We start from the raw sequence: 72,089 nt of genomic DNA, 5'->3' as shown, positions 1-72,089 counted from the left end.
GGCACCTTCGAGAATGTTTAAGTGATAGGGCCAAAAACCATTTCAAAAATAGGGATTTCAGTAGACAAAACAAATAAAAAGAACCACAACACATCATCCACATAATCATCGGTGGGATCGATATCCCTAAGGGGCCGGTGCTTAAACGCACTAAGATGTCGGTTACACGAGAGAAGCGATCTTGAGCTCAGGATTACGCACCCATAGGAACCCTGCCCTTTAATGATGAAGATGCAGATGGAGTCATACAACCTCACAACGATGCACTGGAAATATCTGTACTTATGAATAAAACTCAAGTTAAGCGTATGTTGATCGATCCAGGTAGCTCGGCCAACATTATTAGATCGAAGGTCGTAGAGCAACTCGGTCTATAGGACCAGGTCGTGCCCGCAACCCTGGTTCTATACGGATTCAATATGGCATGTGAAACTACTAAGGGTGAGATAATTCTGCCAATAAACGTGGCCAGAACCATCCAAGAAACGAAGTTTCATGTAATCGAAGGTGATATGACGTACAACACCCTTTTTTGGAAGACCGTGGATCCACAATATAAAAGCTATACCTTCGACCCTCCACCGGGTTCTGAAATTCCCAACATCAGAGGGAGTCAAAACAGTTTACGGAGAACAACCGGTCGCAAGAGAAATGTTTGCCGTCGAGGAAGAAATTTTGATATCTTCACTATCGTCGACAAAAGGATCGGACTCGAAGGGGGAACATAATACCAAATAGCAATCACAAACGTCAGTTTCGACCCAACTAGAGAATCAGAAGACTGACAAAGTCAGAAGACTGACAAAGATGATGAACATGGGGTCCCTTGATCCTTCGTGGTTCCCGATGATTCCGACGCTACCCAATCAACGGTCGAAGAACTGGAGCAAATCACGCTAGTTGAACAACTTCCCGAACGAAAGGTATACCTGGGCATAGGGTTAGATCCCGAGCTCAGGAAAAAGCTTATTCAATTTCTTATAGCTAACATGAACTGTTTCGCTTGGTCCCATCTTGATATGACAGGTATCCCACCGGGAATCACCACTCATAGGCTAAGCTTGGACCCAAAATTCCATCCGGTAAAACAAAAGAGAAGGACCAGTCCGAGGTCAAACATGCCTTTATCAAAGACGAGGTAACTGAACTTCTTAAAATAGGGTCCATTCGGGAAGTAAAATACCCCAAATATCTAGCAAATGTGGTGGTAGTCCCTAAAAAGGGGAACAAACTTAGAATGTCTATAGATTATAAAGACCCGAATAAAGCATGCCCTAAGGATTCTTTTATTTTGCCTAATATCAATCGTATGATCGATGCAACGGCCGGCCACGAGACTCTCAGTTTTCTCGATGCCTATTCCGGGTACAACCAAATACAGATGAACTCGGAGGATCAGGAAAAGACGTCGTTTATCACTAAGTACAAGACTTACTGATCGGGGCCAAACCTACACTACTATAGAGTAGCAAGGATGGTCGATGCAGTTTTACCCAACGAGGTTGGGATCGATTTCCACAGAGAGTTAATTTGGTTTGGAGTTGGGTATCTAACTAATCTAGATGTGTGTATTGTTCCTAATTGCACTTCCAAACATTGTTGTGATTGATTATATTCTAATTTTATACTATTGTATGCTAAGTATAAGCTAAGTACAATGTTTTTATTGAAAGTTTTCAAGTGTTAAAAAGCACTAGGGAAGTGACTTCCGCCTAGGTGAGTATCTAATGGGTATCAAGAATCTAGGACAAGCTTGTTACGATTAGGGTCGTGATATAACCATCACACATAAGTGCTCACTCTATACCTCTCGGTAGTTTGAGTGACTTTGCCCAATTTGTCTTTCTCAAACCCAAATGGGTGTTCATACAATTCAATCAAAATTGGCTCATGTCGGGTATTACTATCTCTAGGTTTAACCCTTTAAATTGGGGTTGTCAATCTCTTGAGTTCACCCCAATTCCTTGTTAGCCTAATTTTCCTAGACTTAGTCCCTCTTTCTCAAGAAGAGCCTAAGTCATAAAGGCATGAGTCAGTGTTTGCAACCACTAATTCCATAATTTTAGCATGAATTAGGCTAAATATCACTAACTCATAAATAATTAAGCCCTAAAATTCAAGACCCATTAAATACACATACTAGGGTTGGGTCTCAACCCTAGCTATGGGGTCTAGCTACTCATAATAACAGCAGAAATCAAAGATAAAGATGAAATATAATCCATAATATTAAAGTACAAGATGAAAATCTAAAGTTTGAAGGTAAATCTACTCTAAAATTTCCCAAAAAGAAAAAAACCAGTCGTTCACGTGCTCTCCTAAAACAAAACTTAACCTAAAAATGTCAAAAAGGTCTATTTATACACAACTAAAATTTTCGGACAAAAATGCCCCTGCGGAGGATTCGCGGACGCGTAATTCTGACCGCGTCCGCGCTTGAGCTTTCGCGGCCGCGTAATACTGAGCGCGGTCCGCGTTTCTTCAATATTGGGCTTGGATTGGGCTTAGTTTCGCGTACCGCATAATTTCAACCGCGTCCGCGTGTGCTTCCATCGCGGCCGCGCAATTTGGACGCGGACCGCGTTCTTTAGTTAAGCCCTACTTACAGGGTCTTTGAACCTCAAGATGCGCTCTCAGCGGAATTCCCTTCGCGGCAACGCCAAAGATTTCGCTGCCGCGCTTTTCCAACGCGGTCAGCGGTGATTTTAGTACTCAAAGCAGCTTCTCTGAATCTACTTTCGTGGATCGCGTAATAGTGGCCGCCTCAGCGGTGGTCCTTACGCGGCCACGCTTTTCTACCGCTCTCAGCGCTCCAGTCTCAGCCTTGGATTTGTGCAAGTTTGACTCCTTCATGAGTTGATTATGGCTTCTTTGCCTTATTTTGACCAAACCCTCCAAGCAAGCACATTAAGTTAGTTTTCGGGAATACCTATACGTATTTTTGACCCAAAACCTAAGCAAAAGAGAGCAAATAATAGGCTAAACCCCTAGTTATCAACTCCCCCAAACTTAAGCTTTTGCTTGTCCTCGAGAAAACAAGGTAATTCCCACCTCCATAAGAAAAAGAAAGGAAAATTTCAGCTTTCCTAAGGTGACTTCATCAAGCATCAATTGGGACTAAAAATTACCCTCAACAAAAATGCATTATCAACAACATCATGCTATGACTTCTTGAGTTCCATAGTTCTAATGTGACACAAAAGCATCAAGAGTTGACTCAATTCATCAAGGAAGCTCTCTCTCTCACGTAGGTTATTGTGGATCCCAGACTCCTCCTCCTCTACTCTCCATGAGCTAATCTCACCTTATAGAATGTGACACTCAAAACAGGGATTGTAAAGAAGTGCGCTCATCACTCTCAAAAGAATGCCACAAGTCCGACTCTAAGTACCATAAGCTTGCCCCTCATGTAAATCACCACTAATGTAAGCTCACTCAACTTGAAATCATATAGGGCTTTAGTGGGATGTAATGAAGGCTTTTTGGATCAAGGTAGGACATAATGAACTATGATGGTTTCATCTTTCCTTAAGCACTCCATTTTCTCATTTCGGTTCATACTTTCTTGACTTTTTGAGTCATTTTCTTCTTCCTCAGGGGAACTAGAGAGATACATTGTCACTCTTTCTTGTTCATGACAATCATTTTTCTCCTTTTCTCATCATTCCATGCCTTTCAACATTGTTTTCTTTGAATCCCTTCAACCTTTTCTTTATTTTTGACATATTTCTTTTTAACTCTTCATCCTTTTTTTTGCCTTTCCTTTTCATCAATTCTTGTTGTTCTTTGTACTTTTCATCACTTTGAAATTCCTCGTCTCTCCCCCAAACTTATATTTTTGCTAATTGTTCATCATGAATGCTAAGGAAAGATTGGGGCACAAGAGACGGTCATTATAAAACGGATGAAGGCTTGTAATGTGGATATTGAATGAAAAAGGCTTAGGCTCAAAGGGGTTGACTAGGGATATCATATTGGTAGGCTACGGAAGCTTTCACAGTTCAAATGGGACCAAGGAGAGCCTACAATGACTTCTCAAGTCGAGTTACAATTAGAATTTCGCCTAGACAAACATTCAGGGCAAGTTCTAGACTTATTGGCACGAGACTTGGACTTGCAATTCGATACCTCACCTCTCTCTCAAGCTACTAGATTGTTAAAGAGAATAGAGTCGAGGGCCCACAACAACCCTAACTAAGATTGAAGATCACAGATGGCTCACAGAAACCACTTGATGATAGTTTTAGTCAACTCAAGAGTCTAAAGGTCACAACTAGAGCTAATCTCATCAACAAACTTGTCTCTAACCATGAGGTCGAAGGTAAATGTGTTAGTTCCAAGTGAAGCCTACTTGAGACACTTTTATTCATTACTACTATATATCAAAACAGAAAGAAAAACAGACTCAATCCCTTAAGAAGGTTTTCACACCATCCATCGTTGGGAAGAGCCACCTGGTTCACACAACATCCACCTTTGGAAAGAACCGTGGCATTAAGAAAATCAAAGGCTTATTGATCACGCAGAAATGTAAAAAAAAAAAGGCTACAAACTCAAAAAGAAGCTACTAAAGGAAATAAGAAGCTAAGCTATTAAGGAAAATTACAAAAGAAGTTATAAAGTAAAATACGGAAAGTAAAATGAATATATACAATTAGGGGAGTGAAACGAATATACACAAAATAGAGATGAATATACATGGAATGGTAAAGTTATATACATACCAAAAGTGAAAAATAACGAAAATGAAAATAACGATAAGTAAAAATAAAGAAAATAGTATCATAATTATTACATGCCAGTCATCAAATCAAAATAAGACCCCCCCCCCCCCCAATAAAACATAGCATTGTCCTCAATGCTAAAAGTAAAAATAAGATTAGGGAAGGGATAGAGAGTAAAGAAAACTCCCTATGTGGCCTCTGTCGGCATGGGGTCATCAACTCCCTCCGGGTCCTCCAACTGTATCTCCAGGTCCTCGGACTGGGGCACCACAAATCCTCTCACCGGCTCTCTATCAGCCTCCTGCTCTAATGCCTGTACTGTCTGTGCTGCAGGGGAAGTCTCCTCCATAAGCAGGTCCAGAGGAATATCTCCGGCGGAAGTAAGCTTCTCCACCTCCTTCTTTAACAGCTCTTGATTTTTCTTCACCTTCTTGACCTATTTTCCCATCTCCCTGATTACCTTCGCATGAGTACCCAGAGTCTCTAGAATTGTTTTTTGGTTGTCAAGGATCTTCTTCAATGAATCCTCCACTGATGGAGGCATCTGAAGCTGCACCGGAGCTACCTGTGCTGCAACTGCACTGGATAAGGCAGATAGCTTTGATGTAGCTACCTGCATCCAGTTGTTGATGTTGGATAAAGTCTGATTAACCCACAGTGCAGTCTGAGGGTGAGCTGAGGAGGAAGGCACAGATAGTGGGGCAGAGACAGATGGCCCTAAGGAAGGAGGTGGCATAGCAGTAGATGAACCTTCGGCTGTGGAAGGCTCGAACCTAGTGGCCACTACCCTTGGCTCTTCAGACTGGCCGGTGGAGGTAGTGGCTTTGCCTTTGGACTTCGGGTTGTCTGCTCCCTGAAGGCTATACCAAGAGAAGGGCCTTTTCGGCTTCACCTTCGTGTCAAAGTTTCTCCCCTCAAACCCCCGGTCCTCTAGGTACATAGTGATGAAATTGGGGTAAGGGTAGGAACTTTCCTCCTTCCCGGTTGCCTTAGATATGTTCTGGGCCATGAGGTTCCCCACATTTATTGGGTACCCCGCCATGATGGACGCTATGAGGATCGCCCGGGAGAGTGGAATGTCACTGTCATGCTGGCACGGATCAAGGCGGCTGCAGATGAAGGTGCACCACCCTTTTGCTTCAAAGCTAAGGGTGTTTCTGGCAATTGAGACTCCCGGTGTAAGCCAAGCCGGTGTTGTCCCAGGGATGGCTATCACCTCTGTAAGCCACGGATGGGCTTCCTCATCTAATGCCACCTTCTCCAAGTATAGGGATTCGTCTACATCATCGAACCCGGCATATGTGTTCAGTGTCTTACCATCAAATCTGATTTTTCGGTTCCGTACCTTAGTCACATAGGTGCCCTTTTTTATGTGGGCGACATTGGTGTCGAATTCTTTGACTAGGTACTTATTTGCTTCTGGAAACTTTCTAGTGAAGAATTTCCACCCCACGCTTTCATCAAATTGTCTCTTCACGTTCGAGTTGTGAGGGAGAAGGTCTCTTTCTATGAAATGTCGCTCAAGGGTGAGCGAACTTTGTGGCCACCATTCCCAAAATTTGTGGTAGGCCTTCTCACTCACGAACCCATTTTGCCATACTGTCGGCTTCCTTGATCTAATCAAACCTCCAACCCGGGTATCACCACCTATCCCGTCATCCGGGACATCCTCTTCATCATCAATATTAATTGGAGCCGCTGTTGAGGCCGGAATTGCAGCAGGTGGGGCAGGTGGTGCCGAAGTCTCACTACTTCCTCCTGAGCCTCAGACGACTCAGACAAGGAGGTAGATTCATTAATGAGGTGGTAGGGCTGTGATTGAGCCTCTTGTTGGGTTTGTGCATCTTCCCCTTCTGAAATCTCCCGGGAGGGGACATATTCACTAGTCTCAGAAGAGTCCGGAGTGGGTCTTCGGAGGGTTTGCTTCTTGATAGTGATCCTTTTAGGTGCTAAGGGTGCAGTCTGTTTCCCTCTGTCCCTTCCTTGTGATTTCTCAGGACCGCTACGAGACCGAACCATTATCTACATCACAATCAGTGAAAGCTCATTAGTATAGTGGTTCAATGAATCATCAAAGGAAAGCAAATAAGATGACCACATTGTTTCTCAAAGCAGGGGTGAGCTGACAGCGTAAAAAAGAGCGCGGCCGCGGAAGGGTCAGTGCGATCCGCGTAAAAAGGAGCGCGGTCCGCGAAAGAGTTGGGACCAGACTACCAACTCTCTGAACATTGGTTTCCGCTGACCGAGAAATAATGGGCGCGGCTGCGAAACAACAGACACGGACCGCGTAAAAATGAACGCGGCCGCGGAATCAATTTGTTAATTCTCTGAAGTTCATGAATGCGGTCCGCGAAATTATGGACGCGGCCGCGTAAAGTCAACCGCTGACAGCGGAAAAATCACCGCGTCCGTGAAAATATAAGCCTACCCAGTTCGCACAAAAGCATGAACGTGGACCGTGTAATTTAGACTGCGTTCCACGTAATTCAAATCATACTGGCACTGATGAATTATTTAAAACCTAGGGTTTCACTTAGTGCAAAAATTTAGGCAATTAACAGGCATAGTGAACAACCTTATTCCCCATTAGGCATTAAACATTACCCACATGCAATTTTAGCATCACTCAAGCATCATTTTGAAATCATGACATGTGTTAAACCCTAAAAAAAAATAAAAAGTAAAACTAGAAGAAAAGAAAATCAAAAGATGAAATTAATGTAAAGATTTGAGCATACGAGATGTGGATTTGTAGTAAGAAATTGATTCTTGAGTAATGAGATATGAAATTGAAAGTGTAAGAAGGGGAAGATGAACAGTGGTCTATCTCACTAAGAGCGTGGGGTTCGGAAAGTGTAAAAGTCCTAAGAACTTCCTATTTATGCCAATCCCAGAGGTCCCACTGACTTACCAGAGCGCGGTCCGCGAAATTCCACTGCAGTCGTGCTTTTTACCTTTCGAAGAGCCTTTTCAGAAACAGGTCCGCTGAGAGCGGATTAACGGCCGCGGCCACATAAGATCAACGCGGACCATGAAATTACGAACACGGATACAACTTCAGAGAGTTGATATTCTGGACTTTTCAAGTCCGCGTCCGCTGACAATTTGCGCCCTCGCGAAAAGCTCTCGCTGACCGCAAAATTTTAAGCGCGGTCCGAGTAATTCCCCACACTTAGGCAAATTTTTTAGCAAAAGTCCTGTACTGCACAAACAATTCCTACACAAAGCTCACAACCTGTTAGTTCAAAATAAAACCTGATCTAAGACGAAAATCAAAAAAAGAAAGAAAAACACATGGGTTGCCTCCCAAGAAGCACCTGATTTAACGTCGCGGCATGACGCATGTTACCAACATCATTGGAAATTGATCAAGGCCACCACATGGCTATCATCAAAATTGACGAGGTAGTGCTTCACTCGGTGCCCATTAACTCTGAAGATTTCACCATTTTTGTTTTTCAAATCAAGAGCACCAAACGGAGTTACATGCACCACTTCAAAAGGGCCACTCCATTTTGACTTGAGCTTTCCCGCAAATAATTGTAACCGAGAGTTGAATAGAAGAACCAAGTCACCCTCCTTGAATTCTTTGTTTCGGGCATATTTGTTATGTAAGTACTTCATCTTGTCCTTATACAAGGACGAGCTGGAATAGGCATGAAACCGGAAGTCATCAAGTTCATTGAGTTGCTCTACCCGGAGATTGGCTGCTACATCCCATTCAAGGTTTAACTTCTTGAGCGCCCACATGGCCTTGTGCTCTAACTCAACCGGAAGATGGCATGCTTTCCCAAATACCAACTGGGATGGAGACATACCAATTGGAGACTTGTACGTAGTTTTATAAGCCCACAAAGCATCGTCAAGTTTCCTTGACCAATCCGTCCGGTTTGCATTGATAGTTTTTGATAATATGCTCTTTATCTCCTTGTTGGAGACCTCAACTTGTCCACTAGCCTGGGGATGATAAGAGGTTGACACCTTATGATTGACACCATACTTGGTAAGTAAAGTGTCGAAGGCCTTGTTGCAGAAATGAGAACCCCCATCACTGATGATTGCTCGAGGAGTGCTAAACCTTGTGAAGATATTTTTCTTTAAGAACGCCACCACACTCTATGCCTCATTGTTGGGCAAAGCTACAGCTTTAACCCACTTGGAAACATAATCAACATCAACCAGAATGTAAGTGTTACCACACGAACTCACAAAAGGCCCCATGAAGTCTATGCCCCACACGTCAAAAATATCGATCTCAAGAATAGTGGTGAGAGGAATTTCATCCTTCTTGGAAATTCCACCAGCTCTTTGGCATTCATCACACCTCTTAACAAGCTCACTTGCATCTTTATACAGGGTAGGCCAATAAAATTCACAGCTAAGAACCTTTGAAGCAATTCTCGCCCCACCATGATGACCACCGTAGGGCGAGGAATGGAAAGCATCAAGAATATTCATTTGATCCTCTTCTGGGACACATCTACGGATCACAACATCATTGCAAATCTTGAAAAGATAGGGCTCATCCCAATAATAATCCAAGCTGTCCCGTTTGATTTTATTCCTTTGGTTAGAAGAGAGCTCACTCGGGACAATGTCGGTCACAAGAAAGTTAGCCACATCGGCGAACCAAGGCATACCATTCAAAGACAAGGAGAGGAGTTGTTCATCCGGGAAGGAATCATTAATTTTAAGGCCATCGTGGGGCCTCCCCTCCTCTTCTAAGCGGTACAAGTGATCTGCCACTTGATTATCAATTCCTTTTCTATCAATGATTTCAAGGTCAAACTCTTAAAGCAGAAGAACCCATCTCATCAACCTAGCCTTCGAGTCCTTTTTGGTCATCAAGTAACGGAGTGCCGCGTGATCGATGTGCACAATCACTTTGGCACCCATGAAATATGGCCTGAACTTTTCCATGGTGAAGATAATGGCTAATAACTCTTTCTCGGTCACCGTATAATTGACTTGGGCGTCATTCATCATTTTTCTTGCATAATAGACCGGGTGAAATATCTTATTGACCCTTTGTCCCAGAACCGCTCCTACCGCAACGTCACTAGCATCGCACATGAGCTCAAATGGTAAGCTCCAATTGGGTGCGGTAATGATGGGAGTGGTTGTCAATTTATACTTGAGAAGCTCAAAAGCTTTCATGCAATCTTCATTGAACACAAACTTTGCATCCTTTTCTAGCAGCTTGCACAAGGGGTTCACCACTTTTGAGAAATCCTTGATGAACCTTCGGTAGAGCCCCGCGTGCCCAAGAAAACTCCTAACTCCCTTGACGGAAGTAGGAGGAGGGAGTTTTGAAATAACTTAATTCTTCGCTTGGTCCACTTCAATACCGTTCTTTGAGATCTTATGGCCGAGGACAATACCCTCCTCGATCATAAAGTGGCATTTTTCCCAATTAAGCACTAGGTTGGTCTCTTCACATCGGGCCAACGTTTTGTCAAGATTATCCAAGCATTCTTCAAATGAGTCCCCAACAACACTAAAATCATCCATGAACACTTCGAGGAAATCCTCCACCATATCCGTAAATATTGCCATCATACCCCGTTGAAAGATAGCCGATGCATTACACAAACCAAACGGCATCCATGAGAATGAAAATATGCCATACGGACATATGAAGGTGGTTTTATCTTGATCTTCTGATGCAATGAGAATCTGGTTGTACCCTGAGTACCCATCCAAAAAGCAATAGTAGGCACGCCCGGCAAGTCTGTCTAACATTTGATCAAGAAATGGCAATGGAAAGTGGTCTTTGCGGGTCACTTTGTTCAGCTTTTTGTACTCCATACATACCCTCCATCCGGTGAGAGTACGAGTGGGGATCAACTCATTTTTCTCATTTGTGACCACAGTCATACCCCTCTTCTTCGGCACACATTGTACCGTTGAAGTCCATGAACTATTCGAAATTCCACGGAGGGTTTGGCATATTCCTCTAGTATAATTTTGTGCATGCAAAAGGCGGGGCTTATACCCCGAATGTCAGCCAAAGTCCATCCAATTGCCTTTTTCCTTCTTTGAAGCACCGCAAGGGTGAAGTCTACTTGCACATTAGTTAGGCACGCAGAAAGAATAACAGGTAATGTGGAAAAAGGGCCTAAGAATTCATACATGAGGTGTGAAGGCAAAGGCTTCAACTCCAATGTTGGTGGCTCCTCGATTGAGGGCTTTGTTGGTGGAGTCTTCCGATTTTCCAAGTCCAAGGAAAGTTTACGGGTCCCATATAAGTAGGATCCCATTCCTTGCAATGCATTTGCACATTCAACCAAGCCTTCCTTTTCATCATCCTCATGGTTTAACAACACAACTTCCAAAGGGTCTTCCACATTTATCATGGCACTCGTGTCATCAACTATCACCTCCGTCACAAGATCCACAAAAGAGCAAACTTCATTGCTATTTGGTTGCCTCATTGACTTGCATACGTGGAATACAACTTTTTCATCGCCCACTCTGAAGGTGAGCTCCCCTACTTCCACATCAACCAATGCCTTCCATGTTTCTAGGAAAGGTCTCCCCAATATTATAGTCACTTCATAGTCGACTTCGCAGTCGAGAATCACAAAATCAGCAGGCAAAATAAACTTGTCAACCCGGACTAGAACATCATCAATAATACAACAGCCTTTTCATTGTCCGATCCGCCATTTGTAATCTCATGGAAGTAGCTCTTGGTTGCCCAATACCTAGTGTCTTGAACACGGAATATGGCATCAAATTAATACTTGCTCCCAAATCACACAAGGCTTTTGCAAAATCGGCGCTACCAATGGTGCATGGAATTGTAAAGGCGTCGGGATCTTCAAGCTTTGGAACCATCGAGTGCACAATGGCACTCACTTGATGAGTCATTTTGATGGTCTCATAATTCATAGATCTCTTCATAGTTACCAAGTCCTTCATGAACTTGGCATATCCCGGCATTTGTTCGAGAGCTTCCACCAAGGGAACATCGATTGACAAACTTTTCATCATCTCAATAAACTTTTTAAATTGGTTTTCATTATTTTTCTTTGCAAACCTTTGAGGATACGGTGGAGGAGGCCTTGGCAAAGGGGCCTTGGCTTTAGGAACTACCGTTTTCGGTATGTCTATTACGTGTTCCGTAGACGGGTTCATATCATTTTGAGTCTTCTCCATGTTGTCAGCAATACCGATCCTCACTTAATCATTCACATGCTCATCATTGGATTGAATCTCATCATTTTCTTGCAACACAACATCATCACTCACAATCTTCTTTGGATTAGAGGTACTTGCATCTCCACCTCTACCGCTTCTTGTGGTCACTGCCATAGCATGACCTGTATTGTTCCCACCCTTCGGGTTTACTACCATATCACTTGGTAGTGCCCCTTTAGGGCGAGTATTCAATGCTTGAGAAATTTGAACCATTTTGTACTTCCAAGTTGCGAATAGAGGTAGTATGAGAGGCTATTTAGGAATCGGAGTCGGCATTCCTTTCCATCATTTGTTTGAACATACTCTCTATCCGCCCCATCTCATTATTTGAAGAACTTTGCCCTTGAGATGAATATGGAGGCGGATTGTTGGGTTGTTGATACATCGGGGGCCTTTGAAAGCCCGACCCCCGGTTGCCTTGATTATTATTATTCCAACCCCCTTGGTTTCCATTTTCGCCCCAATTGTTATTGGTGTTCCCCCAATTGTTCGAGTTATTGTTGTTGCCATTGTTCCGATTTACTTGGCCTTGGTTGCCCCAATTTTGATTGTTCCCTTGCGATCTCCATTGTTGATTTGGAGCATTGCTCCGTTGACCTTGGTAGTTATTGGCATATAACACTTCCTCACTTTGATCATCATAAGAGTCGTCTTGATTGTCACCACTACCACTTTGCTCATATTGATCTTGATTGTTTTGCACTTGTTGACCACGCTGTCTTCTCTTGTTGGCCATGACATTTACCCCTTCTATGGCAATTACTTGTTTTGTCCCTTGAACTTGCTGAAGCTAGGCCTTTGCTAACTGATTCATAGTAGTTGTCAACTAGGATATGGCTTGTCCGTGATCATGAAGTTCCTTGTGAAGATGGATGACATTAGGGTCACCTTGAGGAACATTTGCCCGACTCTGCCAAGCTGAGGATATGTCATCCATCTCATCAAGTATGTCACAAGCATCGGCATAAGACGTTTTCATAAAATTTCCCCCAGCTAGCTAATTTACTACACACTGGTTGGTCGTGTTGACGCCTCTATAGAATGTCTGTTGAATCATTGCTTTAGTCATATCATTGTTTGGGCATTCCTTGACCATTGTCCGGTATCGCTCCCAGATTTCATGTAGGGGTTCATTAGGTTCTTGTTTTAAGGCTAAGATCTAATCCCTCAATGTTGCCATATGACCCGGTAAGAAAAACTTGGCTGTAAACTTTTCTGCCAACTCATCCCACATTTGTATGGAGTGGTTGGGTAGTCTCTCGAGCCAGTCCAAAGCATTCCCTCTAAGTGAAAATGGAAAAAGTCTCAATCTCATAGCATCCTCCGACGCGTCCGTCTTCTTGCTCCCCTAGTATGTGTCTACAAAACCCTTTAGATGCTTGTATGTGTTCTAATGAGGAGCTCCAGTGAAGAAGCCCCTTTGCTCCAATAGGGTCAGCATGACATTTGTAATTTGAAAATTGCTCGCCCGAATCCGAGGCGGGACAATTGCACTTGCATAACCTTCATTGGGTAGCACCCGGTGTGCCTGGCGGCCTCTTCTTTGGACTTAAGGTTCTAGATTAACCTCATCCTCACCATTATCATCTACCTCCTCCCCCGGAAGAACATGTCCGAGAGCATCATTATGACCCATTTGGTACCTAAAGCGATTGATACACAAAAGTTAGAAAAATAGAAGGAAAGAAAAACAAGACACACAAATAGTTAGATAGATAGCCAACACCGTCTAACTCCCCGACAACGGCACCAAAAAGTGGGGACCAAACCTACACCACTATAGAGTAGCGAGGATAGTCGATGCAGTTTAACCCAATGAGGTCGAGATCGATTTCCACAGAGAGTTAATTTGGTTTGGAGTTGGGTATCTAACTAATCTAGATATGTGTGTTGTTCCTAATTGCACTTTCAAACATTGTTGCGATTGATTCTATTCTAATTTTATACTATTGTATGCTAAGTGTAAGCTAAGTACAATATTTTTGGTGAAAGTTTTCAAGTGTTAAAAGGCACTAGGGAAGTGACTTCTGCCTAGGTGAGTATCTAATGGGTATCAAGAATCTAGGACAAGCTTGTTACGATTGGGATCGTGATATAACCATCACACATAAGTTCTCACTCTATACCTCTCGGTAGTTTGAGTGACTTTGCCCAATTTGGCTTTCTCAAACCCAAATGGGTGTTCATACAATTCAATCAAAATTGGCTCAAGTCGGGTATTACTATCTCTAGGTTTAACCCTTTAAATTGGGGTTGTCAATCTCTTGAGTTCACCCCAATTCCTTGTTAGCCTAATTTTCCTACACTTAGTCTCTCTTTCTCAAGAAGAGCCTAAGTCATAAAGGCATGAGTCAGTGTTTGCAACCACTAATTCCACAATTTTAGCATGAATTAGGCTAAATATCACTAACACATAAATAATTAAGACCTAAAATTCAAGACTCATTAAATACCCACACTAGGGTTGGGTCTCAACCCTAGCTATGGGGTCTAGCTACTCATAATAACAGCAGAAATCAAAGATAAAGATGAAATATAAGCCATAATATTAAAGTACAAGATGAAAATCTAAAGTTTAAAGGTAAATCTACTCTAAAATTGCCCAAAAAGGGAAAACCAGTCGTTCACGTGCTCTCCTAAAACAAAACTTAACCTAAAAATGCCAAAAAGGTCTATTTATACACAGCTGAAATTTCCAGATAAAAATGCCCCTGCGGAGGATTCGCGGACGCGTAATTCTGACCGCGTCCGCGCTTGAGCTTTCGCGGCCGCATAACAATGAGCGTGGTACGCGTTTCTTCAATACTGGGCTTGGATTGGGCTTAGTTTCGCTTACTGCGTAATTTCAACCGCGTGCGCATGTGATTCTATCGCGGCCGCGTAATTTGGACACGGTTACGCGGACCGCGTTCTTCAGTTAAGCCTGACTTGCAGGGTCTTTGAACCTCAAGATGCGCTCTCAGCGAAATTCTCTTCGCGGCCGCGCCAAAGATTTCGCTGCCGCACTTTTCCAACGCGGTCAATGGTGATTTTAGTACTCAAAGCAGCTTCTCTCAATCTACTTTCGTAGACCGCGTAATAGTGGCAGCCTCAGCGGTGGTCCTTATGCGGCCACGCTTTTCTGCCTCTCTCAGCGCTCCAGTCTCAACCTTGGATTCATGCAAGTTTGACTCCTTCATGAGTTGATTATGGCTTCTTTGCCTTATTTTGACCAAACCCTGCAAGCAAGCACATTAAGTTAGTTTTCGAGAATACCTTTACGTATTTCTGACCCAAAACCTAAGCAAAAGAGAGCAAATAATAGGCTAAACCCCTAGTTATCACTTATTGTTATAATGTAATGCCATTCGGTCTAAACAATGTTGGTGCAACTTATGAACCCCTAGTAAACCGAATGTTCGAAAAGCAAATAGGAAAATCAATAAAAGTTTATATTGATGACATGTTAGTTGAATCTCTGCGAGCAGAGGATCATTTAAAGCATTTGTAGGAAACTTTCGACATACTAAGGGAGTACAATATGAAGCTCAATCTCGAAAAATGTGCATTCGAGGTTGGCTCGGGTAAGTTTCTCGGTTTCATGGTGTCCAATCGAGGAATCGAAATTAACCCCGATAAAATCAAAGTTATCGAGGACATCACAGTGGTAGATAATGTAAAAGTCGTACAGAGGCTAACGGGACGGATAGCCACCCTGGGACGATTCATTTCGAGATCCTCATATAGGAGCCACCGATTTTTCTCTCTGCTTAAAAAGAAAAACAATTTTGCATGGACTCCGGAATGTCAGCAGGCTTTGGAAGAGCTAAAATGGTATTTATCGAGCCCTCCGTTGCTTCATACCCCGAAGGCAGACGAACATCTTTATCTGTATCTAGTTGTCTCGGAGATAGCGGTAAGTGGAGTCCTAATTCGAGAAGAACGAGGTACGCAATTCCCTATTTATTATGTCAGTCGAACTTTAGGTGAGGCCGAAACTAGATATCCACACTTAGAAAAATTAGTGCTTTCTTTAATAAATGCCTCTAGGAAACTAAAACCATATTTCCAGTGCCATCCGATATATGTTGTAATAACTTACCCTCTACGAAATATTTTACACAAACCTGAGCTTTTAAGTCGATTGGCCAAATGGGCCATAGAGATCGGTGAGTACGACATCGAGTATCTACCTCGAACTGCTATCAAATCTCAAATCTTAGCGGACTTCATGGCTGACTTTATGCCGGCCTTCGTACCCGAGATTGAAAAGGAATTAATGATAAAATCAGGTACCACTTCAGGAGTCTGGACCCTCTTTACGGATGGTGCCTCAAATGCAAAGGGGTCCGGACTGGGCATCGTACTAAAATCACCCACATGTAATATAGTTAGACAGTCTATTATAACTACAAAACTGAATAACAATGAGGCCGAGTATGATGTCATGATTGCAGGTCTCGAACTAGCTAGAAGTTTGGGAGTCTAGGTCTTGGAGGCTAAATATGATTCCCTCCTCGTGGTAAATCAAGTCAACGGGACTTTTGAAGTCCGAGAAGATCGAATGTAGAGGTACTTGGATAAATTACAAGTGACCCTACATCGATTTGAGGAATGGACTTTGCAACATGTACTTCGAGAGCAGAACGGCGAGGCCGACGCTCTTGCAAACTTAGGTTCGTCGGTCGAGTATGACGAACTCAACTCGCGGACTGTCATACAACTCATGAAATTGGTAATCGAAGAAGGCCACGCCGAGATAAACTCCATGAGTTTAACTTGGGATTGGAGAAACAAATACGTAGAGTACTTCAAGAACGGGAAGCTTCCATCAGATCCAAAAGAATCGAGGGCTTTGCGCACAAAGGCAGCACGATTCACCTTGTCCGAAGACGGAACGCTATTTCGGAGGACGTTCGATGGTCCAGTGGCAATATGTTTGGGACCGGGAGACACCGATTACATCTTACGAGAAATTCATGAAGGAACTTGTGAAAATCATTCCGGTGCCGATTCGTTGGTCCACAAAATAATCAGAGCAGGGTATTATTTGACCAATATGAACAAGGATGCAAAAGAGTTCATTCAAAAATGCGACAAATGCCAAAGACATGCCCCCATGATTCATCAACCCAGGGAACTTCTCCACTCAGTCCTATCTCCATGGCCTTTCATGAAATGGGGGATGGACATCGTCGGCCCCCTCCCATCGGCCCCAGGTAAGGCTCATTTTATTTTGTTTATGACTGATTATTTCTCTAAATGGGTTGAAGCACAGGCTTTCAAAAAAGTTAGAGAAAAACAAGTAATAAACTTCGTTTAGGACCACATCATATGTCGATTCGGGATGCCATCCGAGATTGTATGTGATAATGGAAAGCAATTCATCGGTAGCAAAGTAACTAAATTTATCGAGGATCACAAAATCAAAAGGATCCTATCAACACCTTATCATCCCAGTGGGAACGGACAGGCTGAATCGACCAACAAAACCATCATCCAAAATCTTAAGAAAATATTAATCGACGCTAAAGGAAAATGGAGAAAATACTACCAGAGGTCCTACGGGCATAACGAACAACATCGAAATCCAGTACCGGAGTATCACCATTCTCGTTGGTTTATGGCGCCGAAGATCTTATCTCGATTAAGGTTGGAGAACCCAGCGTCAGATTTTGGTATGCAACAAATGAGTCGAATAATGAAACCATGAGCACGAGCCTAGAATTATTGGACGAAAAATGAGAAGCCGCTCTCGTCCAATTGGCCGCCCAAAAACAACGGATCGAAAGGTACTATAATCGAAGAACCAACCTTCGACATTTTAAAATCGGAGACTTGGTGCTATGGAAATTCACCCTCAACACCCGAAATTCGAATGAAGGGAAATTGGGTCCGAACTGGAAAGACCATATCGGGTTCTCGAAATCATAGGAAAAGGATCCAACAAGCTAGATGTGATAAACGGCAAACAACTACCAAGCAATTGGAACGTGTCGCACCTACAACGATATTACTCCTAAGGTATGACCCTCACATGTCCATTTATATTTCGAAACTAATCCTTGTAGGAGTTTGACTAGGAATAGGGATGGATTATTCAACCCGAAGCCATTAGGCCTGAAAGCACGCGTTGCACTCTTTTTCCCTTAAGACCAGTTTTGTCCCAAATGGGTTTTTCGGCAAGGTTTTTAATGAGGCAACCATTGATCGTGCTAACTTAGAAGAATTCAACAGTATCCGAGGCCTCTTTACAATCAACCTCGAATACTGAGGGGAATTGCCATCGAATAAATCAAGTTTGATACAAGAAATTTAATCCATGTCAAACAGGGTCTCGATAGGAAAAAGTGTAAGGGCCAAATGGTCAAACGAACCATGTCCGCGCAGTTTTGCTCGAGCCCTGGCACAAAACATGAACACATGTATAATGACTTATAAAGAGAAACTTCTTCTTTACCTTAGTCTCATATCTCATAAAGTTCTTTCTACTTCATGTTCAAACAGGCTTAAGGGCCGACCATGACCGGAAGAGTTTGAAAAATTACCTCATAAATCGGGGACTGCCAACTGAAAAATCAACGAGATCAAGCTCCATAAAGCTTAAGGGATACTCTTTCTTCGAGTTTGAGCAATCACTCACTCGACCATAAAGCCTACGGGCTACTCTTACTTTGAGTTCGAGCAAGCACTCACTCGACCATAAAGCCTAAGGGCTACTCTTACTTCGAGTTCGAGCAAGCACTCACTCGATCATAAAGCCTAAGGGCTACCTTATAAAGCCTAAGGGATACATTACGACCATAAAGCCTACGGGCTACATTACCTAGAGTTCGAGCAAACACTTACTCGACTACTAAGACTAAGGGCTACATTACTTCGAGCTCGAGCAAACACTCGCTCGACCATAAAGCCTAAGGGCCACATTACTTAGAGTTTGAGAAATCACTCACTCGACTACTAAGCCTAAGGGCTACAATTACTTCGAGTTCGAGCAATCACTCACTCGACCATAAAGCCTAAGGGCTACTCTTACTTTGAGTTTGAGCAAACACTCACTCGACCATAAAGCATACGGGCTACATTACTTTGAGTTCGAGCAAACACTCACTCGACTACTAAGCCTAAGGGCTACTCTTACTTCGAGTTTGAGAAAATACTCACTCGACCATAAATCTTATGGTCTACATTACTTCGAGTTCGAGCAAACACTCACTCGACGACTAAGCCTAAGGGCTACATTACTTTGAGCTCAAGCAGACACTCGCTCGACCATAAAGCCTATGGGCTACTTACTTCGAGTTCGAGCAAACACACTCGACTATTAAGCCTAAGGGCTACTTTTAATTCAAATTTGAGCAAACACTCACTCAGTTATAAAGACTACAAGGTCCGACTTCGATCAAATTGCCTAAAGCCTCGAATTTATGAAAACTTTCATAAGGCATGAATGAAATAAAATTTTCAGAAGGAAGAAAATGAAACAAATACAAGTCGGGAAAAGAAAAGATCTTCATATATATGAGTATTTACAAGGTCCGATCAAGACCCTACACAAAAAGATCAAAAATGAAAAACCCTAAGGTTCCTGATTATCTTTGGGAGCAGTCTTTTCTCCATCGAGCTCCTCCCCGCTCTCAGACCCACTCTAAATCTCATCATCATCACCATCATCATCGGAATACAGGGTCCAGTATCGGCTTCAAGCTCTTTAGCCTTTTTTATCTCTTTAGTAAGATCGAAACCTCGAGCATGGATCTCTTTGAGGGTTTCCCTCCGAGATTGGTATTTGGCTAGTCCAGCAACCCAATATGCTCGAGTTTGAGCGGTCTCAGCTGCCTCTCTCACTTGTACTTGAGCGGCTTCAGCATCGTCCCGATAGATAGCCACGATTGCATCCGCCTCGGCCTTTGCTTTTTCGGCTTCATATTTGGCCTTAGCAAGTTTGGAAGCCAACCGAGCCTCGAGTTCCTCTATTTTTCTTGCTTGAGCCGAGCTCTTCTCCTTCATGACTTGAAGTTGAATTTCAGTCGATGATAATTAGGCTCGAGTAGCCTCTTTCTCTGCAGCAAAGCGGTCCATACCTTCTTTCCATCCCAAGGACTCTGCCTTTATCGTGTCGACCTCATTACGGAATTGCTCGATCCTCTCAATCTTCTGTTGCAGCTGTGAGATTGAAATGTTAGCCACCATTCCCAAATCGAGCATGTGAGCTTTTAAGATGTTCATTACCTGCTCGATTAGGTCTGACTGATCTTAGTGAGCCTTGGCCAACTCGGCTCGGAGGTCCTTGATTTCCTCTACTCTTTGCCCCAAGAGGAGTTTAAGGGCGTTTCTCTCCTCCATGAGCCTTCAGAGGTCGGCTTCGTATCGACTCAGCTCAGCTCGAGACCGAGAGCATGCTTCCCGATGAATCATTGAGGCCTACGCAGAAAGAAGAAAAGAAGTTAGAAAATAAAAACAAACATAAAGGTAATACCAACAAAAGGAGTTAAGGCTTACCCGATCCAAAGCTTGCTGCACTTCGCAAAAAGGCTCGACGCCTCACCCGAGTCCTTCCTCGAGACCTCCAAGTCGCTCAGGCCGGTAGCATCTTTGACCCCAGTAAAATAATCACGGAAGGGATCTTCCCTTCTGTGGCCTCCCTCAATGGAAAGGTTCTTCAAGGACCGAGCCTCTCGAATCATCTCCTCAAAAAACGAGGGGAGCAGCGGGGAGACTTCAATTTCTATTGCCCCAAGTGAATCACTTGGGGCGTTCTCTCTATCTTGGGGGACCTCGAGATCAGTCCCTGTAGTCGTACCCACCATTGTCTCATTATGGTGGGAGGTAGCCTCGATCCTTGACGACTTGGGGACTTTGACCAATTCTCTTCCCGAGACTCCCTCATCACGGGATGGAATCTCAGCAGCCTTCACCGATTCAGTGGCCTTTGGGTCCTCGGTACTCATTTTTACTCAGGCCACCAGCCCGGAGTCATCATCTTCCTCTTCTTCATCTTCATCCCTAAGACGCCGAACAGACTCCTCGGTCAGGAGAATAATATTCTTCCTCAGCTTGCGAACTGCCTTCTTCTTCGGTTCCGGATCCTTGGAGGTCGAGATATTTTTCCTATTTTTGTCCTTCGCTGGTTTCAGTACCGGGATCAAGGTTCCTCCTCACCAGATAAAGGCCTCATAACAACATCTTTGCCAATGCCTATATAAAAATAAAAATAAGAAACGCTTTACAAAATCAACAAAGACGTGAGAAAGAAGCTTACCATGTGTTTTGGCCTCCCATCGTCCCTTTGATAAATTGCGCCATGAGCACTCGGTATATGTAGAGGTCGAGGCCAGGTCCCATACCCAGCTCTTAAGATTAGGAATTGCACCGGGCATCCAAGCAACCGCTACATCACGGAAAAGGATATCGATGAGAAAGAAACGAATAAGCAAAACAATATGAGCTAACAGTAAGATTGTACTTACGCTTCATGTTCCATTTCTCGGGAAATGGCATCTTCTCGGCCGGGATAAGGTCGGAAGTCTTCATTCGAACAAACCGGCGCATCCAACCTCGGTCCTTATCCTCATCTATGCTCGAGAACAGTACTTTGTTAGCTCGGCATTGTAGTTTTATTAACCCACCTCGATAGAGGTTGGGGCTATATAACCTGATGAGATGGTCGAGGGTGAAAGGAATCCCCTCGACCTTGCTCACGAAAATTCAGAGCAGAATAACGATTCGCCAAAAGGAAGGGTGCATTTGGCTTAGGGTTATTTGGTACTGGCAGCAAAAGTCAATGACAACGGGGTCGAGGGGGCCCAACGTGAAAGGGTAAGTATAAACACTTAAAAACCCTTCCACATAGGTGGTGATATCTTCATCGGTAGCCGGGATCACCACTTCTTTGTTCCCCCAGTTGCAATCTTTCCTTACCTGCTTAAAGTGTCCCTCAGTTATCGAGCAAATATAACTTGATAGTGGCTCGCATCGACCGGGAACCGACGAGGCTTTGTCAATCTTAAAATCAGAAGTGAGAACACACCCCCCGGGAACACACTCCTCAGGTCGTGGCTCCACCGATGTTTTATCGTCGGCAGGCTGCGAAGAAGAAGCAGTTTCTTTTTTAGGAACGGTTTTTGACATTTTTGCCATTTGGATTTGAAGATTGAAAATAGAGGGAGATGACAAGATTTGGTATTCTAAAGAGAGATTTTGTAGTGAAAATCACAGATTCGCAGATGAAGAATTCAGAAGATACAAAAAAGAACTTAGAAGATTTGGTGATTGGAGATCTGAAAGTAAAAAATGGTGAAGAGAGGAGTTATTTATAAAGTTGGCAATGACGGTTCAATATCAGCAGTGGCTGACCATCGTCTAACACACATTTAATGCCTTGGTAATTGAACCGACGGGACAACTATCATGTACGTCATGGTCGGGTTCAATGCAAATGTCAGTATATATCTAGTTATGCCGTTGGAAAATCATGTCGTTTCTCGCCACATCCTTCCCGAGAAACGAAGGGACTATCTGTATACGATCAAAACCGATTTCGACCTTCATACGATTGGTCAAGATTGGAACATAATAGACCAAAGAGCGTCTTCATAATATCGAGATGAGATCTGAAGCCAGGTTACCGAGCTCAAGTTTCAGGAACCGATCAAATACCGAGTTCGAAGTCATTATCGACTCGAGTCAATATCGAGCTATGATGTGAAGTGGTGCTATCGAGCTTAAGAGCCAGAGACCGACCAATACCGAGCCCCGAGTCAATATCAAGCTCTAAATCTGGAAATCGGCCAATACCAGGTCCGATCTAGATCGAGCCAAGAGACAAGAGCCGTTACAGCCGCACTAAGGGAGAGAATCTCGGCGGGAATTAGGGAAAAGCTAATCTATCATGGGATCCCCACTATGTATTTTTAATTATATCCAAAGTAGGATCCCTCCACTATAAGAGGGATGGCTATTATTTCTATAAAGGGCATCCAACATTAAGGCATTCATACACTCTCATACTCAGATATTATTGATATTCACAGAGAAATACAGTAGAGATTATCCTCTTGTAAGCTTTATACATTGATTCATCTTGCTTGTTTATAAATCATTCTCCATTCAATTTGGTTTGTATCTCATTCTTTACAGTCAATATTCGATATATTTCTACTTACTTTTCCGATTTGTGCCAAGTTATACCATGTATCCTTAGAACTACGTATAAATTCAACTTTATCCATTTTTCGGGTAAATATAATTATAGAAAATTAAATATAGTAATGCTCAACAATATAACTAGGCTATACTTTTACGAATTTCAATAAATTCCATCAAATAGCATCATACTCACTTAAGAACCAAGAAAGTAGGATTTAAAAATCGGCATTTATTGTACTACTATATTGGCACAGTATCAGATGGGTCTTCTCTAATTAATCTTTAACAGCATTCTTGCCTTGATAATATGTTCTCAATGCCTTAAGATGAAATAAGGGCATTAGATTTTATAAACAAGTGTAGAGTGGTAGTTAGTAGTAGTGTTCGACTCATTAAGTGGTTGTAAAATAAATAAAATAAGCGCACTTAATAATTTAAATCTCAATGATTAATATTCAGATAAAAAAAATAAGCACACTTAATAGCTGAGATCTGAATAATTAAAATTAAGACCTTCGTTAAATGCAAACAAATAAGACTTGAATGTATCCAATTACCCAAAAAGTTTTCAAAGGTACTTAGGAAAGCTTAGGAAGTTGATCTAGCTATAGTTTTGGTTAAATTATACTCCTATTTAATCAAGGGGTTAATTTCGCTTGTGGTCACTCAACTTTGTTTCAATTTGACAAAAGTGACTCAATTTCCGTTTATAACTTAAAAGTCATTCAACACTGGTCACATCACTTAAAAGTCACATCTGATGGAATATGGATCTATCATCACCGGAAAAATGACATGGCAAACTTTTAGTTATTTTTTATACCACGTGAGCAACCACATAGAATTTTGACAACGAATTGGATAATTTAATACATGTTGTGCTTGTTCTTGCTTGGATGTGAAAAGTTGTAACCATAATTTTTTTCCTTTAAACATACTAGATAGTTGTACATGAATTATAGCATGTTTGGCCAAGCTACTTAAATCAGCTTATTTTGAGAAGTGTTGTTTCTTAAAACTGTTTTTCTCAAAAGTACTTTTGATGAGAAGCAGTTTGTGGTTGGCTAATTAATTCGAAAAGCACTCTTGAGTAGCAATTAATGCTTGGTCAAGCTTTTAAAAAGTACTTTTATGTGTATTTTTTCTCAAAAGCGTTATTCAAAAAAGTATTTTGGGGGAAGAAACTATTTTTTTCTGCTTCTCCTTAAAAGTATTTTTTTTTTTCAAAAGCTTGGTCAAACACTTAAACTTTGGGGGGAAAAGTTTTTTTTTTTTAAATACAAGTTTAGAGAAGCATGGCCAAACAAGCTATTAATCACATGGATTACAAATGCGCGAGGGCCTTGAAACCAAACCGCCCCTCGCCCGAAAATGCCCATTCCTTTCTCATTGGGGGTCAAAATGCTCGATGTCCTATTACAGCCAGCTCTCAATGAGAAAAGATTTATTTTTAAGAAGTTAATTTGATGACTGCTATATTTATTTCTTTTAGCACTCTAGACACACTGACGGGAGCAAAAAAATATAGAAGTCCCGCGGAGCTGATGACCGCGGGTGGAGAATTACTTGATAAATAGAAGACCATGCTACCGTTTTGGGCCAACAAGGACAAAATCTTCGTCAACGCAAGGAAAGGACATGACAATCAGTCTGAATCCAAGCAACACCCATGAAACCCACCCAGCGTAAGGAAAAATATGGCACCAACGAATATGGCCATACCCAGAAAAGAAATTTGGCCTAACTCCAGTTTATTTGATGAAGTTGAATAGTAAAAAATCTTTGGGCGAAAGGCCGAAAATCAAGGGATTACCTTCGCATAGCCTCCAATGTCTGGATGGTCCTCTTAGACTGGCCATCGGTCTGAGGATGGAAGCCTGTGCTAAGACTCACTCTGCTACCCAAAGCCTCTTATAGGCTCTGTCACAAGGCTGAAGTGAACTGTGAATCACTGTCTGATACTATGGATGATGGTATCCCGTGTAGGTGCACTATCTTATCAATATATATATATATATATATATATATATATATATATATATATATATATATATATATATATGGGCTAGCTTGCCCCTAGAGTAAGTCATATTGATCGGCAGGAAGTGAGCTGACTTGGTCAACCGATCAATAATCACCCAAATGGCGTCATATTGCCTCGCAGTCTTCGGCAATCCAGAGACAAAGTCCATGGCTATCTCGTCCCACTTCCATTGTGGTATATGAACTGAAGTCATAAGAAAGTTTTTTTTTTTTTAAGAATCCACTAGGCACTGTGCCTAGGGTTGATTTTCATATATGTAATAAAAGATACAACAAAGGAGGGGGACATAGACCTTACCTCCCAAAATAAAGTGATGGAATATTTGGTCATCAACATATGGTGACTAGATGAATCCTAGAGACTATGTGCATTAAGACCTAAGATAATGTCCTTATTGTCTATCCAATATTGATACCAATTGGGTATACAAAAATAAAGTGGAGTAGGCCTAGGTCAACTATACAAACATGCACAACTAATCCTAATTCTACTGAGTAGATGAGTGAGCATTTTCCTGCTTCAGGTGTCCTCAGTTTGTCGCCAGTGTGTTGATTGATGGAGAAGCAGGACATAGAAACTAGGTCTGGGCCCCTAAGTGTGTCACATTGAAAACTTTGACTGGTGGCATTAGACTGTAGAAGAAACTACTGCAGAATTGCTAGAAGGTTGGAAGCTGACTGTTCTTATGGTGACAGTTGTGTTGTCACCTCTTAATAGTGTTAGAGTTGTGTATAGAAGGGGCAGTAATGCCCTGTAGGTCTCATGGAGATACTGTCCATAGGATATTATTTTCATTTATTAAGTATTAGCTTGTTTGTGTGTGTAGTAACATGTTGAGGGACTAGAGTGAATTGATGCCCTTCCAGTAGAATGAGTATCAGAGATGCTAATACCACACACTGGAAGTGTGTCAATTGACTAAGCCATCTCAATGATCCTACAAAATTGAACAAAGATGTTAGCCAAATTGAATCTTTAAAGCTCCTATTTTTGAAGGTCGCATTCTGCTTCCATGTTCTTGTGGGAGCTGGGAGCAGAGGATGAAATTAAGGTGGGGTTAAATAGTATTGGGCCATGAAATATTGCTCGTGTGATTTCTTGGCAGAACTGAGTGCAGGGGCTGTTGGTAGCAGGTATTGGGTTATTTTGCCCTGATTGCTTGATTTATTTTTCTTGTGGAGTTTCTGGGTGATTGCCTTCGGGTTCATGTGTGAACTGAAGATAATTGGAGGATTAAATGAGTGTGTGTATGAGTGGTTCAATGAAGTTTGGGTGGGGTGCATATGTTGCATTTGGTTCAGAAGGAATGGTTGGAGGTTGGAGGTCAATGGTGATTTCTGGAGGTCTTCTTTTGTAGCAGTTACAGTAATAGTTGGGACAACTCCTCTAGATGTGTGTGTGTCGACCATGATCATGAGTGGAAGTTGAAGCCTGCTGAAATGGGATTTGGAGCTTCTTGGTTTGTTTGTGTCTGAAAGAAGGTGTGCCAATTATGTCAAAGTGTATTTGACCTCTTATGTGTTCAGGTAATTCATTTAGACAGTGGTAGTGTGTTATGGTGGGAAGGTTGTGACTGATTTTGGACAGTGAATCTGCAGGAAAATTTGCCTATCTGTAAACATGGGAGCATTTGAACTTTTCACACAACCTGCATAGTTCTTTGAGGTTTTGCTCTTTGATGTCCAGATTCCAAGGAGGAGCTGAGGTGTGGTTAAGCCAGTGAATAAGTAGTGCAGAATCAGCTTCTAGGTGAATTTTAGTGATGCCATTGGCCAGACACCACTGCATACCCAAGGCTGTTGCTTGAGTTTCTGCAAGATTGTTGGATCCTTCACCAAGAGGATTGGCTATAGCATGTATGAACTGGTCTTCTGAGTCTCTGATGATGACACCAGCACCAATTTTGCCAGGGTTGTTTAAGGCACTACCATCACTGTTTACTTTAACAAAATCAGTTTCAGGCTTCAGCCATGCCACTGAGGTAATGCTAGTGTGGTACTGCAGGTTCTCAACCACTGAGAGGAAGTCAGGCCAATAAAAAGGCCATAGAATATTAGGGTGGTAGGCTTTGAGTATTTGGTTGATGTCATTAGTAATGGAGAAAAGAACCCTTGTCATTGATGATTTTTTTGAGCTATATTTAGCATTGCATCTATTCTTCCAAAGATTCCAACAAACAATGATGGGAGTGGTGTCTATGAGTAACTTGTGAATTTCATTTTTACTCTTCTGAAACCACCATTTTACAAGCATAGGTTGTAGAGGCATAACAGTGAAAGGAAATCCAAAGGGTCCTGAAATGATTTTCCAGATAGCCTTAGCAAAGTGCCCTCTAATAAGGATGTGATCAACATTTTCAGCTTGGGGTTTAATGCAGCAGACACATCTACTGACAGTTGAAATGTGAAACTTAGCAAGTCTATCATCTGTAGGAAGCTTGTTCCTTAGAGCCCTCCAAAGACAGAAGGACCATTTGAAGGGGATGTATTTATGCCATGTCATCTTATTGGTAAAGAGGGTAGGTCTCTTCTCTCTTACCATATTCCATGCTGAGGCACATGTAAAGTTGCCTGATGGTGTTGCTTTCCAAATTGGTTTGTCAGACAGAAGAGGGTTGTAGTGGATGGGGACTTGTGAAATGAATTGGATTATATGAGCTGGAGCAGTGGCATTCAATTTCTGGAGATCCCAAGATCCTGAGCTCCAGAAGTGGAAGACCTTTATGTTGCCAAGTCTGCTCCCTTGTGCTCTATAGCTGGCTAAGTTGCCTATGCCAAGGCAATTGTCCCACCCAAAACTTGAGCTTCCTGATTGAAGTCTCCATTGTATGTGTGTTTCTGCCTGTTTCTTGTTAGCCATCATTCTTTTCCATGTCTGTGATTGGCCTGAATGCCATTTTTTGGAGATGGGGTGAGATCTCTGACGGTATTTGGCCTTGAGAAAGTTACTCCAAAGAGTGTCCTTTGTTCTGAAGTGCCACCATTGTTTGATTTCCATGGATTTGCAAACATCCTCGGTGGTTCTGAAACCAATTCCCCCTTCATTTTGGGGTTTATAAATCTTTTGCCAAGATGCCCAGTGATATTTGTTTCTATCATTATTCATACCCCAGAAAAAGTTTACAACAAGTTTTTCAATTTGTTTGATCACAGTTTTAGGAGGAAAAACTACTGAGAGGAGATAGATTGGTAAAGATTAGAGAACATGTTTAATCAATGTTGCTCTTCCACCGTAAGACAGCATTCTTCCATGCCATCCTCTTATTCTGCTTACTATTTTGGATGTGAGGGAATTGAAATGGACAATTCTCTTCCTACCAAGTGACGAAAAGACCACCTCTTTGGTGGTGACATTTTTTTATAGGTACAAGTCATGCTCTTATATTTTAGGGAAAATATGTATTTTAACAATAACATCAAAGAGCATGCTTAATCCGGCTATTTCAGACAGAATCCTCTTTCACAGATTACAAACTTAGAAAATGCAAGAGCTTGTGCTAGTTGAAGAGTTTCACTACCAGACCTCTATCTCTGGAGATATTACAATAGGACTTCTTACTGTATGATTTCCCTTCTCTTCCACCCAGGTTATTGAACCAGATTCGACTTTTTGTTCTGCGTCGTCTTTGTAACGAATGGTCAAAATGTAACTCTGCTTCTGATTTTTCTTCTTAAAGACCAATGTTTGTGGTGACACAGAAACATTGGAGTTCCTTGGTGATTTCACTTTCACTCTATACTTAGCTGCACCACTCCCAACATTTGTTACTGTCCTCCTGAATTTCTGCTCCAACCAAGTGAAGTCCCCTTGTGGGCTAAAGAATGCAATAAATGATGGTTAATTGATATCCGATGATGTATTTGAGCAGTTGTGATTGGCTGATGATCTTGCAATTGTTTTGAACTGCTCCTCTGTGAAATTCAAAGAACAAAGAAGATTAACATAATCTTGCGGAGTGGCATCATATATGAGGCCTGGATCAAAAGCCCGGTTAGGATCAACATGCCCAGCTCCCATGTCTAGTGGTGTAGCACGTTTGTTATCCTCAGAACATTTTATGGGTTTTTGAGTATTATCCAAAGAGTTGGCAGTGGTCATCATGGCGGAACGAATAGCTGAAGGACTCCATTCAGGATGTGCACCTTTAACCATTGCAGCTATTCCCGCAATGTGAGGAGCAGCCATGGATGTGCCTGATTCAAGATAGTAATCAGTTGCCAATTCTACATTGGTACCAATTTTCTCAACTGCAATATTAGACGGGTAGGCGGCTAGAATTAACACTCCTGGTGCCAATATGTCTGGCTTTGCCACTCCCAGGTAGCTTCGAGAGGGGCCTCTAGCTGAGGATGCAGAAACAACTGGAGCAGGCTTTGAGTCCAAATACGTCTCCAAGAAACTAATGCTGGCTTTGGGTTCATGAGTCTTTGTGACATAATTCATAACTTGTTTCCCTTCCTTGGGGGTTATAACAACTCCAGGATTTGGAAATTCAGTGGACCTTAGTATTGCTGGATCGTCGGTAATAAAGATGGCTGCTCCAACTCTGGCCTCTGCAACAGAGTTCATTTGGTCAGTAACTACATCTGCATCTCCGCTCCTCTGACAAACAATGATGCTACGTCCAGCATCAAGTACTTGGGCTAATAATTCAGCTGAATCACAAGCAGACAGTGTCTTGTTGTAAATTACAGGCCAATTGCTAATGATTGCTCTTGCTGGAAACAAGCTCCATCCCCTAATCTTTAGACCACTTCCCAGTGTCAGAGTCCCGGAAAACCACCTGTCAGTATGACCTGATGCTACTGTGAAGATCCATGGGACTCCATTGTTTAAACTTCCCATATTAGGACCACTATTTCCTGCTGAAGCAGAAACTAGCACACCCTTTGTCATGGCACCGAAAGCAGCTATTGCAATAGTATCTTCATACAAAGGAATAAAGCGCCAGCCGTAGGAAATGCATATCATGTCAACACCATCTGCAACAGCTTGGTCCATAGCTGCGATCAAATCAGAAGCGAAGTTTCCCTCATCAAAGCTAAACTTATACACCGCAAGTCTAGCTCGCGGTGCAACCCCTTTTGCTGTTCCAGGAGCATATCCGAAATATGAAGCTCCTTTGACAAAGCTACCAGCAGCAATAGAGGCAACATGCGTGCCATGACCAATAGTATCCCTTGCAGAATTCATGGAAATGTTCCAATCAGGATTTTCGGCCATTAGTCCCTTATTGAAGTAATTGGCCCCAATGAGCTTCCTGTTGCACATTGAAGTATTAAACTCCACGCCTGGCCGACAAATTCCCTTCCATTTTTGGGGGATTTCAGGCATTCCATCATCTCTGAAACTTGCAGACTCTGGCCAGACACCAGAGTCAAGAACACCAATGATCACATCCTGGCCAAAACCAGAAGCTGGCCATAGACCAGAGGAGGGGTTGAGCTTAAGAAACTCAGAGGTATGTGTAGTGTGAGCTTCAAGAGACCTATCTTTATAAGCTGAAATGAAACCTTTGGACTTCTTGAGAGTTTCTAGCTCATCTTTAGACAAAACAGCGCTGAAGCCATGAAATACATTGTCATAAGAATAGAGAAGCTTTGGAACAGGATGGCGGCTATTAAGTGAAGCGGGAGTTACAATCTCGATGGAGTCAATGGTGGAAGAATGCCAGTGATGGTGACTAGCAAACACCTTAGGCATTAAAGACTTGTCCAAGTGGACAATGTATGTTGTTCTCTCTGCTATGTCTACTAAACAGAAGAAATGGGCAATAAGAAACCAAGATAAGAAGAGAAGAGGTCGGAAACTATCCATTTCCATTGTTAACTATGTAATTTGTGTCTTCCAACTACAGATAAGCCTCCTTTTTATAGTACAGAGGCAAAAACAAACCAATGGCCATTCGCCATTATTTTAAGTAGATAGTAATATAATTTGAGCACATGGTGCAGTAAATCTTTTTCAATATAAAATCCTGTCAAAAGAGAAGAATACCTTTGAAGTTTGAGCCATTGGCCAAGGCGGGTTTTGTTAGTATAAATTACTGCAAATTGCAAATATATAACAGCACATTCATCAACAGCTTCTCAGCTTTTAGCTTATTAAACGGACATATTGCATACTTTAATCATTCCTTTTTTTAATAAGAAATTATTCTTCTTCCTCTTTTTGATAGGCTGTTTAGTTTATTCTAATTTTCCCCTTTCTTTGAATATGCATGGTTGTAAGGGTTTTTGGCGCTACTATGGGGATGACATAACAAAGACCTTTGGGAAGACCACCTAATGACATTTTTGAAGATCTGCGGTGAATTCGGTCTTATTTTGTATTTGTCTATGAAATCTACATAAGGGGAGCCTTAGAGCAACGGTAAAGTTGTTTCTGTAGGTAACGAGTTCAAGTCGGGAAAATAGTCACTAATGCTTGCATTAGGGTATTGAACTCATTATAGTTTTAAAGTTATGGGTTCATATCTATTATTTTTGTAATTTTAATGAATTTTTACTCCGTATCGAAAGTTATGGGTTCAATTAACCCATAACTACCACACTGCATCCGCCCTTGCTTGGGTGCAGCCCTTCCTCGGACGCTGCATGAACACAGGATGCCTTGTGCACCGGCCTGCCCTGCCCTATGAAATGTAAAGTTATAGGACATTAACTTTTGTAACTTCTCAAAAACATAACTAGAAGTTATACGTGTATATATCCCTCTATATCAAATGATGCATAGACTTGGCAATCTGGAAATGAAGCAAACCTATACGGAAGGCAATGGTGTAGCAAATTGTTTGGCAAAGCATATCAGTAGCATGGATGTTTTAGAAAGCTTAAGGATATATCATTAACCCCCTTGTGTTAATAACTGTATTAGGATTGCATTTCCCAAGATAGTTGAGTCGTGTAATAGCTACTGTGTTCTTAATATAATTATCAACAAACAAAAAAAAACAGGTTACAAAATGCGGGAAGGCAACAAAATACTTTTCGCGTACAGTGCGAAAGGCAAGGCAGGGTGCTCACCAACTGAGTTGGCTCCAATACAAATTGGGACGACTATGTGATTGGGCTATAATGTCTTATATGGACCAGAAAATAGTCCGACTTTTTCTTCTCCTTGATATAAGTAACAAAATACTGAAACTATCAGGTTTATTCACCCCCATCAACTGTTGGGACAAACTCAGACATGACCATAAATAAGAATCTTGCAGTGTAGGAAACCTCTGAATTTGACTTAGCTTCACCCTTTTGCGAATTATAGCATGATATACATTAGCACCTACATAGAATTAAATTGAACATAAAATTGGCATTGTCAAACAAGAATACTTTTTTAGCAACTGGGCCTAAAAAAGCTTCCGCGGAAATATTGACAATATGGCATTGAATCTCCTCTCGAATTCCACCTACTCTGTATCCTAGCCCTCTCAAATGGAAGCTCAGTTAAGGCACCGAAGAAGCTAGGTAGATGACAGAAGGTGCAATATACATGTGCAGGTCAATTAAGCATTCGGAAGCTTGTACTCGAGCATCTCCCTTACATTTAACCGAATGGATGGCCCCATCGATGAACATACATGTGCACTCTTCCAGTAAACTCCTTTTGCACCTGATGGTTTATTTGCTTCTATTGATTTCTGTTATTCAAAGAAATGCAGTTGAATGAATTTTATACATATCAATGGTAACATTTCAACCACTCTGGTAGAAGATAAGCATAAAACATACCACTGCAGCGATGAAGTTTATGATAAGATCTTCTTCCGAGAAATTTGCTTTCCCAAATGGTAAGTGAACAATTCCAGTTTTATCTGCTCGGTATTCTACTTTACCCTTTTTGAATTCTTCGATAGCCTGGAAGAAATATTAATCAATTTACATGCTTGAAAAATGGTTCGATAAGCAAATCATCAGCCTACTCACTAATTACATTGTTTTGCATTTTGTAACTCTGAATGACTTCAGCTAGCATATATGCACTTTTCCATTTTTCATTTTATAGAAAGATCTAGGCATTATTCCATTCTACAACGAGAAAGTTGAACATAAAAAGACAGTATTCTGATTAACTTTTTCCACAAGCAGAAAATACTGACACTTCACCTGAGGTATATTTGTAGTGACAGTACCAGCTTTTGGGTTCGGCATGAGTCCCCTAGGTCCCAGAATCCTACCTAAGCTAGCGACCTGTCGCAAATGATAGAGAATGTATTAATATGAATCCACAAAAGAATAACGCAAAATGAGCAGCAGATATGTTCAGGATTAAAATAAAAAAAAATGTTTTGAGACAAAAGTAACTTAAAGAGATGCAACTTTTTACATCAGCTATCCGACAGCCTTAAAATGAAAAGAGGGGCTGGGGAGCCTATATGATTGATCACTCAGCTTAAGCTAGGGTCACTAAGGCCCTCCATCCTGCAGCATTACTAGATCTATGACAGAACAAGAGGGACCATAAATCATTCAAGCATACTGTGTGAAATATGTTCGCATGAAGCATAAAGAAGTTGAGTACAATGTAAAAATATGAAAATTTAAAATTAACTTTTTAAAGAAAGAAGGTTTGCTTAGAAAAAATGTGCTCTGATAACTAGACAGATTTTGAGTTTGATGAATTTTATGAGCACCAACTTAGCAAAAGGTATGAAAAAAAGGTACACCGAAGGATGGAGAAAGACTGCGAGTAACAGAAGCTTCTATGAAAATTTAACAAAATTATGTTTCATTCAACCAAAACAACTTAACAGAGAAGTTTTCAGAAGAAAAGGAAACGACAGCTGAGAGCTTTTCACCAAGCCATATGAGTTGGTTCAGGACAGTCACTCTTAAGACTGTAGTGGACACTTCAATATTAAATTCTCAAAACCAAGAGACAAGAGTTTGTAGGCTGGTTTTCGAAGAAAGTATAAAGATGAAAAGAGAGACCAAATTGAACACAAAAGGCAAGTCACACTGTTATCTTAGCAAAGACTAGAGAAACACCTTAGGCATCATATCTGGTGTCGCAATCAATTTGTCAAAATCCATAAATCCTCCCTTTATTTGTTCTATCAAATCCTCTCCACCCACTAGATCAGCTCCTGCATTTTTTGCTTCATCGAACTTTTCACCTGTAGAATTTTAGCTGCAACACAATTAGCGTACAAAATAGAGACTACAATTCCAAAGAAATATTTCAAGACCAGAACAGTCTATAACTACCATTTGACCACATCCCAAATGCAAAAAGAGCCTAGCATAGTGCATTCAGTAGGTAGGGTCACTAAAAACTAGACAAAACAATCGCACTGGAAAAGGAAGACCACAAGTAATCATCTTTTTTTAGAATACCTCATTGGAGTCTTTTGTTTCATTTATTTTTACCATGTCTCTCTGTATGATGATCTCGTAGTATCTTGAGGCAGGTGCCTCCTTTTCCAAATAGAGAGGACTTCTACACAGGGTAAGTGACGTAACGCAAAATTTCACTGCACTCAAGGGGTGGAAACTACTAATTGGTTTGCAATTTGAGGAAGAAGCAAAGCTTCAAGATCAAAGAGAGAAGCATGAAAGACAATAGATTCATCAAGATATCATTGGTAAAAAATATTGCATTACACTTCTTTAAGTAAATAAAGCATGGCCAAACTAAAATCAATGTTTCATTTCAAGCGGATCAAGATTAGTACATTAGGTAATGCATCATATGCAGCTTGAAGCTTCACAAATGAATTGTTCATCAGGTGCGCCTTTGAGCACTACTTTTACAGATTGAAATAATATCTACAAATTGAAAGAGGAGTGCAGAACCATTTGCTGGAGAAAAGAAGTAGTTTCAATGAAAAACAGAAGACGATACGATTACTGAGGTGAACAGTTTCACATTCCCGAGGAAAAAGGACAGGAAGAATGGAATAGGAACGTAAAAGTACATTGGAAGATTGTCTTTGATAGTCTAGGAAGAACCAGAGTTGACTTTTCCAATGGGCATTGATAGAAGGATAAAGTTCAGACATATGAGAACATATTTACAGTGCAGTATATTCCCTTAAAGATGAGAGATGATGCCAGTGACTGCAGGCAATATATTATAATTCAGATGCCAACTTTTCCTTATAGCTTTCAAAAAGTATGCCTTGCTTTCGGGGCATTAGTGACACAATCTTTAAAACTGAAGATCAATCTATTGGCTTACTATCAAGATAAATTCACACAATATATATCTTAAGGAAGTACCTTGGGTAAGAACAGCCACTTTAACAGTTTGACCTGTTCCCTTGGGCAAATTAACCTGAAATAAAGAAGTGTCACAATTGGAGATACTAATCATACCACTAAACACGTGATAGAAACTTTGAAGTATGTAATGATGATGAATGAAAACTTACAGTTGCCCTAAGCTGCTGATCATTGTATTTTGGGTCAATATTGAGACGGAAATGGGCTTCAGCTGTTTCAGTAAACTTTGTGCTAGCTGTTGTTTTGAGCAGTTCTATAGCTGTTTTCAAGTCATACTCTTTCTTGATTTCTCTTAATTTTTGAATCTCCAAGAACCTCTTAGACCGTGTCTAATTATCATGACCAAAAAAAAAAAAATCAACCAGTTTATGAGAAATAGATGGAGCAATGGGTAAATAAGAGAGGGAGAAACAGAGAATTTTGATGCTTAAGGTAACAACTAAGGAAAAGTACATATATCAGAAATGTAGTTTGAAAATCAATAGAGATGATCTTCCACAACTAGCATCTGAAAAGTGCAAGGTTCTTCACCTGTAGAGTGACATCCACTACTGGTCAAAAGAAGGAAGCAAATGCAGAAACATGTAAGATATTCAACCTCCAGACTGCATATTTACTAAAGATGTCTTAAATACTAGGACAAGGATCACATGAGGAAGTCTAAATGGCCTATCTCAATTCCGCTACTCATAGCCTAGCACTTGCTGCATCAAAAATTTGATTGTTCGTTGCTGGTGATTGATCTTTTCCATCATGATTCCACTTTCTAAAAGAAGATTCTTTTACCACACTTTATTAGTATTACACCAAAAGTAACTTATGATAAAATTGTCCTCCAACACAAACAGGAAAGCATGGGTCATGGAAAAACTTGCCAGTAAGCATATAAAAAACAAGCTTCCTTTGAAATGATACATAGTGTAAGACTGCAAAAATTGTGATGTGACTTGCCAACCACAAGATAAATATAGTCTTCCCTAACCATTATTTCTTTTCCCTTCCTATGAAATTGTAATCTCAGTATTATTTAATTCCACTTCATAATCCCGGTATTATATTATAATTTTTCTTGTTTGAGCGAGCTTGTGCACCGCCGATTAATCCACCGGGTACCTGCTACCTACTATTCAGTCCATCAAGGCTTAGACAGATGCAAAGAAATCACCTACTACATTAAAATAAATTACTGAATGATCTAATCATTGCACCAAACATACCTGTAGGGTTTAAATCACCAAATTTACATGAGCAAAGAAACTCAGACAAGTTCACCCCAAAAAAAATGAACCAAGAAATGCCAAAACAGGTCATTTTGACAGTAATATCATCACAAAGTTCAACAAATAAAAAACTTCAGCAAAACCCACATATCATACAAACAAACAAGGACCAAACTTTCATCTAACATCCATAAAATTAACAAGAAATGGAGAGTTTCTACATACCCTATCCCTCTTCATGAGCAAAGAAAGTCATTTTTATAGCAATATTATCACAAGAATCAACAAAATACAAAAATTAAGCAAACCCCACCACATATAACACGGGAAAAAAAAGAACCTTTCATATCTAAAATCCATAAAATCAACAAGAAAAAGACAGTTGCTCAACATACTCTATCCCTATACAGGAGCAAGGAAGTCATTTGTACTGTAACTATTTTTTTGATGACCAAGAAATCAAAAAAGGAGGGGATGACGGGCCACCCTCTACCCTTATGCACTTAAATACTAGAGTTAGTTCGCTTGGCACAAGGCTCAAACCTGTGACCTAAGTTCCCCAACCATTGCCAATTGAGCTAACCCCTGGGGAAAGTCATTTTTAAAGTAACAGCTTGTTTGGATGGTTGTTAGTTGTTGTATTGTATCGTATTGTTACTTTAAATACAATATTTGTTTTGACTGTTACTTAAATTTTATCGTATCGTATCGTTAGAACGACCTGGTGTGGTCGCGTCGTTTCCTTATCTTTTTCTCTCATATTGCCCTTATTATTAAAAAACCATATTATGTTGTATTGTATCGTATTGTTACTTTAAATACAATATTTATTTTTATTGTTACTTAAATTTTATAGTATCGTATCGTTAAATATGTCGTTATGTAACGACAAAAAATGCCACTCTATGGAACGACCTGGTGTGGTCGCGTTGTTTACTTATCTGTTAATAACATCCAAACAAGCTGTTAATACCATCACAAGAATCAACAAAATACAAAAAATAAGCAAAACCCACATATAACACGAAAAGAACAATCTTTCACATCTAAATCCATAAAATCAACAAGAAAAAGATTAGTAGCTCAACATACTCTATCCCTCTCTTCATGGGCAAAAGAAGTCACTTTTATAGCAATATCAAAATTTAAGCTAATCCCGCATATAACACGGAAAAAAAAATCTTTAACTTCTAAATCCAATAAAATCAACAAGAGAAAAGATGAGTTGTTCAACATACTCTATCCCTCTTCAAGGGCAAAGCAGCTTTGCCTTTCTTGGGCTTAGAGGTTGGAATTGCAACAGCAACAGCGCCTTCTCCACCTTCTTCGTCAACAGCCTCATCAACCTCAGCTTCAGCAGCCATAGCAGCAGTAACAACAATAGGTCCATTGGACTTCCTTTCTTTGTAATGGAGGATTAGTGGGTGTAGAGAAAAGGACTTGTGGGGTGTGAAAAGGAGAGGCTTTGGTTTGAAAAGTAAGGAATTGGGGTTGAGTTCTTGTGAGAGAAGTGAGGATAGAGTGAGAGTAGAGGGTGTAGCTGTGGAAGCCATTGTTGAACGAGAGAGACCTCTGTTTGTTGAAGGGATTGTAATTGTGGTGAATAATCAATATATATGCATATCCATTTGGTGTATGTTGATAATGAGATAAGAGAGTGTCTCTAGTAAGGTATATTAAATATTTACCATTTTGACCGAACGAAGTTTGAGAAGGTGTTATTTGAACCCTGTTAGATTTTGAATTATTGTCATATAAGCCCTTTGTGGATGCAAGTTTCTTGGGGAGGATAAAAACAGATAACACGTTACACGGGCGGCTCAATAAATATGGAAGCCTAAAGCAAAAATTCAACAAGAGGCCTTTTTTTTATATAAAAGAAAAAATTTATATATAATTTTATTTAAATTCTGTAATTCTAGTTTTTCATATGCAAAGTTATTAATAATTTTATCTAATCCATTTAATTTCTCTTGAAATATACACGTTGTGGGACTGTATTAAAGTTTTAACCTTCTTTGAGTTATGGTCTAGAGAGTGATTCCCAAAAAGATATTTTTTCTCAATTTATGATCAACAATTTAATCGTACTTTTTTACTATAAAAATTTATACTTTCTCATTTAAAGCACTAAATATTCTTTTAAAAATAAATTAATATATAACCTATTAGAAAATTTTGAGGCCCAAAAAATTATGAGGCTCAAAGCAGCTGCTTTAGCAGCCTTACCCTTGGGTCGGCACTGCACGTTACGTGGTAGGGGTCGTTTGATTTGCCAACATGATATGGAGGTATCATAAATTTATAATACTATTAAGAGTTATTTGGTTCGCATTTTGGTTTTGCGAAGATTATAGTATAAAAATATTTAGGGATTCATAATTAATAATGATGAGATTGTTATATATGAATATTTATTCTAAAAGAGTATTATTGTCTTTTAATAGTTTAATCATTATATTGCTAATACATGTGTTTTTATTTCAAATTATATTTTCACATAAAATAATATATAATTTCTCGAACAACTTAATGACGATATTATTTAATACTGTCAATTAAAACAGTGTAAGTTATGAGGCGGTTGTTTTTCTTATGCGGCTCATTATACATTTACTATTTTATACGAAATTTATGTTGAAATTAATTATTCATATACCGTCAACCGGACGACCCTTAATTGGGTAATTAATCCCTATACATTAAGTACTATTCTGTAGGACATCCTTACTTTTGCTATGTACTTTGATTCCTAACTTATTGGATTCTATTCCGTTTATGTTCAGTTCATTAATCATTACTATGGTTTAGCTTGATGAATGTATTGATGTTGATTAAGTAAAGTGCAAGTTGAAATGGTTCACTTAGTGGAATAAACTCACTAAGTAACAGCCATGACCTCTTGGTTTACGTCGTGAAAGAAACACAAAAGCCACCAGCTACCTGCCAACCATTATGTCAAACAATTTGTTTTTGGAAATGGAAAATGCTAAAATAAACTATTTTTTAATTATAAAAACACGACCATCTTACTAGGAAAGACAAAAAAGAAAACGGTGTCCAATAAACTGAAATGAAGTGATTATAATATAAGTAATTTTAAAATATATAAATTTCAATTTTAAAAGGTATAGAAATGACTCCTAAACCAAAAAGAGAAAATTACATTATAATACAGTACACCAATATACATTGTAACCGAATGACTCATATCCAGCTTTACAAAGCTATTGCCGAAATAGGTTCTCGAAATCGCTATTTAGATTATTATTTTTTAAAGCTCAAACGTTTAACCCAATTTATGAATCAACAATTGTAACTCAAACATTAGTTCTAAAAATTACTATTTGGGTGGTGAAAATTAAATTTTAAAGGTAATCCACCATCGTTAAATAAGCAAACAAGTGGTTTTTAAGTTTTGAATCTGATTTTGTGAGAAATTTAGAGTGAGTGTTATTTTGACTTATTAGAAATAGTCTAAGGAGATTTGAATTGATTTTGAATAAGAATTGCAATTTAAAATCATAAAAGAATTTCGTCTAGAAACACGTAAACACTTTTATACAATGTTATACCCTTTTATACAAGACAAGTACATTATGTACATGGGTGTATAAAAGTGTATAAAGATATATAAGCACAGTAGCGAAAAGTATGTTGGCGATACACTATGTTTATAGGTGAGAAATTCACCAAATTTCTGTAAAACAATGTATCAACCTTGTATATAATAGTATATAAAAGGTGTTTATACACCCCTATACACAATTATACAATATTTACAATATTATACAAATATATCTTATCAATAGAGCTCACGTCTTCTTCTTCGTCCTTGAAACTCTTCTGAAGTCTCCATCTTTAATGTTAGTTTAAGGGATGAAAGAAAATTAAGTTATATTAAAAATAGGCCAAATTGGATAAAAAGGTAAAATATGGGCCTAATTTGGTTGAAATGATGCATCAGCTGATAAGAGTAATTTTCCAACCAAAAATTAGATGCTCTACCTTTATACTGAGACCCCTTCACTCTTGTTGGATCTAAAAGAGTACAAGATAAGCTATAAAAAAGAGACTGAATAAAGATCTTTTGTGCTCTCTACAAAATTCACCGAGAACAGGAGAATTCAAAGCTAAAAGAACGTATGGAGCCAAATATAGCTTATTCCTTTCAGTAATAACGTAACAAAATGCATAAAGTGACAATAACTCACGCGTAACCATTTTGCATATTATGGGTCCGAAAAATTTTACTTTTCGAAGTTAAAAGAATATCTTGAAAGGGACTAGAATGAAAAGCATTCCTTTGTTGTTCGAGGAGTAATAGACATTTATTTATCTTCTAGAAAAAAATAAACACTCTGAAAATAACAAAAGAGAATGGAGGACCATTTTAATGAGAGTTCGAACAGAGGAGTACCTGAGAACAGACGTATTTTCTATGTTACAATAAACAAGGGTAGCATATTATGAATTAAGCGTACAAAAGAATTATGTTATTTTAGAACAAGGGCCAGTAATAACAGATTTTTCAAAAAACATAGCTGAGCGACCATGATTCAGCTTGTAACTAGCGCAATGGCAGATCAACAAGGAAGCAAATTTTTCTTATGGACAATTCCTGTTCGAATCTACCTAAAGTATTTCTGCTTCTAGTCAGCGACAACGTTCCTCCATTAGTCCCATCACAGACCTCCAGCATTCTCCACCACTCCAAGCTGCAATTTAGAACCGGAAAGAAGGCATTTAGTAACTGGTTAACGTTATGACTACAAACATATGGTATTGGTTCAAGTGCTTGGAAACCTTTGGATGGCTGCTCAATCCAAGGACCATTCATTACAGTCAAAATGCTGCATGCTTCGCTGTATTCCAGATTAGGGAGCAACTTTGGAGTAAGCAAAAAGCACCTGCACAGGAATTGACAGAATCAGAAATAGGCGGACAAGGACTAGTTCCATCAACTTCTCAAAGATATGCAGGAAGGGGATTGGCAGGACAAGGAATGGCTACCTAGACAAAGAATATTCACGTTAATATAAAGAAATCAAAACTGCATATGGATATGCTCCTTCTGATAGAGTAGTTGACTGTTCAAGAGTTCATGGAAAATACGTCATCCATAAAAATTAATATTTGACGTTTCTCAGCGTAGAAGGGTGAAAACAAATGGATCCCTTGTCTTTATATCTGTGTCCTTGCCGCAGAAGCTTGGTGATCAGTGGTGTCTATGCACTCTGATAGCAGTTGCGAAGGGATCTCTCTCGAGGGGCTAGCCATTATATTACGTTTACTATTGCTGATTACTCATCAGATTTCAGCCTAACTTTATTACATGCGCATTGGGATGACCACTGTCACCAATCAGATCCTAGAATCAACTCAAACAGGGAAATTAAATCTGCAGCCCTAGTACAACATCGTGAAGAAAATCTGATTGAGGATACTTTTCAAGTTTAACAGGGGCATCTGCATGGTGGGAAGCGAGGTGCAGCTATCAAAATACTGACGAATTCATTCAGATTTCTCGAAGGGCAAAAGGAACATGTTTGATTACTTGGAGCAGTATTTCAAAGTAGACCACAGGTATACAAAGAGAGAGATTAATGACAAATTTTCTTATCAAAATTATTACCGTCAAGATATAAACTACTAATTTCTAAGAACCTCAATTTATGTACTTTGCCATCTGAACTAAGACGTATTAAAAAACAATCTGGAGACCATTGAAGAAACTTATCCCCCTCTTAATCTTAGAGAATCAGATATATCGGCCACGTGAAAATTGTTGCAGATTAATGTATACACGAACTCCATATTCTCCCTACATCAAAGGTCATTATTAAAACTGAATTTCATGTAGAGATCCAAACAATTTGCAGAAACCTTCTAAAAAATCCCTAAGATGTTTGTTACTACTACAACGATTGAAAAAAGCATACACACGCCGTGTTCATTTATCACAAGGACATAAGCAAATTATTTCAGCGCATAAGTTGCTGCTGCTTTAGACATGAAATGGTAAGAGATTTATGAGAATAGAAGGTTAAAGAGAGTTCTCTTACTGCGGTGTATTGGGTTGGCTGGCAGCTCGCACTAGTTGCTGAAACATTTTCCTCTCATTGATAGGATCCATTCCTAAAAGCACAAATGTACACGATGGTTTCTTGCATCCAGAAAACTGAGAATAACATATACTGTAAATGAATAACTGACCTTGATTTATTTCATCCACCACTCTAAAGGGGCAATTTGTTAGGTCTTGCAGAGAAACTAGGTAAAGAATGGTTGAAACAGACCGTTCCTGAAAGGATATTGTATTATAAAGTTGATTACAGCAATCGAACTCACAGATCGAAAAAGTGGTTTAAGTGACATACTCCTCCAGATTGGTGGTGGGCACTTAGAACTTGGAGTTGTCCCGTCTCCCTGGTAATAAGGATACAAGAACAACAAACTGTAAGCAAACCATGCAGAGCAAAAAATATATAAACAAATAAAGAACAAAAACAGAAGGCTGACCATTCCAGTTTACCCTAGTTAGGACAGTATAGTACAGATATAAGATGACACACACCTACAGGTGGCTTCCAAAAAATAAGCCTCCCCATGGATGTGGAAGATTTGCACAACTACATGCAGTAAAAGAGTAAATTTCTTCTACAGATATGCAATGCATTTTGGGAATGGTACTGACCAATTTAAAAATTCCAAACAGGGAAGTAAATCACTCTGTTCTTTTTCTTTTCTTTTCTTTTCTTTTCTTTTCTTTTCTTCACCTATAGTACAACAGCCTACTCAATGCCAGTGGAAAGCTATGGCACTGGATGTCTATGCAGAGTTGTAAGCATTGCTTGTAAATAAGGTACGGGGGCAAATAACTACCAAAGGTGGATATGAGCCAGCACAAACACGGGTCTATGATCTAAAATTAACAGGGGGGAAATGACTGAATATTTTCATCAGCTATAACAGTGTTAACTACAGAAACAGGGAGAGAAAAGTAGATAATGAGGATAGATCACCTTAGATCTCCAAGCTTCTTAAAATTTTCCAGGTAAAATTGTGAAAGCTTACATGTAAAGATATAGACAGATCTCGGACATATTATTTCCAAAATTAGGGACAAGTGTTGGAGAGTACAACACTGAGAGCTGCAAGTGAAATTGCAACTTCCGCTGCATTATAACAAATTTAATAAACACAAACTACAAGAACCTAACTGCTCCCTGATCCTAAAAAAGCAAAATTATGTTAGGGATTTGGAAAAAGTTGAGACTAATTCCAGAAACAGCCAAATTTAATGAGATATTAGTGTCTAGGGAGTGAAAGAGGAAGTTGACGTTGCAGAACAAGAAAAATTGGGACATAGTTTTTGCTAAAACTACCGGAAAGTCTGTGTATAAGTCCCTACATAAGAAACACACAAATTTTATGAAAAAGCTGCTAGTGCATGTTGTTTGTTCTAGAACAATTCACGAAGTTAATGTCCAAATTTTCTTTCTGTAACTTCTCGTTCACTCTCATAATTCTGTATCAATAAAAAAAGTTCTATATTGTAAGTCTACTGCACTTGGGAACTCATCAGATATGTTACAAATCCAAATGCAAGCAAAAAAATGAGTTTTATTCTTCCCCATGAACCCATATGTCAAATGTCCAATACTGTCATATGTTCAGTGTCATAAAGCTCTAAAATAAATTTTAAACAGTCTTACAAATTCTTTTGTGATTTGTATCCTCCACATCCTGGATGGTTCCATGTGTTACAATAGCCTTGTTAGTTTATTGTTGTGCTATGAAATTCTTGTCCGCGTTGATTCAATAATAACATCTATTAACATATTTACGGATCCCAATCCTGGATATAGCATCCCACTTTTCAAAAAGAAAGGAGCAATAATCATTTTCTTGCTCTATCAAGAGGGTGCTCTCACCTTACCAACAAGCTGAGAGCTGATGGCTGTTGGTCACAACCTATTTTTCAATAACGATGAAGGTCTACTAGAAGGGAAAGGGCTTCCGGAGAGATGGTTAGATTGGATGGTGAACCGCTTGACTGACCCCTTTATAGTTCATTCATTAAGGTTGGGAATGGCTGGAACCAATCAGAAATGCAAAGCAAGCGAAGTCGGGAAACGGACCACAACGCAACGACTAGCACTCATGAGTTATTCAACTAGCCAATCATAGACATGGTCTCACTTGACAGTGTAAGAAGAGAACTAAGTGGATGCATGACAATTATGCCCTTCCTTCAACCTCTGATTCCAGATTTGAGATATAAACCAACAGCCGAGGGGCATATAGGATAGTGGATTTGCTTAGAATTAGGGTTTGTAATAACCCATGAATCTGCAGGTTTAGAACTCAAGGAGGGGCGATTAACCAAATTTTTATAGACAAGTTGAGACAGGGAATACAGGATAAAATTCAAATTCAACTTCACAGAATAACTAAGATCGAGACAGCCACCTCTCCAGCAAATAAGAGGTATCCGTCAAAGCGATAACATTTTGGAAAGGAAAACCTAATTTTACCCCAGAAGAAAACAAACAGGACAAACTGAAACTCCATCAAGACCATGAAGTGAATCCTAGTTGTCAGCTAGAGTATCTCGTGACAACAAAATGCAAGAACTCTTTATTTATGACTTGAGCTTTTCACGAGGCTAATAGTAAGGGTGTCTTCCATGCTCCGTAGCATCAGATGGGTAACATTTTGATAGTGCTGTCCTTTTTATGTTGGTCAGCATATATTATGAATTTTGTACTTTTTTCAGCACCGACCCTCATTACATACAAAATATTTGTTTTCTCGCAGAATTATCTTCTTCGATATCAACTTGTTAATTGCTTTTCCCGGAAGATGAATTAGCACATGGCGGAGTTAATAATACATTAGAGATTTGAAGACAGACCTTAGAGTCTAAAGGTTTCAGGTTGAGCATGACTAAAACAAAGTACATGGAATGCAAGTTTAATGACGCATCGCATGAGGCGGATGTGGAAGTGAAGATTGATACACAAGTCATCCCCAAGAGAGGCAGCTCAGGTATCTTGTGTCAACAATCCAAGAAAATGGGGAGATCGACGATGATATCAGACATCGTATTGGAACGGGGTGGATGAAATGGAGACTCGCATCTTGTGTCCTATGTGATAACAATGTGTCACCAAGACTTAAAGGTAAGTTTTAAAGAGGTGTTGTTAGACCAACTCTATTGTACAGGGCAACAGCCGAGGGGCACATAGGATAGTGGATTTGCTTAGAATTAGGGTTTGTAATAACCCATGAATCTGCAGGTTTAGAACTCAAGGAGGGGCCATTAACCAAATTTTTATAAACAAGTTGAGACAGGGAATACAGGATAAAATTCAAATTCACTTCACAGAATAACTAAGATCGAGACAGCCACCTCTCCAGCAAATAAGAGGTATCCGTCAAAGCGATAACATTTTGGAAAGGAAAACCTTATCTTATCCAGAAGAAAACAAACAGGACAAACTGAAACCCCATCAAGACCACGAAGTGAATCCTAGTTGTCAGCTAGAGTATCTCGTGACAACAAAATGCAAGAACTCTTTATTTATGACTTGAGCTTTTCACGAGGCTAATAGTTTTTTTTTGATAAGGTAAATTGTATTAATCAAAAGGGAGAGAACTCCCGTATACACAAAGTATACCAAAGACGTAGAGAATTTATATCAGAACATGATTCTCTACAAAAGACGCCCAATCTTCTATACAAGTAGGGGCTAAGTGAGTGCACCAAAAAGCGATCAAAGATAAAAGACTATTCTTAAGATGTGAAAAAGGAGACTCAATCTCCTCAAAAGCTCTCCTATTTCTCTCCCCCCATACTACCCACATGAGAGCTAACGGAGCGAATTTCCATGCCTTTTGCTTTCTTCTTCTACGAAAACCGCCCCAACTATATAACATTTCCTTTACAGTGCTTGGCATCACCCATTGAACACCAAAGAGATTCAGGATTGCCCTCCACAAAGTTGAGGACACAGGGCAATGCAACATAAGGTGATCAACTTCTTCTCCTGAGCTTTTACACATGTAGCACCAACTAACAAGTGTAATTCCCCTTTTTCGGAGATTTTCAGCAGTCAAGATCACTCCCCTTGCCGCTAGCCATGCAAAAAAACACACCTTCGTGGGCGCCCTAGGAATCCAGATCGAGGAGTATGGAAAAGTGGTCTCCTCTCTCACCAACATACTCTGGTAAAAGGACTTTACGGTGAACAAATCATCGCCACGCAAGCCCCATCTCCAAGAGTCGCAGGATGGCTGGAGCATGTCTTGCCCGTATAGCAGTGCCAACAAAACTTGAAGCTCCGCAATCTCCCAATCTTGCATGTTCCTCCTGAATGAGAGGTCTCATACTACCCTCCCTTCATGCTCCTTGCGAATCTGTTGGACCATCAGTTCCTTCTGGTTTGAAACTCTGAAGACGTGGGGGAAGGAGACCCTCAAAGAATCCTCTCCACACCACCTATGATTCCAAAAGCTGATTCTCCTTCCATCTCCCACCCTGTAAGTGATGTTACCACTGAATGCTTCCCAATTCTTCATGATACTCCTCCACATGCCACACCCGAAAGGTGTTGTGATCGCCTTGGTCCTCCAACCCCCTCCCGTTGAATCGTACTTTTCTACTATGACCTCCTTCCATAGAGCATGCTCTTCTACCCCGAATCTCCACAGCCACTTTCCCATTAAAGCTCTGTTAAATACCCTAAGGTCTTTCACTCCAAGTCCACCACACTTCTTTGGGGAAGTGACTGTTTGCAAATTCACTAGATGAAACTTTCTAGTTCCATCCGCCGCATCCCATAGAAAGTTCCTTTGAAGTCTCTCCAATTTTTTCTGTGATGCTCACCGGTGCTTGCAACAGGGATAAGTAATAGGTTGGCATACTCGATAAAGTGCTTTTGATAAGCACTTCCTTACCTCCTTTTGACAAATACCGTTTCTGCCATCCTGCTAATCTTTTTTCAACCCGCTCGATCACTGGATTCCAAACCGTAGCATCCTTATATGAAGCGCCCAAAGGGAGGCCCAGGTAAGTAGTGGGAAGGGAGCCCACCTTGCATCTGAGAACACCAGACAAGGCATCAAAATTAGTAACCTCACCTACCGGAAAAATCTCACACTTGCCGATGTTGATTTTGAGTCCTGATACTAACTGAAACCACTGCAGGACCTGCTTCAGGTAGGTCAACTGATCCATATCGGCATCACAGAAAACCAGTGTGTCATCCGCAAAAAGCAAATGTGAGACTCTTCGGGCACTTAGCACCCCAATCGGAGCTGAGAATCCTTTCAAGAAGCCTCCGCCCGCCGCACGATCCATCATTTTGCTCAGAGCGTCCATCACTAGAATGAATAACATGGGGAATAAGGGGTCACCTTGCCTGAGACCCCTGGAGCTGCCAAAGAAACCACACGGGCTACCATTAACCAGGACAGAGAATCTGACTGAGGAAATGCAGAACTTTATCCATCCCCTCCATCTTTCCCCAAAACCCATCCGCATTATAATGAAATTCAGGAACTCCCAATTGACATGGTCAAAAGCCTTCTCAAGATCTAACTTGCATAGTAAGCCGGGTTCTCTATTTTTCCTTCTGGAGTCTACAAGTTCATTTGCCACCAAGGCAGCATCCAGGATCTGCCTACCTTCCACAAACGCATTCTGGGAGGACGAAACAGTCGTGTCAAGAACCTTCTTGAGTCTGTTGGAAAGCACTTTAGAAATAATCTTGTAAATGCTCCCCACGAGACTAATAGGCCTGTAGTCTCTGATACAAGATGCACCTTCTTTCTTAGGCACAATAGTAATAAAGGAAGCATTGATACTTCTCTCGAAAACACCATTCGCATGGAAGTATTCAATGGCTTCCATCAACTCTCCCTTGATGGTGTCCCAAAAGATCTGAAAGAAAGCCAAGGAGGAACCATCAGGCCCGGGGGCCTTATCACCAGCACAAGACGACACAGCCTCGTGCACCTCCTCCTCCTCGAAAACCCTTTCTAGCCACTCGTTGTCTCCCTCCCCTATATGGTTGAACTCTATTCCCCCAAAGTCGGCCTCCAACTAACTTCTTCTTTATATAAGTTCTCATAAAACCCCACTATCGCCCCTTTTACTTCCTCATCTCCCTCAATCCTCACCCCATCCACAACTAAGGACTCTATGAAGTTTCTCCTTCGATTTGCGACCGCCACCCTATTAAAAAACTTGGTATTCGAATCCCCCTCCTTTAGCCAGAGCGCCCTCGATTTTTGCCGCCAACTAGTCTCCTGAGCTATTGCTAACTCGACTATTTCACTCTTAACCTCCCCCAATCTCTCTTTCTCAGATTCGTCTAACTCCCTCGCCCCTTCCCCTCTTTCTAAATCCCCCAATTCATGCATAAGCTCCCTCATTTTAACCTCTACCCTCCCAAAAACCTCCTTATTCCACCTAATAATATCTCCCTTGAGCAATTTGAATTTCTTCGAAAGCCGGTATGAAGGTGTCCCTGATACCCCATAGCTTGTCCACCATTCTTTCACCTTGTCACCGAATCCTGGGCATTTTGGTCTCCTGAAAACAAACTAGGTTGGCACCCCACTCCCTAACTCCCACTTTGATGATGGCCCTTTTGTTTGGGTCATTCATCCCCCTCACATTCCATGAAAGGATCTTAACTTCCATAAGCGACAATAGCCCCCATTTCCCCACCTCCCCTAGCCGAGGTCCCTTTCTCTTTGTCACACCCTCGCCCCCTTCTCTGATACACCACTACATCCCCTAAGTTATTTTGCTTAACACCTTTACCCAACTCCCTCTCTGCACCATCGTAAAGAGATTGTTGCTCAATCTCCCTCAACAGTTCTAACACCATATCTTCCTTCCCTGTAACAGATACACCTAGAAACTTCCCAAAGTTTAAGAGTTTGTCCTCCATCCAATAAGACATATCCCCTCCTCCGGTCCTTGACGAAATTGGGCAGGCTTCTTCTGTATGTGCCCTTTCCTTGCTACTACCAGAGGAATACAAGATCATAGCATTGCTAGCACTAGGAGTTTTAACCTTCGAAATGGTCTCACCATTTCCTTGGGGGTCAACAACCTCTGAAAATAACACCCCGCTGCTATAGGAATGTCCAGAACCATCAGTAGGGTAGCATGGCGGAGGAGAGCATGGAACCCTTGGTGGCATATTAACTGAAGATACTGGTCCGACACTAACATCAATTAGGACCTGCTCACCAATCTCCCCAGAAAAAGAAGAAACTTTGAGTGTGTCCTCAGCACAACTAAGCCCAGGAGCAGTTGAGTGGTTGATGGAACCGGGACCCACAAAGGTGGGGGGCCGTGGATTAACAGCACCATCCTCTGCCGGTTTTGCCCCTGCAGCGGCGGCCATCGTAGAGGGACACATGTCACTGTGTGAAGCACCATGGCCAGAGGAAGGAGGAACCACTATTCCCATATGCTTAGAAGCCTTACCATGCGCAGCTTGAAATAAACTGGGCCCCTTAGGATCAATTCTAATGGTAAAGGTGTCTTCCATGCTCCGTAGCATCAGATGGGTAACATTTTGATAGTGTTGTCCTTTTTATGTTGGGCAGCATATATTATGAATTTTGTATCTTTTTTCAGCACCGACCCTCATTACATACAAAATATTTGTTTTCTCGCAGAATTATCTTCTTCGATATCAACCTGTTGATTGCTTTTCCCAGAAGATGAATTAGCACATGGCAGAGTTAATAATACATTAGAGATTTGAAGACAGACCCTAGAGTCTAAAGGTTTCAGGTTGAGCATGACTAAAACAAAGTACATGGAATGCAAGTTTAATGACGCATCACATGAGGCGGATGTGGAAGTGAAGATTGATACACAAGTCATCCCCAAGAGAGGCAGCTCAGGTATCTTGTGTCAACAATCCAAGAAAATAAGGAGATCGACGATGATATCAAACATCGTATTGGAACGGGGTGGATGAAATGGAGACTCGCATCTTGTGTCCTATGTGATAAGAATGTGTCACCAAGACTTAAAGGTAAGTTTTAAAGAGTTGTTGTTAGACCAACTCTATTGTACGGGGCAACAGCCGAGGGGCACATAGGATAGTGGATTTGCTTAGAATTAGGGTTTGTAATAACCCATGAATCTGCAGGTTTAGAACTCAAGGAGGGGCCATTAACGAAATTTTTATAAACAAGTTGAGACGGGGAATACAGGATAAAATTCAAATTCAACTAAGATCGAGACAGCCACCTCTCCAGCAAATAAGAGGTATCTGTCAAAGCGATAACATTTTGGAAAGGAAAACCTTATCTTACCCCAGAAGAAAACAAACAGGATAAACTGAAACTCCATCAAGACCACGAAGTGAATCCTAGTTGTCAGCTAGAGTATCTCGTGACAACAAAATGCAAGAACTCTTTATTTATGACTTGAGCTTTTCACGAGGCTAATAGTAAGGGTGTCTTCCATGCTCCGTAGCATCAGATGGGTAACATTTTGATAGTGTTGTCCTTTTTATGTTGGTCAGCATATATTATGAATTTTGTATCTTTTTTCAGCACCGACCCTCATTACATCCAAAATATTTGTTTTCTCGCAGAATTATCTTCTTCGATATCAACTTGTTGATTGCTTTTCCCGGAAGATGAATTAGCACATTGCGGAGTTAATAATACATTAGATATTTGAAGACATACCCTAGAGTCTAAAGGTTTCAGGTTGAGCATGCCTAAAACAGAGTACATGGAATGCAAGTTCGATGACGCATCACATGAGGCGGATGTGGAAGTGAAGATTGATACACAAGTCATCCCCAAGAGAGACAGCTCAAGTATCTTGTGTCAACAATCCAAGGAAATGGGGAGATCGGCGATAATAACAGACATCGTATTGGAACAGGGTGGATGAAATGGAGACTCGCATCCGGTGTCCTATGTGATAAGAATGTGCCACCAAGACTTAAAGGTAAGTTTTATAGAGTGGTTGTTAGACCAACTATATTGTATGGGGCAAAGTGTTAGCCAGTCAAGAACTCACACGTTCAAAAGATGAAAGTTGCGGAAATGAGGATGCTTAGATGAATGTGTGGGCATACTATGAGAGATAAGATTAGGAACGAATATATATAGGGCAAAGTGGGAGTGGCTTTCGTGGTGGACAAGATGTGGGGAGCGAGTCTGAGATGCTTCGGACATGTGAAGAATAGCATAAACGCTTAGTGAGGAGGTGAGAGATGTTGGCAGCGATAGGAGAGCTAGAGGTAGACCGAGGAAGAATTAGGGAGAGGTGATTAGATAGGACATTGCACATCTTCTGCCCACCGAGAACATGACCCTAGATAGCAGAGCATAAAGGTCAACGATTAGGATCGAAGGTTAGAAGGTAATCGAGTGATTTCTCTCTTTTTTCTGGGAGAGCATGGTTCTAGTTTAGAGCACCTTATCTGCTCCCTCTTCTCCTTATCAATATTACTATTATTAGTCTATTATTATCATATTCTTCATTTTTATTACTCGTATTATTTTTTTGTACTTTGGTTATCTTTACTATTTTTGCTGTCAAAACGTTTCTTTTCTTCACTATTTTCATAATAGCTTTTTTACTCTTGTATTTTCAAACCTATTTTGAAAATGCTTTTATTGAGCCGACTGCCGAGGGTCTATCGGAAATAACCTCTTTACCTCACACAAGATAGGGCTAAGGTTGTGTACATCCTATCCTCCTCACGCCCTCACTTGCGAGATCACACAGGGTATGTTGTTATTGTGGTTGTTGTGAATGTCCTTCACTGGAGAACTGCAAACTAAGACTAGAACCCCCACCAAAGTCTAACATTTTACCTATATATCAATCAAAATCCTCCAGAGTTCAAGAATACTTCATGGATAAAGAGAGATTTTTTAACTGAGGTGCAATTTATAGTTCTCCACCCATAAGAATTTGAAAGTTCTTCAAAATATTAAAAACTGATTTAGGCAATAAGTGTTATACTTCATTTGTGATATGTTGCTATTGTTTGTTTATTGCTTCATTTTCACTTTCTTGAGCCGAGGGTCGGAAACAGTCTCTCTACCTTCATAAGGTAGGGGTAAGGTCTGCGTACACATTACCCTCTCCAGACCCCACTTGTGGGATTTTACTGGGTTCGTTGTTGTTGTTGTTGTTGTTGGACTTCATTTGTGATATACATATATCATTTATTATAAAAAGAGATGCAATTCGGATCTACAGAAACAAGGAAAAGCTAATATTTGTCATTAGCACTGCACTTTAGAGCTAACTTATTCCTTGCTAGTGTTAATGGGATGATACGATCACGGAGCTTACTCCAAATGTTGGCATTTTAGCATATTAGACAAGAACAAAGAAAAATGTGGAAGGCAGCTCACTTGGGCATCGTTTGGGCAACCAGGAAAGAGATTTTATGATCAATAACCTTATCTGGAAGCACAACTCTTTCCTACTTCTTGTATATTTGTTGGTGTCATGAAAACTTATGTGAATGTCGAGATGCTAGGGAATCTAATCTTTCTTTTGCTCATATATAAAGCCTACGATTTCTCTTCCCAAAAAACGATTTTTGAAAATAAAATAGGTACAATCAAAAGTAACAACTCTAATTTGAGTACTGTAATATTGAAAACTAATTTTATATGGCATCAAAGGAAGCATAAAAGTTCACCAATGAAGAACAAGATGATTTCTAGGCCCAATGACAAACACAATAAAAAGTACTACCTCTGTTCCAATTTATGTGAACCTGTTTGACTGGACACGGAGTTTAAGAAAAAATGAAGACTTTTGGAATTTGTGGTCCTAAACAATTCAAAAAGGGGCCCAGAGAATTTGTGTGGTTATAAAAGCTTCTCGTTAAGGGTAGAATTGTAAGTTTAAGCAAAATTGTTTCCAAATTTAGAAAGGGGTCATTCTTTTTTGAACGGACCAAAAAGGAAATAGGTTCACATAAACTGGAACAGAGGTAGTACTAAAGTTGCCAGTGCTCTTAGTGACACAAGTACTTCTCATCGGCCATCTCTAGAAATTGAGAACTCATTGTCACGAAATGCAAAAGAAATAATGATTTGAAATATCTGTTACTTCTCCGATTAAGGAAAGCCACAAGAGGCAACAAAACCTCAATTAATCAAGTAAGTAAGGGGGAATCAGAGCCGTAATTACCTGAATTTGACTTTAATTAGTATCCCATATTTGTCAAAGTCCATGTCATGCTCATCTGAAGATAGACATCGATCAATAAAGGTTGACAGAACTTCTCAAGAAATAAATTCTGCAAGGATTGATGTTGACATACCTAATGAAACTTCTCCTGCAACAGCCATTTCTTGGAAATTGCGGCTAAAAGTCTGGTTGATTTGTGAAACAAGACTTCTTAATGTTGGTAGCCACCTTTCCTGCAAAATCCTAGAATCAGAACATTTTTTGGGTATACTACTAGTCTATCACAATGTGTCTGCACTAGAGTTAAACACCTTGTAATTGCAGCAAAGATAATAGAAAGATAACAAACTAAAGGTGGAATTTTTCCTAAATTACCTAATATTTCCAATTCTTTGACCTTGGTTTTTCCCAATTGCTTAACGGGTCTCTTCTCCAAGAACCTATTGCTTTTTTTCCTTCTAAAATAACCTATTTTTATTCTTCTTTTTGTGTTTAAATAACTTGTCATAAGATATATTAGTACTAGAGAACAAAAAAGCAAACATCAAACTGATACCATTTTGAATCATTTCAGTTTAAAGACATTAAACACACACAAACACATATCGTTGCAAAACTTTAAAAATGGAATGAATAAAAGTAATCTTTCTCAACTAAGATTTTTGATGAGGCAGTTCAATTATAACAGCTAGGTCAACCATAAGGATGACGCAACACAAGGATGGGATAGGAAGGAGAAACGCTCAACTAAGTGCTCTTCAACTGATATCAGAGCTAGGCAGGCAGATATCTCAATGTCGAGTCCAACCTTCGCCCATCACCAAATTAATTGTAAGTGATTGGCCCAAAAAACAATTATGGCTCGCACATGAGGGAACATGTTGCAGACCAAACAAGTGCCCAGCTCTAACAGCTTCAGCTTTTAGATGAGGCGAGTACCTTTTAGACAAGGCAATTCACTCATTTAGTTGTATTGATGGATACATTTAAGGCCTTGAAATAAGAATAACATTGGAAAGAAAAGACAACCATGTATTACTATATGTAAAATGGGCCTTAATAAGCTCAATTAAATGAACCATCGTAGGGCTTAATCAGATACAACAAGCTGCTTATAAACATTAGACTCACCAGTTAACTATCAAAAATGCTAGAGAACCATAAAACTCTAACCTTTAAAGCATTGATTTCATCAATGAGGTTGCTTAATTTCTCTTCTTCCATCTCTTGAGTCTTTGAAAGAGATTCTATCTGCAAAAGATGAATTAGATGCAATCATTGTATATTTAAAAGGAAAAAAATGGAAAAGCAAATTACAACAACATACCCAGTATAATCCCACATAGTAGGATCTGGGGAGGGTAGTGTGTACGCAAACCTTACCCCTACATTTGTACCTTACCCCTACATTTGTGGAGGTAGAGAGGTTGTTTCCAATAGACCCTTGGCTCGCGCAAGCATAGGTACCACAATAATAACAAGAAAACAAGACGGGACAACACCGAAAAAACATATAAAAGCAGCATACACAATAAGATAGTAAGATGATCGAAATGTAAAAAAAAACGACAGGTATTCAAATAAGCCTACTACCAACCAAATGCGAGAGTACGTACTAACACTACCGGTATGAATAATCTAGACTCCCTAACCTACTATCCTAATCTTCGACCTCCACGCCTTCCTATCACGGGTCATGTCCTCAGTTAGCTATAGCTGCGCCATGTCATGTCTAATCACCTCACCCCAACTCTTCTTCGGCCTACCTCTACCTTTCCTAAGGCCCTCCAATGTCAACCTCTCACACCTCCTTACCGGAGCGTCTGTGCTTCTCCTCCTCACATGTCCAAACCATCTAAGTCGTGCTTCCCGCATCTTGTCCTCAATAGGGCCACACCCACTTTGTCCCGAATAACTTTATTCTGAATCCTATCTAATCTGGTGTGCCCGCACATTCATCTCAACATCCTCATCTCTGCTACATTCATCTTCTGGGCGTGAGAGCTCTTGGCTGGCCAATACTCAGCCCCATACAACATAGCCGGTCTGACCACCGCTCTATAAAACATACCTTTAAATTTTGGCAGTACCTTCTTGTCACACAAAACACCAGAAAAGCAAATTAATGAAACAAAAAATTTACTTTTTTCTGACGTGTTTCATACTCTTCTAGAACATTATGGTTCAGAAAAAGAATGGAATTGGCTTGAGAAATGGTGTCCTGGATAGCCGCTTCCAATTCCTCAATTGTAGATGGCATCTGTAGGGGAAATTGACAAGAAATGAATTAAACATACAGGCAACCTTGTCCTTGAGAACCTCAAACATTAAATATGCAATATCGAAACATCTAAGGAAATAACAGGCATACAGAATCGATTGATTAGAAGACAAAAGAAACAAGTCCTACCCATTTGGTGGACAGTCAAAAGAAAGAAAAAAAACCACATTAAAGTTGCTATGGAAAGCTCATTACAATGCAGTAGTAAATTGTCCCAACCTACTACTTGGATACACAGAAAAACCATAAGACAAAAGCTCTTCTAACAGTAACAAAATAAAGGGGCAGACAGATCTAGAAAAGAGGAAGTAGGCATGTGTAATAACCCCAAATCTAATTACGGATTATTTAGTAATTTAATAATAATAAAAAAGAATTTAATAATACAATAATAATAATAATAACTATAAAGGGAGAACATTAAAAAGAAGTGAAAGAAGCGGAACGCACAGAAGCAGAATGTGCAGAAGCAAAAACAAAAAAAAAACATTGTAAGAGAAAAGAAAAGAAAGGGATAAAAAAAGAAAAGAAAGGGAAAAAAAAAGAGAAAAAGAGGGGGGAAGGGGGGATAGGGATTCTCAACCCAAATTATCGAGGTAATGATCCTTAACTTTTATATAAGTGCGTGATTATGAGAAGCTTTTTACGGTAGAAACATGGAGAAATTTTTAAAAATTGAGAAAGTCTAGCCCTAGGGTTCTGTAACCTAATTCATCAATTGGGCAAACGTTATCAAAATTTGATTTTGATTAGTATTCTGGAATCCTCCCGCCGAGGACAATCTGTTGGTGGTCATGGTAAGAGAATTCTGATCCGTTTACCAGATTTGACTTTTTTTGTCAACCTTTGACCACGAGTTTGACTTGTCTTAACTATTCTCCCGAGGGTTTTTGACCATTCTAAACTCGTTTTTGTGTAGTTTGAGGTGATCTAGATACCTGAGAGCATATTTTAATTTATTGAAAAGAGTGCTTGGATTGTGAATCGAGGTAAGTGAGACTTTAAGCTTTGGTGTTTGCTTTTCAAAACCCATTTTGAAAATATATTTTACCTGCATGGTTCATGTGTTGGGACGAGCGTGTGCTTGGCAGAATCGGTGGTCTTTGACCAACCGCACGTATATTATTTGTTTAGAATATGAAAATTATTTAATACATAATCTGTGTTGTGGCTTGGCTTCTTGTCATGGCGTTGGACGTTAGAAATTATTTCTTCGTTACACTAATACATTTGGTGCACTATGTATGCCGTCGTGATAGATTTGGGGCATTGTGTATGCTGTCATGGACTCGTCGGGGTATTTGGTTAATTTCTTTCACTGTCGTTTATCACAAGTCCTTAGTATAAAGCGTGCTGAGATATATAGTGTTGTTGTTGAACAGTTGTTTGGACCTTATGGAGTAATTATATATTGAAAGAATATTTGTGCATATTATTTCTGTACTCGTGTATTTGTATTTTCTAACACTTGTTCCAGGAGTATTTAAAGTGGCAGGTTGAGGCTGTTACTGGGTTATATTTACCTATAACTCACTCATTACCTGCACGTACACGCAGATACTGTTGCTGAGGACGAGACTAGCGGCTGGCGAGTTTCAACTCATTATTCGTGGAGGTCGTTGTTTCAACTCTACCTTTCTTATGTATATTATTTCTTTTTGGGTTTGCATGCCCGATAACTTAACTTCTATAACTTTATTAGATGCTCCATGGTCTTGGTGTGGGAATTTGGTCTGGAAATCTATTATTTGACCGATATTGGATTTTATAAATTGATTATGGTTTTAGTTGGATAATTATTTCGTATTTAGTGATTATTAATGTGTTTCGACCTGCAGATATTTTCCCTTAGTGCTTATACAAAAAGGTTAAGAGTGCAGAAAATTGGTTCGCCTTGCAGGTGATGTTAGCTGGGTGTCAGTCACGTCTATGAGATAGTTTGGGGCATGACAACTTGTTCTCGAATTGAAAAAAAAAAAGCAAAAAAGTAAAACATGGTAGTAAAATCAAGTGCGGAAATAAAATGCTGAGTAATGGTTTTGCGACATGTCTATGGACTCGTTTGGGACATGACAGCCTGTTCTCGGATTGGGAAAAAAAAGGCAAAAAAGTAAGATATGGTAGTAAAATGAAGTGCAGAGGTAAAATGCCGAGTAATGGTTTTGCGACATGTGAGCTTATATGGTTAAAGCAACTTCACAAAGAATTAAGGTGTGGGAAAATCAAAATGCACCAATGCAACTGATCTGAGACAATTAGATTGCAATACACATTGCTTTAAACCCAATGTTTCATGAAAAGGATATAGAGTAGATTGTCACTTCATCAGACAAAAGATTGAGTAAGGGTGCATTACGACAAGTTTCGTCAACTCAAATGATTCATTGGCAGATATTCTTACAAAACTACTTCAAGGATCCAGAATTGAATATATTTGCAGCAACTTAGGGGCATACAATATGTAAGCTCCAACTTGAGTGGAGTGTTAAAAATTAGAAAATTATTAATAGGCAAGAATCTTTTCTTTGTAAATATAGGAAAGATTTAGAATACTTGTAATGGATAATTAGGAACAGGAATTCTTCTCCTTTAGGAATAGAAATTACTATCCTTTCCCTTTTTGAGATTACTTGCAAACACTACTTAAACCCGTAGTGTTTGAGTAATCAAAAAATTCATGAGAGAATAATCAAGAAATTCATGCCTAAATCTCTTCTTTCTTTTTTCATTACAAATTAAACCCCAATTCAAGTAGCAGTCTTATATATTTCTATTTTGTCTATTAAACTTATATTTTATTTCTCTAGCTAGAGAATATTCTAATGGGAACTATTTATCTATGTTCATTTAATTTATCCAATTACTGAGTTCCCTTCCTAATTATATATATCAACAAGCAGATGCCACATAATGGACGTAATAACACATTAAGGGCATGAAAGTTCTCAAAACCTCTAATTTTATCTTTCTCTTTTATTCTTTTGTTTTTCAGATAATATAACGAATAAAAAAATTATGATCAGAACCTCAAAGGTCAAAACATTTTTTTAGATAGAGAGATAACAAACTGTTATTAAATAGAAGCACCAACGATCCCTGTCCTTACAAAAAAAGATGTAAGAAGGAACAGTAATAACAAACAGGCTACACAAATGTTAGGTGTCCAAAGATTCACACAAAAATCTGTATTAGTTGGGAAACAAACCTCACAAAAAGCCTGCTCTAGTTCTGGAGTTATAATGGCTACTGATTCTGCATGCCTCTTGGCAGCTTCCAGTTGCCGTCGGCATTCCTCTGTCTCCTTCTTACCTAATCAAGAAAAATAACAAACTGGAAAGCTATATGGTGTAATAATTTCACTCAAGGCCATAAGCAGTAGTGCACGCAGAGTTTTGCACAAATGGTTGTCGACCTATTGTCACAATTCGACTTGTATATACAGGTTTGGGTCTAGGGCTATGGGGTGTAAGACTTTAGTTCCTATCTCATTTTGATGTTTACTTTGCATTATTTTTTAAGAGGTTTTACCAATTGTATATAATCATACAATTTTTAGAAAAATCTTATATATATACATATTTAATAAAATAATTTTTGGCGAAGCGTGTCTAATGAAACACTTGGTTCAGTAGCAAAGGCCACTGGTGTTAAAGCCCACAAGAATCAGGAAGACGAGATCCAGTCACATCATTCACCTAAGCATTTGCAGCCAGATATCAATTAGTAGGAAATAACAAACAATGTACTTGACTCCTCCCACTCAAAGACATGAATAAACTACCAAATCATGGATTACACAGCAGGTTGAGACTATATCCCCATGGTTCATTTCCTTAATTTTTTGGACCCCCTGTAAATTTTTCTTTTTGTCAGCCAGGCGAGATGGTCTTTCAGAGTTACTATATCACTGTGCAAGATGTAAAATAGTCAATTGTGAAATCGCTAACTACTGAAGAACTCTTTGCATTGGACTAATTACTGAAGAACTTACAGTACTCATAATGCAGAGATGCTTGCATAGCAAATTTTTCTTGGTGCTTCACATTAGCTTCCATCTCTTTAATCTGAAAAGATGAAAAGGAAGCGTGATTCACAATCATAAAAAGATTTTATGTCTAGTGAAGTCAGTCTCAGTTTGTTTGACTACTTTCAACTACCAGTAATGAAACGAGGCCCATATTCTTCGCTTGTTAGACTAATTTCAACTACAAGTCCATATTCTAGGTATCAATCTATTTATTAAGAAGAAAAAGAAGAAGAGAATTTATGTCCAATGAACTCAGTCTTGGCTTGTTAGACTACTTTCAACTACAAATAATGCTAAAAAACCCATATTCCTGCTATCAATCTATTTATTTGAAAAGAAAAAAAAAGACCAGATGCAACACTACAGAACAACAAGATTACATTTGATTTGCACTGGCAGACAATTTGCAGCAAACAAAATGAAAAATAATTCATACACCTTGCGCTAACATCAGCGTAGTACCTTCTAATCAACGACACAAAGCATCATATCTGCTGCTCTTTCTTTCTTTTTAATTAATTCATGCATTGCTTTTTATGTAGCAATAAAGCCACCAATTTGAGAACTATAGCCCTGTTTAATTTTCAGCAATATGGCATAGTGAAAATGCATGCTTGAAATAGTAACAATGACACGATAAGCTATTAAAGGATAGAATTTGAAGTGCAAGATACTTAAAGCCAGTGTGCTGTCCAAAAAGTAACCCTTTCTACCATTTGTGAACATACTGCCAGAGAATTTTTATTTAACATAATGACAGCGGGCCCTTGTTAATCTTGAATACAAACTGTAGGAGATTAAGAACAAATTGTGTCAGTGTTCATTATAGCAGCATACAACATCTCTAGGATGTCATAAAGTTCAAAAGGCCAAAAACCTTGAATCAACATCTTAATTTGAGGTTTCAGCTTATCATGAAATAATTCTCCATTATACATCCTTTCGCGAGTAGTTTAATCAAGAAATTATAGAAACAGCAAGGATTTAGGAGGAAGCACCTGAAGGGTTTGGGACAGTAAATAAATAAAAACTACAACAACAAACCCAGTGAAATCTCACACGTGGGGTCTGAGGTAAATAAATAAAAACTAAAAAACCATAATAATGCCACAAGACAAACGTTGGAGATGATAGACCCCAATCATGTGACTTGATTTATTTTGCCGAATAACCCTTATGCTGCAAACCCTAACCATCTACTATTGAGTAATAAATACAAAGTCCAAAAATCCTTTAATTTAATATTCCTGTTCTTTATCATACCAGCCTTTGTGTCGGAACTAGCTTTCCCTTTCTATAACATGGGAGGTGCAGATATTGGAATCCTTCTGCTTGGATCCAAAAGTAGGAATTTAGGGCATCGAAAGTTGATTAATACTCTGCCTTGAAGAGTCGCGGCTATGTTAAGTTTCTCACCAGATTGGATATTACCGAGCATTGATTTGTAGTTACTCTTATTTTTGTGTTGCGACATAAGAATTAGCAAGACAGATGCATCCCACACGCTAGGCACAACTTGAGAACCAATTTGATAAGTAACAAGATTATTTCTCAAAATGGACATTCTCATATACAACAGGTAAAGAGAGCGTAGCAACTTAGGGACCGGCATTCCTATCTCGAAAGTCCAACCCATAACATATATAAGATGGTATCATTAGGGCAGCAAATATAGCACTTTGACGCAGTACTTGTCTTGATTGCAAATTTTCTCCAGGAAAAGGCCCTTCGAAATGTTGACCTAGAAATTGGCATTTCTGTCAGGGCATGCCTTGTGTAGCTCCAAGATAACTATTGCTAAGCTCTCAACAAATGTAGTGAGGAAAACTATTGCAATTAATCAAGTGACACTTGCCTCTTAATCTGTCCTTTCTCCTTATTCCATTCCTTCTTTTCAAGTCCCACTATCAAGTACAAGAACTCCATTTCAGCAGACCCTACATCTCCATTTCCCAGTAATATAATATTCCTTCCACTCACACCAGCCTAACCTGACACAGACCACTCATTTTTTTCGGCAGTGCACAACTTTTGTATTTAATTTCTTCGATTTTCTTAGTTTATCTACTTTGGTTTATACAAAATAGGTCCTAAAAGAGAAAAGTACCTTCAGCCCAAGTTCAAGGGATGCCATGTTATGTTCAGCATAATTTCTTCGGTGAGCCACAGCATCAATAAGTAAATTCTGGCACAACAGAAACAGCAGAAATACTAAACTTCACTCGCTAAGGAACTAATCATAACTTTAGAGGCATCAGAAAACAGAAACATTAAAAAGAGCAATTGACCTTGAGTTCCAATGCAAGTTGAAATCTCTTTATCTTCATAGCTTGAATCTGGTCAATAAGCTTTGCAGCTATACTATCCAGGTCATCCTCTCTTTCCAAAGATTTCAAGTTTATCACACGCTGTCCTAAAGTTGGAGAAAGTTATTTGTTTTAGGAACACAAGATAAACAATACTGAACCTGTAGCTTGTATTATACATACTTCAAGTATAAAAGACTATAAAAGATACTCACTGACACGGCCTTCCATCTCACGCCTTCTTTTCTTCTCAAGTAGTGACTCATTTATAATCTCTTCCTAAAAGTGAATAACAAAATATACTAATTATGCTTGAAGTAAGACACATTTAATTTGTCATCAACAATTAGGACCACTTTCAAACTTATGAACAACGACATTGATGTTAGATTGACGGGAAAACTTAGGGAAAGAATCCCTTAGAGTAGAATCTCTTCAGATTGATTAATTAGACAACGGAAGAAAAGAGAAATGTGCAAAAGCGAATTCTTATAAGCAAGGAAAAGAGATTCGAAATGAAACACAGTTCCACAGCTAATATTATTTTACATGCTTTCCTCCATCCCCATCCTCCACTGCCAACACACAAGTGAGGAGACAGAGCTATCAACATGCTTTCCAGCACAAACACTTCAATGATAGAGTTTTTGAAATTTTTTCATGTTTACTGTTCGAGCTATTTCAGGTTCTGGTCTCCTCGTTATAGATTGGCACATTAAACCTTAATTAGTTTGAAACAAGCAGCTTTGATTCACATACTAATGGAGTCGATACAAATAAATGGAACGTTAGAACCCCTTTTATCTCACACTTCCTCTGCTAGCCACTCATCCGAGCACCTATGTTAACTCCCTCACACTCCAACCCCTGCCTTACAGTCTAAAAAAATACCCTAAGATACCCTTCAATCCAACCCAACCTTGCAATTTATTCCCACCACCCAATAGTTTATGGGGGCCAGCAGCTAGCTACAGTGAGTAATATAGGTTGATGGCGAGGCTACAAGGGGGTGGGAAAGGGTCATAGGATTTTGGCAAAGGGAGTGGGGTTGCAGGGCCTAAGAGAGGGTCTTGTGGAGACTCGGAAGGGGAAACCAAGGGGTAGGAATTCCATGACAGTCGGTCTGCAAAATTTCCTTCTCCATTTGTTGGTCCTGCAAGTACAATGACCAAATTTGCGTATTCACACAGATCGAAGGTTAAATGCTCCACGCTCTATATTACAGAAACCAAACATAGAAGCTGTAACTGAAGAAGCACAAGCACATTTTTCTGGGCATCCTATCACCCCCTCCCTCCCTTCCCCCACCCCAAAAAAAAAAAATTAAAAAAATGAATAATAAACAGATGTCCAAGTGTGAATTTCCACATACTTGCATATAAAACAACTTCCAGAAACAACAACCAAAGAAGAAAAAAAGAAAATACCCGTTGCTTTTCGAGTTTGGCACCTTGATCCTCTATGTTCTTCAATTCACTTTTAACTGCCCTGAGATTATCTTCAAATGTAGAAATGGCTTCTTCCAACTTAAGTTTCTGGGACTTGAGCCTCTCAACTTCCCCCGCATCCACATCTGAAGAAAATACTTTGACTAAACCAAAAAGTTTTCGGGCGAGGCATTAATACATTAAAAACAAAGGGTTAGTGAGATACTGCATAGCAAAAGGCGAGAGTGTTCCACTGATTCAACTGTGCCAGAAACATGACCACCATATCTGGATTTTTTCCATCTGTAATGATTTTCAGGGGTCCATAAATCAAAGATGCCCAATTGCAACGCCTCATCTGCTCTCTTGTCAGTTTCACGTGAGCCTATGTACTGCAAAAAAGCATCAGATTCCTTTAGTGTTAAGCTACTAGCAAAGCTAAATTCAGAAGAAAATATATTAAGTTTCTAGGAATAGTAAGCCTACAGAAGAATCCAGCCCAAATTGGTTGATTAGAACTTCTTTGACTGCATCAGGAGCGTCAAAGACTTGGTCAAGCCTTGAATGGATGCCTAGCATACGCATCTGTGGAAGATAATAACAAGAAAACCAAGTTAACATATAAATCAGCATCAAAACAGGAGGTCTTAGAGAAGCTTATACACACCTCCTCAGTAATTTTAAAGGGAACACGGCTCGGACGTTCATCTGCTACATTTAAAACAGGAAGATTAAATGATCGCATATTTTTAACTAAGAAGTCACGGTCAGCTGCATCTTGTGTTATAAAGGCCTGCATATGTCAATAAATAAGAGAACTGATGAGATGAGAAACAAATTTTCAATAGCACTAAATCAGATTAATAACTTTGATTCCGGAAACCTTTTTATGTCTCTGCTTATACATTCTACAGAAGTTATCATTTCTATAAGCATGCAATATGCCCATGCAAATGACAAAACACCTTACTCAAAGTTACAACTTAAACTAGAAAACAATAAGTGAATATCACTTAGCAATGATAAGATTGTTAAAAGTACAACTCCAATCAATGCTTTCTACAACTGCAAATCTCATACCAAAGCACAAAAGAACAAAGGAAAAAGGAGTACATCAAATTGAATACTCAAGTTTAAACTTCAAAGAGTGATTATACAAATCACCATATGTACCATGTTCAGATATTAATTACGAGCTAGAAGATACCAAACAAGCAGAGAAAAGATGCAAGAAAGACAAATCTGCTTGGGCCACATATACTAGTATTGGAGACAGAGATGACGAAATCATTCTTGTTAATTACCTTCCAGGCGTAGAATGGTACGTGATCCTCTAGGTAATCTGCATGAATCCGATTGGAAACATTGACCTGAGTTTTCATTTCAGCAAAAGTAGTTAATAACCTTTTTTATTGTTAGAAAAGTAGTTAATAACCTTTCAGATCCATAAGTATCTAGTAGCAAAAGCCTAATTGTATACCTCAAGAAGAACTGGACCATATACAGATTTATTAAATTGATGTTGATGCTCCTGAACCCAATTGTAAGCTTCAAATATCTTTTCAACACCACTACTCTGTAAAGCACGTAATCTTTTGTTGTTTGCATTCTCCATCTCCTTCAATCTGCAGAGCAATGCAAGAATGTGTAAGAGCTTTCAGTAATTTTACAATACAATGACCATAGCAACACAGTCCTGATATTTACTTATCAGAGCACTGCCTGAATGCTGTCCTATTCCAATCAAGGGATCTCTCCATTTCTGATTTCTGAGACCTTTGTTCTCTTGCAGCATCTTGCAGCTCCAAAATTTTAGAACCCAAACCATCCTGTAGAGTTGACCAGTTCAGCAACATAAATTTTGCAGTAGGCAGAGACCAGTCAGGAGTATCTACATAAAAAAGGCTACTCGAGAATAGTTAACATAAGATTTCCTTGAAATTCAATAATCAATCACATACTAGCCATCCTTAGGCACGTAACCTCATATCTACGGATGTTGCTTTAAAGCAAGTATAGTATAAGACGATGCAGAACACCAAAATAAGAAGCCTACAATTTTATCTCTAGGAGGTTCATAAGGAGGAAGATTTGCAAGCTCCAATTCGGCAGTTCTAAGATCTTCTTGAGCTTTCGAAATTCTAAGTTGACGAGATTCCTCTTGCTTCTTGAAGTCATCCATTTCATTATACTTTCCACGCACTTGAACATCCTGATATATCATAGAAAGAAGTAAAAGTGAATACTGTAGAGGAAAAAGAATTAATCAAAATGATAAACTTATTGAAACTCTGACAAAATACCAAACGATTGTCCTGATCCAGAAGTTTCATACGCTTGTTGGCATTGTCACCCAACAGGCCATTTATTTTTTTGCATTTAGCATCTCGTTCTGCTTTCTCTTGCTTCTTTTCCCTGAGATCAAACTGTTAAATTAGGAAAGAAAAAAAAAACGAAGGCAAAACTAGATATTTTAAGAAAGAAAGGTGGAGACACAAATTGAAATTTACTTTTTGATCAGTATCAATTTACTAATACAGTGGGGTGCCTTAAAATCTGAAATTTTCTAATGACAGGCAACTGCAAATTTCCCACTACCGAAATATGAACAGGATATCGAAACGAAGAGACAAAATCTCTAACTCAAACTATAAATTACACAACAAGCTCACATACTCTATAGGTTCCATGAGTTCATTCAAACTCTCAGCAGCTTCATCCAGCTTCTTTTTGGCATCTTGTTCTTGGCTTTTGGCTTCCAGAAACTCAGCCTTCTTAGCATCGTACTTCAGCCATGGCAATTTCTTTTTCATGGTTTCAGCCTATAGACATATGAACAGCCAAATTTATTTTATTTTAAATTTTTCTTTTGGGTGGGGGGTGGGGGTGGGGGGGATCAGTAGGACATCCTACAAGCCATATGAATAGTCAATTAACAGCTCTCACCAAAGCTTAGGAAGAAGCTCCACACTTACCTGTGCTAGGAGGTGCTCTCTCTGACGGAGACGCTCGACATCTCTTTCAAGTTGAGAATTGACTTCCCTCAACTGATCCAATGTCTCTCTGCCGCTCTTCACAGTCTAAAACAGATAATGAAATTTTATTCAGTTTGAATTGTCAAAAAATAAGGCAGGATGTTTGCTTTGTTCACTAATAAACGCTTTGCAATAAAAATTTCAAAAGCTTCCACAAATTGGTAAGACAGAACTGACTCGTTCAGACTTCTTCAGCTCCTCACTCTTGCTAATAAGATCTCCATGCTGGACTGGTAGCCGAGGATCACCCACAGCTTTTTCAGTCTCTTCAAGGAGTTGAACAGGAGTTAACTTTGCAAATTCACAAACCCTGTCTTGAGGTAGAAACTGAGGTCCTCCCCATTGAATTAGGATATATCAGCCAATAGATCATAAAGACAAGGAAAAGAATCTCACAAGAGAGAAGTAAACTCTTAATTTAGTTTATGTTCTCTAACTTTTTAAGGAAAAACATACTATACTAGTTGAAAAAAGAATAGTATTTCCTCTATTCACATCAAAACGAATAGCGTCTTTCTGCATATGGAAAACATTTAACTTTCCACTTTCCATTTTACCCTTAATGACATACTTTTATAGCCACATAAATGTCATGGGCTGTTTAAAACCACAAGTTTCAAAAGTCTTTCTTTTTTTATTAACTATGAGCACAATCAAACAATGTCGCACATAATGGAACAGATGAAGTACTTAAGACAGTTAAAAAGATGTTATAAAAATTGTTTGAAGGGCTAGAGATAAACAAGGAAGAGACAAGCAGATAAAAAGAAAAAGCTTATACAAAAAGTCAATGAGACCAGTAAGTGAAAAATGTAAAACTAAAAGGATAATGGGAAATTTTGTGAATACATCAATGGTCTTCCTTCTTAGATACTTCTGATCAAGGCACAAAACAGTAACCAAATAAGATGATAAAAGAAGAGACTTTGTGTAGCGTGAATTAGAAGGAATTGCAAGGACTCGGTATGACATCCACTTAAGGCCAAGAGAAAAGTACATAGTGTCATCGGATAAGGTAGGTGCTTCCTAAACCTAATCCTTGAGATTCTCCTGACAGCATAAATGGCGCAACTGTACCACAATGGTAGAAGGCTTGAGTATGTAATGCAATTAAAAATTATCACCTACATGAAACCTCCAGAGATAACTCTGGTTCAAACAACTGTGAATTGCCATGCCAAAAAGGTTCGAGAATAGAGTAGCAGCCGTCAGCAAAACCAAGTTAAGTTGTTTGTCTTAGCTTTCTTATTGGTGTAAACGCGGATTTTATATAAGATGGTTAAGCTCATTTACTGCCTTACAAGATAATTCTGGTTACTGCAAAATGTACATAATCAACACCTGAGGGAGCATAGTTGTTTTTTCTTCTACTGTACTAGCAAGTCTGGTGTTGTTTTTGGCATCTACATGATACACGCACAGCACCATCTTATTGCTGGATATTAGTAAACCTTTTATTGTTTGCTGATTAAAAAAAAAAAAACTGTGATACCTTTCTATTTAAGGATTACATGCACATTAGCACTGCACATGTTATAAGAGAAAATTCATAATAATATTTAGAAAAGAAATTCACTTAGCAGATTATAACATATTTAGTCAAAATCATTCTGTGGGGAAAATTACTTCTAAAGAGTTGGTAGTAATCCAACTGATATACTATATAAGTTGAGAATTATACACTTTTCAAAAATAAATAAATAGATGAAAAAAATTGATAGTTTCAGGGCGAACAGTAAGCTTCCAATTATTTAGAAACATCTGGTTCTGCTATACTAATCAATAATATCTTGATGATATACAACCAAAGCAACTGGCGGTCAGTGGTCACTATATATCAATATTGTATAAGTAAAACAATAAAAGATCATTGGCAAGAAAATATCAACATGCTACATCGTCGAAGTGTTTTTTTTTTCTAAAGAAGTAGCAAAATTGATATTTTAATGGAAATTCTCAAAAATCAATTTTCCACGAAGATCGGAGTTTAAATTAGAGGAAATTCCTTTTTTCGAGACTGGTAAGTAGTAATTTTATAGATGACAACAGCCACGCACTATGATAGTGCTTGTGACTTACAAGTTCTGGGATCCCCTATACAAAACAAAAGAAAGGGATCCCATCTGTAAACAAAAGAAACTCTAATCCTTTAGTGAGCTAGTAGAAAGCCAAAAACCACAAACATCTGTACTTTAGCAACTGCATCAGGAAACTCTTAAAACTCCTATTTTAAAAACATTCGCATCATGCATGATGTAGAAGCCATGATTGATTTTTAAGCACAGTCAACCTGAAATGGTGCTATACTGCACATACCAGCATTCACTTAATGCTGGTAATTAATAAATTTATCCTTTACGGATAAAGAAAAATATTCCCATCATGCAAGAAGCAAACAATTTTCAATAATGGGAGTTGAGAAAACATGGTCTTGTTAATGTATTTCACACTTGACTTTAGAGATCCCTCTAGTGTTTTTCATATTTACATCTTTTGGGAGAGGGGTGGATTTGGGTGGGGATAAGTAGGTTCCAATAATGTTTTGGCAACATAGCATATGTGTCCTCTATGTTTAACATCCAAAAGAAGATGACAAAGAACTCACTTGAGTCAAATTGTTGACTTGGATATTGAACCTCTGAATTATATCAGTTACGTTCTTCTTTGGCACAGCTTTTCCTGAAACAGAATAAACACATGTAGTGACTGCAAAAGGCATTTCACGTTAATTTACATTTTCTTTTCAACTGATTAACAACATCCTTATCTGATCCCCAAAAGTGTTTATCCGCCCAAAGAGAGACATGCCATTACAGAAAGTAGAATAAAGAACCTACTTACGATTCAAACAACGTCAACCAAACATATGTCGGAACTTCCAGTTGAGGAACAGGAAATTCTTAAGATGATAATAAAAAATATTGACAGAACTGGGAAGAGATCTGCAAGTATATATAATAGGAAGAAAAATGATTGTATCTCGCTAGTACAACCAGCTCCTGGCGACTAGCTTACACCAAATAGAGGTACAATTGAAAGCAAATAATTAAGACGGTTCCTCTGTTTTTTTTAGAAGGAAGATGGTTCCACTGTTGTGCTCATCTTTTTTTTTTTTTTGATAAGGTAAATTGTATTAATCAAAAGGGAGAAAAAAACGACGCCCAATCTTCTACACAAGTAGGTGTTATATGGGTGCACCAAAAAGCGATCAAAGATAAAAGGCTATTCTTTAAGTTGTGATGTTGTACTCATCTAAATAGCGCCCTTGGAATATTTGATTAAAGCAATATAGTGAAATGCAATGAAGCCACATCAAAGTAACAGCTTTTGATCTCCTCCCTAAAGTACCACCAAAACAGAAGTAACAACCTTCCAATCTCCTTCCTAAACTACTGCCAAAGCTTTGAACTACTTAAAAGCCATTCATACCCTAAGCAGAAGCAAGACAAACTCCAACTTCATAAACTTGAAGCATAACAGACTGAAAGAGGAGGGCAAAAATTGCAAACAAGATTCACTATTTGTTCTATACAAGATGCAACAATTTGAACCTAATTACACAAAAGAAGAATATTCATAATTAGCCTAACTAAAATCGAGAACAGTTCTGGTAGGAATCTTAGCCTTCTAAGGAAAGATGGCAAAGGAAAGGGGAAATTGGGATAGAAAAAAGAGAGTTGAAAAGGATAGCACATGAATACGCCCAAGCTCCTAAATTTGAAATCTGACAATCAAAAGATAAAAAAGATTAAGGGTCGGAAAATATGAATCATCCATGTCGAAAAGAATGAGAAAATTCCAGGAAATAGAAGCCTTCGTTTTCACTCGTATGGATAAATGCAAGAAGCCATCCACGTATCCTCTTAATCTATAACATATTATGACATAAAAAGAGTAAAACAAATCAGAAAGACTTGTATCATTCGAGTGGCCCGTCATCACAAATATAGCAAGTTAAACAGCTTTCTAATTGAAGCACACATTATAGATAAAGAATTCTTTACCATTAAAAATCCACTCAGATTTGTTCCGTGTATCTATTTTCCGCGTGATAATTAACTGTTCCTCTTTGGTTTCCCCTCTCAAGGAAATCTTGATGTACCCTGACTCCTCCCCGCGTTTTACAAATGCTCCAATACTAGAAGCCCTCCCCAAAAGCTGCAGTGTAACACAATTTTCATCTTGGTAAAAGTTCACCCATGAAATTCACATGTAGTAATAATTTTTCATTTACTTCAACTTCCACTTACCTGAGGCTCACCACCAAGACCAAGTGCTATCGCACAGACTAGAGAACTCTTTCCAGAGCCATTTGGTCCAATTACAAGATTTAATCGGGAGCCCGGTTTGCATGTCAACTTGCTGAACGTCATGAAGTTATGAAGCTCAATCTCAGTTATGTTTCCTGGCATATAATCATCTTCTCCCCTGCAGATTATAACCAAAAAGATGCAAAATAAGCATCCCAAACAATTAAAGCTAGTACTTTAATTCAACCTCCCTGAAATTAAAAATGAAATCCACAACTATAACTAGAAACATGTAAAATAAAAGACTTTTGGAATTGGTTTTATACGTTTTTAAGTGAAATTATATAACAAAAGGTCGAATAAACCCTAACTATTACTCAAAATAGGAAAAGTCCGAACTATTTTTTCGAAAAGTACCTAGAAGGGAAAAAAGGAGTTATGGATCACAAGAAAGCAGCGAAGGGCCAAAGTTTTAAGTAGTGTAAGTGAAAATTGTGTAGCACGGACCTGGTGATTTTGGCGCGTTTAGCGCCACGTTCCGACATTAAAGTGAGGCGTAGAGAACGAAGGAGGAATTGAAGAAATTAGTCGGCGAGAAAACCGCGATTGAAAGCTCGCTAGGGTTTTCTTCGCCGGAGGAAATCTCGCCGGTGACTGGTGAAAGAGAGTTGGAGACTGATAGTGGAAGAGGAATTTGGCGCCAAAGGGGAAAACTTGTGAGATGAGAGCATATATTAATGCTTTGTGAATTTGTGGGACCTTTTACTTACGTGCCAGAAAAATATTGGTGCGTCTGTAAGATTAATAATATAATATTGGCCAATATCTGGAGGGAAAATAAGTTGTAAAAAAAATAAAAACGAGTTTTAACCACAAACTTTATTATTCGAAAATACAACAAAACCATTCGAAATATATTTTCATACAATTGTTACAAATGTTTCTCAAAATATATTTGTTTGATAAATAACTTTAACATGTAATTTATGTTTTAAAAAAGT

At 39.3% G+C, this 72,089-nt stretch overlaps 2 protein-coding genes and 1 pseudogene across 4 annotated transcripts; all 3 read right to left on the bottom strand.

Annotated features, from left to right (window-relative positions):
- Positions 1–28,457: 28,457 nt before the first annotated feature.
- On the bottom strand, positions 28,458–31,019 carry LOC104116664 (subtilisin-like protease SBT3; annotated as a pseudogene).
- A 1,216-nt stretch (positions 31,020–32,235) lies between these two features.
- Positions 32,236–38,155, bottom strand: LOC104116665 (large ribosomal subunit protein uL1c). Its single transcript, XM_009627564.4, has 7 exons — positions 37,783–38,155; positions 35,474–35,653; positions 35,322–35,376; positions 34,089–34,216; positions 33,207–33,290; positions 32,832–32,957; positions 32,236–32,740 (listed from the first exon to the last, which is right to left on the bottom strand). The coding sequence occupies exons 1-7, from the start codon at positions 38,095–38,097 to the stop codon at positions 32,606–32,608; spliced, it is 1,023 nt and encodes a 340-aa protein (XP_009625859.1). The 5' UTR covers positions 38,098–38,155; the 3' UTR covers positions 32,236–32,605.
- Positions 38,156–40,912: 2,757 nt separating this feature from the next.
- Positions 40,913–71,807, bottom strand: LOC104106131 (structural maintenance of chromosomes protein 5). Of its 3 annotated transcripts, none has more exons than XM_070187043.1 (30): positions 71,506–71,807; positions 71,089–71,266; positions 70,843–70,996; positions 69,444–69,517; positions 67,016–67,165; positions 66,779–66,883; positions 66,480–66,625; positions 66,107–66,218; positions 65,860–66,015; positions 65,511–65,632; positions 65,284–65,428; positions 65,108–65,173; positions 64,471–64,596; positions 64,290–64,388; positions 64,030–64,195; positions 63,804–63,949; positions 62,592–62,655; positions 62,359–62,483; positions 62,178–62,255; positions 60,035–60,107; positions 59,249–59,352; positions 55,906–56,022; positions 54,936–55,013; positions 53,896–53,995; positions 53,763–53,817; positions 42,925–42,973; positions 42,761–42,848; positions 42,610–42,682; positions 41,351–41,454; positions 40,913–41,262 (listed from the first exon to the last, which is right to left on the bottom strand). In XM_070187043.1, the coding sequence occupies exons 2-30, from the start codon at positions 71,248–71,250 to the stop codon at positions 41,201–41,203; spliced, it is 3,099 nt and encodes a 1,032-aa protein (XP_070043144.1). In that variant the 5' UTR covers positions 71,251–71,266; positions 71,506–71,807; the 3' UTR covers positions 40,913–41,200. The 3 variants fall into 3 exon arrangements, with proteins under 3 accessions (XP_070043144.1, XP_070043138.1, XP_070043148.1); XM_070187037.1 differs by having other exon boundaries at positions 71,596–71,807; XM_070187047.1 differs by lacking the exon at positions 67,016–67,165 and having other exon boundaries at positions 71,596–71,807.
- Positions 71,808–72,089: the final 282 nt, after the last annotated feature.

Source organism: Nicotiana tomentosiformis, chromosome 1 (assembly GCF_000390325.3).
Source record: "Nicotiana tomentosiformis chromosome 1, ASM39032v3, whole genome shotgun sequence".
NCBI classification, from domain to species: Eukaryota; Viridiplantae; Streptophyta; class Magnoliopsida; order Solanales; family Solanaceae; genus Nicotiana; species Nicotiana tomentosiformis.
This window is presented reverse-complemented; position numbering and strand designations above follow the sequence as displayed.

Bases quoted from the DNA above. Each gene is read 5' to 3' on its own strand.
- LOC104116665 (XM_009627564.4), bottom strand. From the start codon at position 38,097: ATGGCTTCCACAGCTACACCCTCTACTCTCACTCTATCCTCACTTCTC. The intron at 35,377-35,473 runs GTAAGTTTTCAT...TCTTTATTTCAG, and splicing joins ATCAGCAGCTTAGGGCAACT to GTTAATTTGCCCAAGGGAAC. The intron at 32,958-33,206 runs GTGAAGTGTCAG...TATTTCTTCCAG, and splicing joins TCACTACAAATATACCTCAG to GCTATCGAAGAATTCAAAAA.
- LOC104106131 (XM_070187037.1), bottom strand. From the start codon at position 71,633: ATGTCGGAACGTGGCGCTAAACGCGCCAAAATCACCAG. The intron at 66,219-66,479 runs GTATGTGAGCTT...GTTTGATCTCAG, and splicing joins GAACTCATGGAACCTATAGA to GGAAAAGAAGCAAGAGAAAG. The intron at 64,389-64,470 runs GTGTGTATAAGC...TATCTTCCACAG, and splicing joins CCTTTAAAATTACTGAGGAG to ATGCGTATGCTAGGCATCCA.